Source organism: Apium graveolens, chromosome 1, assembly GCF_009905375.1.
Source record: "Apium graveolens cultivar Ventura chromosome 1, ASM990537v1, whole genome shotgun sequence".
NCBI classification, from domain to species: Eukaryota; Viridiplantae; Streptophyta; class Magnoliopsida; order Apiales; family Apiaceae; genus Apium; species Apium graveolens.
Window position 1 is genome coordinate 110,493,004 of NC_133647.1, and position 72,089 is coordinate 110,565,092.

Here is a 72,089-nt window from a genome sequence, read left to right on the forward strand (position 1 = left end):
TATCGAATCAACATTTGAGCATGGCCACGCATTTCATAGTCTAGCTCACACAAGAGGCCAATAATATCACTCCTAAAATAGGAGGGTTAAATCCCATCTAGATCATTCATATTTCTCATACGATTCATAATATACCCAATGCCCACTTTTATCATTACCCGGTCAAGGATAACTTTTAATGGAATCAATGTATATTAATTCTCGTATAGAAATATAATGACTTCAGGTCTAAGGACCATTACATCATTATCACTGTGAGAATTACTTATGACACAATAGACATGTAGAATCTCACATTGGGTCTGTCCAGCACCATGTACATATATATCTGTCTGTGTTTTTGACTTTAGTATCATCATACCTATGATCAATGAGATGTGATCATCAATCAACAAACACACCAGTCTTAATGCATTATTATTGTCCCTTAATAATAATACTAGACTAGGGACCTTTAGGAATATTGATACTATTGTCATAATCTTATTTCTAAGTCACGTACTTAGAGATATAGAATTGCATATAATATTCCAAGGACATTTATTAATCTAACATTTATATCGCATTAAATTAAGAATTAATAAATTATAAAGGGAATAATTGATAGAACATAAACATTAATTATCCTAATTTCTTAAAACTAAAACATCACAGTGTTGTCTTTAGGGCACAAACACTAACAATATGGTCTTTCCCTTCTCTAACTTAGTAAAAGATACCTTAACCACCATGCATGTCGCTCTCGGTCAATTAATGCCTCTTGCTTGGAGAAAGTTAGCTTGCCTTGATGCCATTAAGGCCAAATATGACTTGAAAATTGACGCCAACATCGTGAAATACTCTTACTCCATTAAGAAATTTAGTGGGTGTTAATTCGGTTTCGTGAATAAGAATAAGGACGATCCTCTTATTCTTAATTGTGATGTCATAAATGATAGAAAATGGAAGTTTGATTACTTTTTTGCTAACAAGGCCACCATGGGAGATGATGCTTCTTATTTACTTGACCGTTGGTCTTCTGATGGTAACTCTTAAGACCATCACCCCTTAAATCTAATTTCTCATGCATTTCTTGTTGGATCTATCTTTTTTCCTTGCTTTGACTATATTTTTATATGCTTTTCTCTTTTTCCTTTTTGTCCTCATGTGCATAAATTTTTGACTCTCAGAATCGAATTTTGAATTTGATGAGAGCGACACTACCTCAAAGAATATTGTTGACAAGATCATGGCACTTTTTATTAGGGACACGTTATGGCCCAACTGTCTGAATCGTCCCATCAGAAACTCTTGGACCGTTGATGTTGAAGATTTTGTCAACAAAATGAATAAATCCAAGGCCACTGGGATTGTTGAGAGACCATTACTCAAGACCGCTGCTAACAGGACCAGAAGCAAACTCGTCATCAACACTCCATTGACGAAGTCCTCTCACTCTATACAAAGTCTGTCATCCGAGATACTCGAAATCCCCAAAGATGAGAAAGGTGTCGAGATGAGTTCTAGCCGGATTTATGCTAAAGGTATTCGACGCCTGTGTACTCTTGTCACATATCTTTTTGTAAGCATGTGTCGTTCACTCATTTTACTAACTAGTATTGAGTCGTTCTATTTAATTGTAGAGTTTAAGACTCTTGACATCAAACCCCTGATCATTTCTGGTAAATAATATTTTGCTAAGAGGGCTCGCGATGAGAAATCAACAGAAACCGAGTCCTCTAAGACCCCTTTTCTTCTTACACCCAACTTTAGCCCTGATGCCAAGGAGTTAAAGAATAATGTCCCAGCCTCTACTAGCAAAACCGAGACCTACACACCCTTTGTGACTCATGGATATACTACCCAGTCCAAACCTGCTGAATTTATATTCTTGATGGGAGATTTGTTGTTGCCTCAAACTGTTGAAGCTCATTCTTCTAGGAATCTGGATGTCATTCTGGAAGCTCATACCTTTCATGTAAGTTATGTCCCTTTTTGTCATTTTTGTAATATAACATTATTTGTACCATTTGAACATGTGATATATTATGTATATTATATTTTTTTTGTTTATCGTAGGCTCTCCAAGCTAGCCTCATGGCTCGTGAGGTTGTCGAGAATGAATATAAGAAGGTTAAAGCCTTGGAAGTTGCCCACAGCGGTTGTACCCAAAAGTTACAAACTGCTCAAGATCTTGTCACTTCCAATTTGAAAGCTAGTATGGATGTCCAGAAGGAGTTTGATGAATTTACTGCTAAGGTGCAGTCTTTGGAAGCTAGGATGCACGAAGAGGCTCAAAAGCCATTACCCGACATGTTTTGCGTGCAAGAGTAGAGATGATGCTGGAGTATCAACATGGAGAATGGACGTCGTGGGACGTGAACAAGACTGTTCGTATCTATAATGAAGCTTATCCTGAAGACGCCTGTAATATACCGGGTTTTTAAATTAATGTGAGTCTATAAGTATTATGATTAACTTTAAGTGAATATTATTATGACGATGTGAATAATTGGCATGTATTTGATAAGTGGAGTAATATGGATTAACTGATATTGCACCCTCTCTTTCTTTCTGTGATTTCGAGGACGGAATACGTTTAAGGAGAGTAGATTATAATGACCCGGACTTTTCAAAATTTGTTATAAAATTATTTTTCTTAAAAAGAGAGGAATAAAATTTAATATTTTCTTTCAGTATAAATAGTTTTCAAAATTTTAAATTTAAATTCCGGGTTATTGTATTGTCGATGTGTAAATTTCTTTCTAAACTAAGGTTCATATATTGTTTAAAAAATCTGGATTTATTGGTTATGCGAGTATAAGTGTTATGCGATTAAGTGGTACGTGTGGTTTCGATTGTATGATTAGTTGGGATAATTTATAAATATTATGTAAGTATATGCGAAAATTCAGTGAAATTATATGTAAATAATTTTTTGATTGTATTTAATTGTAAATTTAGAATTAAATTCAAGAATCTTTCAAAAATCATGAAACTTATATTTTCTTAAGTTTTGAATATTTCGAGAATTTTAAAATTATTTCGGAAATTTTTCGGATTATGTTCACCCGCACGTTTGTTCGTTAAATCGTAAAATACAGGTATGATGCACAATTCAAAAATGTTTTAAAATAGTTTTTAAATATTCCAAGAATTTTAGAAGTATTTCGGTAATTTTTGAGTTAGTTTCACTCGCAAGTTTGTTCGTTAAATCACGAGATGCCGGTTTAATGTTAAATAAAAAAAATATTTTAAAAATTACAAAATTTATATTTTACTAGTTTTTGAATATTTGGGAATTTTTTGTATTATTTTCTCCCGCAAATCAGATTGTTAGGAATTAAAATACGGGACAGAAATGAGCTTGCAGCAAGGTAGAAGGACACGTGGCAGGTTGGTAGCACAGGAAGTGATACATGTCATAGGTTTGAGCATGAAAACCGAAACGAACCGAAACTGAATCGAAACCGATAAAAACCGATAAAAAATTAATCGATTAAAACCGAACCGAATTAAAACCGAGAAACTGATAAACCGAACCGATATTAATGGTTCCGTTTCAGTTTTGGTGTTAAACCGAACCGAAAAAACCGAAACCGAACCGATTTACTATAATATAATAAAATGTAATATATATTAATGTACAATTATATATATTAGCTGTTACTTACGTGATGCCACATTAGAATCAGCAGTCTATATTGTGCTGCATAATTATTGTAGCTATACAAATTTCGCCATCTACAGAGGCTAATATGTGTATAAATCAGTTACAACTTATTTAACCATACAAAGTTTATGTAGTAGTTTATCTAGTTAATGTATCTTATATTATAATATAAGATCTTGTTGAAGAGAAGATCATGTACAATATGCATATTTGATTTGCAGTGCAAGACTGGGATGAAAGAGTTGGTTCTTTTTAATTAAGCTTGCTTTGTTTCTTTTAGTTGCAATTTTGTTCTTTTTTTTCTGATTTTGCAATCGAAAACGCACCGATTGCAACCGAAACCGAGGTTTTAAAACCGAAACCGATGATCCGATTGCGGTTGCGGTTTTCAATTTTTAAAATCGAGGACATTCGGTTTCGGTTTCGGTTTTATTCAAAAACCGAACCGAATCGTGCTCTCCCCTAACATGTCATATTTTGGTGTACACATTTTTTTTGTTAAAAAGAAAAGGAAGAAAGAAAACCCCCGCTCACTTGTTCACTCGCCCCCCCTTTTTACGCACTCCCCCTCCCCTCTTCTGTCTCTCTCTCTTTTCTTTATCTCTCTCCTCTAACAGTATATATTTTAATTATTCAAAAATTCATATCTTATAAACTGTTTATCCAAATTTCAATTGTTATATATAGAATTGATCAATGCTTCGATACCTACACATAGGTATATATGTTGCGAGGTTTTGAGAAGAAAATTTACGGAGCATATTTTCCGTTTTAATTTATTTTCGGGGCGTAGAAAAGGATCCTGACGGTGTTGATTACTCCACATGGCGTTTCAGCGTGTTTATGTCTATCGCTATGAATTTTGGATTTTTATGAAGATATTTTCCGGACATCAGATAATCTATTGGGGTAATCAGAATTTATTTTGGGTAAGGATTTCAAGATTCCGATTTTGTACTCGGATATATTATAGCATGTTATTGTTTATATATTTATTTCATAATTTTTAGAAGTTGTTTGAGAAGTCACTTTTAGTCCGAATTTTGGTTCAGGTGACCGTATTTTTCGTTTCTAGCGTGTTTATACGTGCAAATATAAATTATTATATATTTTAAATTTATAAATTTTATTAGAGTATAGTTGTATTGTGTTGTTTGGGAGTGATTTTGAGGGGCTCTGACCTAGGGAAAAATTCGTTTTACAAAGACGTTATTTCAAATTTTTTTATAAAATATCTATTTCAATTTCAAATTATTATCTTTTATTATTTTCAAAAATCATATTTTGATTTAATTATTTATAATTTGTTTTGATTAATTATATATTCATTTAATTAATTGATTAATTTATTTAATCAATTAATTTTATTTATAAATAGTTGAATGAAGTGTAATTATTTATAATTGAGCCAAATAATATTCTAAAATTATTTTGAACTTTTAAATTATATAAAGGTATTTAAAATTCAATTATTATTATTATTAATTGAATTATTCTTATTTTATTCATGATAAATAGACCGTTTGTCCATTTAATACGAAACGAACGCATCTAGACTCAGAAAATTATTATGCTTCTATTAAAAATACTTTTGAGACATAAATTTTTTTATTTTCGAAAGGTCGATTGATTTTGTAAACGTTTATCGAGTCGCATAAATATCAAAAAGTTGTATTTCGACTCGATTTTAGTTTTAAACAGACCGAGTCAAATGTTGTAATAAACTGAGTTATATGTTATATGAATTATGTGATGTGTGGAATAGATGTTTACATATTATATGAATTATGTGTTGATAAGAGTGTTAGAAAACTAGTTTAATCGTACCTTCTGATCCGTGATTCAGATTCAGACGAAACTACAAGTGATTAAAAGCTTATATTGTCTATTTTGATATTTTGTAATAAAATGATTGAGTCAGAAATGGGAGTACATATTATTAGATATGCATAGTGTGATTATATGCGATGTGACTATGTGTTAATTGACGATTATGTGAAGTATATGTGTATTTATGGTGTTAAAAACGTGACAAGTAAATGAAGTAATATAATGTAGTGTTCAGATTGATATTGGAGTTCAGTTTGATTGATTGGTTGTTGATTGAAATAGATTAACAGGGGGATAGTCCAATAAATAGTCGAGATAATGTTATTGATTTATAATATATTATGTTGAAAATGGTTTGACTGTTAAATAGAGTCAAAGTATGATTATGTGTAACTGATAATTGGTAAGTCAGAAAGGTTATATAGATTGACTTGTGATTATGTGTTGAATATTTGTCGGTATACGTGATATGTATATATGATGGGGGTAAAGATACGGGATTTGATAGTTATGAGTTAAAGTCGATAGACCGTTTAGTGATTATAGTATTGTGTTATTCTCGTAAAGGATCTGGACGAGACGTGCAAGGCCGAAGATGTACAGAAGATCAGATGGTATCACAAAGAGAATAAAGGATAAGTCGAGAAAGCAACAATGTGCTGTAGATAGAGTATAGTCAAAGGCTATATGTGAATTGCGATATGCATAGATTGTTGAATTGGAAAGATAAGATTGAGTTGTGAGTTTGGAATCGAATTTAAGGCAAGTTTTCCTAATTCATTTCTTATAAATATTGCATAAATTATGATGTTTCTTTCAAAATTATTGTATCATGTTTATACTGTGAACTACATCTGGTAAACCTTTACTTCTGAGAATGAAACCCATGATTCCTTTCTACCTTCAAGTTCTGAAAAGCCAAAGATCTTATCATATCCAATGAACACATACCCTACGATACGATACCACTTCAAAATCGTCAGATACCTTTCATTCAACAATTACACACCCCTGAATACTTGATTTAGTTTCATGAATATCAAACCTTTGTTATTACAAGGTTAAAATTCTTATCGCATATGATTTAATTATCAACTATAAATGATGTTTTAGTTAAATGTTTTTACAGCTGTTGATTATGATTCAGTTTATGAATATGAATGTTTTATTTGAATTGAATTATTAGAATTGGATTGTTTTTTATAAAATATGTGGACTAGATTCGTGGTCAATTGTAGGCCAAAGTGTACCTTGGATCCAGTATAAAGAACATGGTTGTGTGCCATGTTCGGGGTTAGTGCGTGACTAGTCAGCAGCCTAACCTTGGTTTTAGTTAAAATGAGATAAGTCCAGTTCTATAATTCTTCCAAATGATTGAATTTCCTAGTTTTCAATTGATTCAAAGATTGATGAATCTTTTGTTTAATATCCTAAGCTTATGAATTCTTGATAAACTATTATTGTTGCTATATTGGTACTTGCTGAGCATTTTTGCTCACCCTTGCTTTTCTTATAACCATTTCAGAAAGGCTAAAGATAAGTTGCTTGAGTTCAATAGCTAAGGCTAGGTGAAGAGTAAGAATGGTTAAGTTATCCAAAAGTCAAAGAAGGTATCCTGGGAATTGGAGATGGAAGATTCAAGTTAAAGTTGGTTATTGAGATTCAGTGTCAATATACGAGTCAAGAAAAGTTAGAAATTCATGTCCAGCCGTCGCATCCACCATTATATCAATATACGACAATGGGTATGGGTCTTTTGGGCATGCCTTGTTCAAGTCTGTGTAATCTATGCAGACTCTCCACTTGCCGTTCTTTTTCTGCACTATAATAACATTAGCCAACCATTCCGGATAGTCCACTTCCCTTATCATGCCTGCCTTCAAGAGCCTGTAGACTTCCTCGTTTATGATTTTGTTTCTTTCTGTCATGAACTTTCGATGCTTCTGCTGGACAGGGGTGCATGTTGGGTCCACATTCAATTTATGCGTGGTAATATCAGGATTATTCCCGTGACGTCTTCATGTTCCCAAGCAAAGGCATCTTGCCGTGATGTCAGGATATCCACTAAATTGGATTCAAGAGTTGGTGCAAGATCTTCCCATATTAGGACCTTTTTTATCTCCTGTCAACAAGTCCACCTCTACTAGCTTTTCTGGTCCTAATACCGTGACTAAACCTGGAAAATCGGATAACCGGATCGGTTTCGGATCAGATCTATTTCGGATCGGTTCCACTTTCGGATTATGATATAACCAGAGGCCATTCAGACCAGATCAGATGTGATTCGGTTCGGGTCTAATTCAGATTAAAAATAGATGAAATTCGGATAAAAATTGGATAAAATTCGGTTCAGATTAAATTTGGTTCATATATTTCGGATCATAACTTATTTATTTTTTCATGTTGTGAGACTTAAAAAAACTAGCTTAAATCTCGTGCGATGCACGGTTTCCCTTTAATATTTAAAATTTTATTTATCATGTTATATAATAATTTTAAAATATTTATATAAATATATAATAATAATAATAATAAATTTATAAAAAAATAATAGTATAGCCTATGGTCGTAATTTAGTAGAATAAGTATACTATTTTAGTAGTTTAACAATTTAGTAGTTTAGCGGATATATAATTATTCGCACTAAAACACACGCGAAAATACACGCAAGCGCACGTGATCACAAGTAGTATAAGGTATAAGTCAAGTTCGTTCTAAAAGAGATTCGGTTTAGGTTACATTCAGATTATGCACTTATGCAACAATGTATGGCTATCGTTCAATGCTAAGTCAAATAACAAATTGTGTTTTGATTTAAACTAATTATAAGAGATTATACTAAATAACATTAACTAAGAGAATTAAGATTGAAATACTTATATGAGAATAAACATGGGATTCTAAATTCATTAAATACTTCATTCAAAGTTATGTTCTTTAACCCTAGAATGTGATGGTGATGACAACTAATCAGATAACACGAAATTAGTATACGCTAACTTTCGTTATACATATACCCTACTATCAAACATCCACAATTAAGATAGAAGTTGAAAAGACACCAATTATGCTTAGTCCCTATATGTCTATTAAGATTGAAAATATAATAGTTTAAGAGCAAGTTATCTATCGTGATTACATAGGGTGAATAAGATGGTTAAAATTACCCATAAATTATGCATGTCAAATCATACATAAACCTATGCTAGCATGGCAAGTTCTAAACCTCTATATTCACTGTCGCTTCAATAGAGATTAACAAACAATCTTAGATGTTAGCTACGCATCAAAGACGAATAACCACAACCAAACTAGGAAATCATAAATCACCACACACAAAGGATTATAAAACAATTAACTATTGAAATCCATAGATAAAATCGTTAAAACTCCATGACAATGATTAGTTCATGATCGAACTCATCATCACCATGGGTTCCAATGAAAACATGATAATAAACAAAATAAGAGTATTAGGGTTTAAAGACAAATCGAAAACAAGCATCCAAAGTACAACTATAATGAAAAATACAAAAATCTTCTTCTCCGTAGACGTCTTGTGCTCTCTAGGTCTTCTTAATGTTCTCCCTTCTCTCTTTGTTATTAAAAATGAATTATTAGAGGTTTATATAGCTTCTGGACGACCTGGGGTTGCTAAATCTTCGAAATCAAGTCAAAACAAGATTCTGGCTCGGACTCTGGCGCGGCCGTCCCATGCTCCGCGCGGGCGCGCACGTTCCCTGACAATTTGGCGCAGCTGCCCCGCCTTCCGCGCTGGCACGCCTTGCTCCTGGATTTTTGTTCATTTTCTTGTTTCTTCTGTAACTTGAGTTCCGTCTGTCAGAATTTGGCGATCCAGTAGTCCACGCGAAGCTATCGAGATACTCTTCAACATGAGAATGGTCTTGACTTCAGATTCTGACATTATTTCAGCATATTTCCTTGAAAAGCTTATTTATTCATCTAACTAATGTCTGTCATGCAATAAACACAAAAACACACAAAAATACTAATAAGTTGAGTCCAAAACACCAACTTAAACTTGTAATGAAGCGTTCCAAATAGATATAAAATACATTTATCAATAACACTATTTTTTTAATAATAGGATAAGTTGTGACTGTAGTTTAGTATGATAAGTAGACTATGTGTGTAATAATTTAATAATTTATTACTTTAGCGGATATATAACATTATTTATTTATTTTTTTAATAACAAAAATAGGGAATAACCGTTGAACCAAATTATACCCCTTTCCGGTTATTATAGTATAGTATAGATATCTTTTTATTAAGTGTAATACTTTTAATATAATATAATGTACTTTTACATTAATTTATGATTAAATAATTAAATTATCACGAATATAAGATACATTTAAGTATGAATTTTGCTTATTTCGGATCATATTCAGTTCATATATTATATGAATCGGTTTTATTCAGTTCCAATATGTAATCGGATCTAGTATTTCAGATCATTTTCGGTTAAATTTTCGTTTCAGGTAATTTTCGGATCGGTTTAATTTGGTTTTCGGATAATTTTCGATCTATATAATTCAGATCTCAGATCCATAGATTTTGGTTCGGTTTTTCGGATCCAGACCCATTTTTCCAGGTCTAACCATGACCACGGGCTTTTTTGGCTCCTCATTTGTGATGCTCGGCTTCAAGCATGTCTTGTAACATTCTCTAGCTGTCACTTGATCTCCATGGATCTGTTGTACTCCCCATAGTGTTGGGAATTTTATCACTTGGTGATATGTTGATGGTATAACTTTTAGATCATGGATCTATTGTCTTCCTAAAATGATGTTATATGTTGAATCGCAATCAATTATCAAAAATTTCTGCAACAGATTCACGCCTTGGGCATACGTTGGCAAAACAATTTCTCCCATAGTTCTTTTCATTTCTCTACTAAACCCAACAAGTGTGGTAGATCTTTATAGCATGTCACTTTCAACTAGTCCCATTTGCTTTAGTGTCGTGAGCATCATGATGTTGGTTGCACTTCCGTTATCAACCAAAACTTGCTTTATCAAACAATATCCTATATGTATGGTTATCACCAAGCTGTCATATTGAGGTTCCCTTTGACGATTCCTGTCTTCTTCATCAAAATATATTCTGGGTATGTTGCTAATTTGGACGTCAGCTTGTGCCACTCGCATGCCTGAGTCCCGTGCAATTCTCTTTGCTTGTGAATACGTTGCTCCACAGACATCTGATCCCCCTGCTATGAAGTTGATTATCTTGTGATAAGGGATGATGGTGGTTGATGCGGTGGTGATCGTTCTCTTCTCACGTGTGTTGACTGTTTCATGAATTTTGACAAGTACCCTTTTGTGACAAGAGTTTGTATCTCCCTTCGTAACGCTACACAATCATGAGCTCTATGACAATAGTCTCCATGAAATTCACGCCATAGTTTCGAGTCCGGATTTGCCTTGGGCTTGTTAGACTTCATGGGCCACTTCACCACATTCCCGAGCTTGTGGAATTCCCTTAAGATCCAAACTCTTTCGAGTCTAAAAATAAAATCCAGATCAAAATCGAAATTAAAAAAATCGGATTTGGATAAATTCAAACGAATCGGAATAGTTCGATTATGGGTTGGGTGAGGTAAAATTGTCATTCTTAATACAGTAGAGCAAGACCTGTAGAAAAGAGTTTCTATGCATGCCAAATGCGGTCTTTCTATGATCTAGTCAGCAGCCTAGGTTTGCTAGACACTTTGACTACTGCCACTATACTAGTTATTCACTCTGCACACTCTGCCTTCTCTCTTTGGGTTCAAGTGTTCAAGTACCTCTCTCCATCTCTCTCTCGTTTTTTTCAGTGATGTATGTGATTCCCAGAAAACATGTACCTACTTCAATCTCATCATCAAATTCTACCTTCCTAGTCAAACAAAAATTATCTACTACTACTATCATCAGGTTAGATTTCTCATCCTCCTTAATACTTTCTCACTCTCTTTTTTTGTAGCTTACTATTTTTTATCACCTGTTTGTATTAAGACCATCCATGTTTTTGTTGGAATGGAATTTAATATTGCAGAACTAAGAATGTGTGGCTTCCAGCTAAATATGCTGGAATCTGTAAATGTGTTGCAACTCCACAAAAGAGTGGTATTTTTCTAATTTTCGTTTCAAAATTTCCGAGTAGTAATTTATGAAGGATTTGGGAGAGGGGGATTGTTATGGTGATATTTTTGTATTTCGTAATCATATTGAACTTAGGGAAGAATTTTGTTATGAAGTGTTTGCTTGTCTGCAAGGACTAGTTTTGATCAATTTTTAGGTATTATTGAATTCCATCCTTTGGCTAGGTATTATAATCCATGGAAATGAGCCAAAATAATTGATTGAAATTTAGTTCATAGGATTGTTCAAGAATACACTGTAGGAAAGAATAGAATAGATTAGTGAATAGTTCAGAGATTATATTCTGATGAAACAAACATGGCTAGCAGGCTAAGCCTGCAACTAGCCGGCATGAAACCGGAATCGCTACTAAACCATGTCCTGATGTCCCCTTATTTTTGGTGATACAGTTGTACTAATAAGATTCAGGTAAAAGGAAAATAATAAAGTAATACTCTCTTTGTCCCTACAAACATTTCATATTTGTATTGGACACGTTTGCCGATACACACTTTTGATTGTTAATATCTTTAATTTCGTAATATTATTAAATATAAAAACTTCATTATATTAAAATATTCATAAATACGAATCAAACGAGACCACTTATGACTATATTTGATCTTATAGATTAGACGTAAATTAATAGTCAATCGCTTAACATGAATACTGTTCAAAGTCAATATAGGAAATATATAAAGGGACGGAGGGAGTATAATGTCAGGCTATAGCCATTTTTCTATGGCCTTGCATTGAATAAGTTAATGTCCTTGGATTTTTGGAGCAACTCCAATAGAGTCTTTGCATATTCCTTTAAATTAATATTTAAATAATGACCCCCAGTAATTTAGGACATTTTTTTTTATTTTAACTCGAACAGTATTCCTTATATTTGCTTCTTAGTATTATTATATCATTATATTTAAATTTTAAATAGGTACTTGAAGTGGGGAATGGAGTGAAATGAATATATTTTTAATAAAGGAAGATACAGAATGACTTTTGGTTCCCTATAAATAAAGTATGGGAGGATGATTCCAGTTTTTTAAAGAACTACTAGAACATTATAGGAGCAAAGTTTCCAAAATGTTAGCAAGGGATAACATGTAACTAATCTGTTGGAGTTACTCTCAGATGTTTATTTGTATTTTCTTAATCGGGTTTTCTAATATGTGCCCAAGGGCACACAATAAACACTAACTCACATAAATTTGGTGCATTTTTATTGGAACTTTAATTATAAATATTGATGGACCCCCTGTATTTACAACAACTCCACCAATAAAAATGCACCAAACTCATAAAATTTAGTGCTTATTGTGTGCCTTTAGACACACGTTAGAAAGACAATTTCTTAATTTATCTTCTATTTGTGGGGACTGATGCTTTGAATTTGTGCAGCTTACACAACCAAGGTTTCTCGCAATTCCAATATTGGTAAACTCCAAGCTGGTTATCTCTTTCCCGAGGTTTGTTATTCGCTTGCTGTAATCCCATATTCGCTGTTAATTAAGTAACTTTGAGGTATATTTCAGGTTTGTGTACTCTCTTTTGATGTATTATTAGTAAGTTTCTTGAAAAGAGAACATGTACTCTGGTTTTTTTTTGTAAAGAACTCTTCTTGTCATTCTAGGCTAAGGCATCTATAATCAGCTTGCTGTTTAATTGTTATGTAGTCTTCTTTTGATTTACACTTGTTTTCTTCCATATAGCATATAATTTATAAATTTTATTTCTTATTTTTTTTAGCCATCTCGTTTTTTGTGATATTTGATAGTTCAAACTCTCCTAGAATATTAGGTTGCTCGAAGGAAGACAGCACATTTATTAAAGCACCCTGATGCCCAAGTAATAAGCCTCGAGATTGGAGACACTACAGAGCCCATTCCAGAGGTTATTACGTCTGCAATGGCTAAGGTGTATTTAGGCCATCTCCGATAGTTAGTGATCCAAAAATTTAATTTTGGATCATCAATTGATTTAAATATTGATCTAAATTTCATCAACTCCAATAGTATAATATTTTATTAAGCAATTTTATCTTAAATTTATCGTTTAATTATTAACAATTTATATAACATTTTATAAATTAATTAAAAAAAAATAAATATAAAAATATTAAAATTGTACACTTAATTAACGAAAAACACATTTATTACAATAATTAACATACAAAATATCAATTGATATTTGATACACACTAATTTTCCGAATTAGTATATTTTTCCCAAAAATGCTCAATTAACGCATGCAATATGTGCCTCTTTATTTTAAGTTTTATTTTAAAAATAAATTTTATTAACTATTAATTATATTCGGTAATTAATTATATAATTAAAAAATCAAAAATCAATTTAAAATCTCATAAATTATAAATAACAAAACCATTATTTTCATGGATCACTACTGTTCACTGATCTAAATTTGGATTATTTAGATCACTGTTGAAATGAAATTTTGGATAATCTATCCCAAATTTGGATTTTTGGATCACAATTGAATTTGCCCTTATGCATTCCAGTGCTTTTATTATTAAATAAATGAATAAGAACCTGGAATGATATCTAATTCGAAGAGTTAATTCTTCTTTTTTACTTGATAATTCAAATCACATCTTATACACTTTTTTTTTATTGCCTTCCCCTTTGCTCGACGAAATCTGGTGGATGGAATTTTGTTTTAATTTCTTGTTCATACTAATTTAAAAGAATAATTTCATAAAGATGTAAAATAAAAGTGATTTTTTTCTTTTTTCACACGTGTTTGTATAAAATCATTTTTTGGTACTAAATTTAAATTGTTTTTTGATAGAAAGCATATGCGCTTTCAACGCTAGAGGGGTACAGTGGGTATGGAGCTGAACAAGGTGAAAAGTATGTTGTACATCAGTTTTGGCTTTAAGTGATTATTTATATATATCCATTCCAGTTCAAAATGAGTCTTCATGACTATAGAGCTTCACATGCTTTTATAATTTTTTAGTCAGGTGCTTTGTTAGTTATTTCTTGTAGGGGTGTAAAGACGAATCGCTCAACCGCTCACAACCGAACCGCATTTTGTGGATAATCACGTAACGCGGGTTGATTGTGGATTTAAATTTTAAAAACCGCTCATTCGCGATTTGAATGCGGTTTTAAATTCTTGAAAATCGCAAAATCGCAACCGCAACTCGCAATATATATATTTATAATAAAATATATTTTCAAAAATATAGTTGATATTATATAAATTAATAAGTATACACATTTATTAACTAATCTTAGGTTAATGTTAAGATTTCGTCATGAGATTCACAATCATTATGCAAAATATAACCAAATAAATGAAAAATATAATCGATATGTAATTTTTTTAATTCTTTTCCTCTTTTTTTTCTTTTGTCTCCATATTTTTGTATGTTTTTAATATCCTTACTGCACACATGCTCGTCGACATGTTTTTAGACAAATGGAAAATATTAAATGAGCTGCACTTTTTAGAAGCATACGTGCTCCTCTCTGCCTTAAAATTATAGCCGGCAATATCGTACACGACACGATAATACGACACGAAAATAACGGGTTTGGTTTCACATTTTTGGTACAAGAACACGAAAGTACACGGATGAATTTAGTGTCGGTTTTGGTTTTACACTTGGGTACATGACACGAAACGAAAGTACACGAAATAAATAAATATTTAAATACATTTATTAAAATTATATGAATACATATATCTTATAATAATATTTTACATATAATATTTACATAAAATAGATACGAAATATATTCAAATTTAAATTTCATAAGACTTGAGCATTTATGACTTATTGACTTAATACTAGACTAGTAAAAATTTAATATTTAAATATATATTTAATTATTTTTTATTTTTATTATTAATTTTAAATTACACGAAACACGACACAAAACGTACACGAAATGATGGTACACGAACACGAAACGAATTCTTAACGGTTCGGGTTTGGGTTAAACAATCGTAACACGAAATACGAAAGTACACGAAACGAACGAATTAACGGTTCTACTTAAAATCACTTTTTTAATGTGGCACAAGATCCATATAAGAAAATTCAGCATCACTGAACTTGACATAATTCTTAGTTTAACTATTTCATCGTTATTAAATGCTTTATTTGAAAAACTGGGTATTTAAAGTAGAGTTCCCCCACACGCCATCTTTAGTCAGGAATATGACTTGATTGAACATTAACACAAATCTTTGGTTGAACCAGCCTTTGAGAGCAGCAATCTGTTCAGAATATTATGCCAACCTTGGGATAGAGGCGGACGATGTATTCGTATCTGATGGTGCAAAGTGTGACATTTCTCGGCTTGAGGTATATTGGGTTTCCGATGTGCATTTGATTTAATTTTCAACTTATCAGATATGTAGTGTCCAATTCTTGTTACTTGAGCAACTTTCGACATCCATTGAAAATCTTTTAAAAGAAATCCAAGTCCTGGTTGTTGTCAAGTTGTCACTGGTGTGCAATTAAGCAGTTTTTTTGTTCTGTCTGTGGCAGGTTGTTTTTGGGTCTACAGTGACAATAGCTGTACAAGCAAGACCCTTGGTACCCGGTATAATGCCTTTCCACGTCTCAAAAATTTCCAATCCCAACAACTTAATATAACATTTTCACTGGCCTTTAAAACTTTAAATAATAAAACTGCTGTTTTTTTATCTAAATAAAAAGAAAAAGATTGAGATGATGTATATAATGTGTTCTGTACAACTGAATTTTTCGTCATTCTTGAACTTGATTGTTGCAGGCTTATGCTGATTCGAGTGTCATTATGGGTCATTATAAGTATATTCCTTCGCTATGTATGCAGTTAGTACCTCATAATATATGTGATATATAAGTTCTGTCCACTTGCTGCTGAAGCCATTTTGCTAATGTAATCTTTCGGTTCTCATTATCTACATTTGACAGATTCGACGGGCATACTTTAGTATGGAAATACTCGAGCATACCAATTATGTTGGTGTAGAGAATTGTATCACTCTGTTATAGTTCATATTGATTCTGTCCAATTAAATATAATAAATAGTATGGCATCGCATAGCTCTCTCACACGAATTTAGGATCTATACCCATGTGAGAGAGACCTTTTGAGTAAGTTCCATTTGGGAAAGACATAAGTTTTCAGCATATGAATTGATTGACTTGATATTATTAACTGTGTCGGTCAAGATCTTTGGTCAAAGGGTTATCAGAAGTCAGTGTTAAGGTGGACAAGTATAAAATAATTTCTTTCTGTTAAAGCATGAATTGGTATTGTATTTTCATAGAGAGTAGCCAGCTTTATATACAATAACTGAGTTTGGACTTTTGTATCTTTCAGGTTGCAATTGAGACTGCGTCGTTCTCCAAATATGCTGGGTTCACTGGAGTGCGTCTAGGTTGGACAGTAATTCCCAAACATCTTTTATTTTGTGATGGATTTCCTGTAGCCAAGGACTTCAATCGCATTGTGTGTACTTGTTTCAATGGAGCCTCCAATATTTCCCAAGCCGGTGGTTTGGCTTGCCTTACCCTGGAGGGCCTTAAGGTAAATTTTCATCCTACAGTTTATTCGTTGCAGATCCATCATACTAGATATATGTTCTAATTGTATTGTAGTCCACTCATAAAACTGAGCTGAGTGGGAGTAGAAAATGATGCACTATACTATCTCTTGTTAATCTTATACAATCCGCTTTCTGTTGCTCTGTTTTAAACTAAATGAAGAAACCTCCTTTGTTCAGTCTGTTCTCCCTGGTGAGGACTGCAACAATAGCAAGTGTCTTGTGAATTCATGGATACATTTAATTCTCTTGGTTTCAAAGTGTATGGAGGAAAGAATGCTCCATATGTATGGGTCCACTTTCCTGGACAAAGTTCATGGGACGTTTTTAGCGAGATTCTCGAGAAGACACATGTTGTTACTACACCTGGTAGTGGTTTTGGACCTGGCGGTGAAGGTTTTGTCAGGGTAAGTGCCTTTGGTCATCAGGAAAATGTTGTTGAAGCATGTAGAAGATTCAAGCAGTTATACAAGTGAACTAGCACGATTTGCTAGCAACTTTGTTATTAATTTAAAGCATTTGTAGAATATTGATCAAGTATTTGTTTAAACAAGGGGTAATACTATGTTATACTTGTAACTTGTAGGCTGTAGGTCTGCGACCTCAGAATCCTGTTTGAGAGATGAAGTTGTGTAGTAGATTATTAGCAAGTAATACATATTGATTTTTTCATGGTTACCATGGAATGCGACTACGCAGATTTATGTATTGTAAATTAAAGTTGTGCTCATTATCCATATTATCTCGAAAAAGTGCACAAATTACCACACTTCCAAAATGGATGACAAAGAATGCCACAATCAGGAAGAAATGACCCAGTTTATCGCATGAAAACGCAATTCGGTGGAAATTCTGGAGATGATGTAAATATCTAACATGTGGTATGAGATATTAAGCATTTGAAAAAAATGTGGGACTGCAAAAGATATTTCTAGAGAGGCACCTCCTGCCTTGTGGCTCGTGATGTGCTTTCAAAACCTAGTGATTGTTTGGAATAGTTTGGGATTGTTGTATATACGCAAAGACCATTTTTCAACGAATTCGTGTTTTAAATTATTTGACAACTATTTCAACCAGTCCATTTCTGGAAATCCTATAGAGGTGAATCATTTCCAAGGCTTCTAATTCTTCATTCTCCCGACTGTTTTCCGAAAATGAGACATTTATAATCACAATGGCAATATCCTATCTTACAACACCTCTATAACTAATACAGCTTGCACAAACACTGATTTCTACATGTTACAGAAACCTGGAGTACTGGTGATTTAGATCTAAATACTAGCACTGCTCTATAATCTTTTATAAAGTTTTCTATAATTTGCAGGTTGTCTTATAATGTCCTGTTTGGTTGCATCGACTACAATGAACTGTGTGCTTCTCACGATTCAGGTCCTCTATGCACATTTTCTTCCTTTCAGGCCTTCCAGGAGCTCGTCGGGACTTTGGCGGCCGCACCACAGGTGTGTCATCTTTTAATGGTTTAGTATCCTTCTGCCATTCAATCTGACTAGGAAGGGGATGTATAATTTCTAGATATGCTTCACGATAATGACTAACTGTGAAAAACTTCTCAGTGAAAGCATAAATATCTTTTTTGGAAGAGAACAGAGCAGCAGCACCATGAGAGCATGGTATTCCATACAGCTGCCAATCACAGCAAGAACAAGAACGGGTGCCTATATTCACAATTTCTGATCTTTCAGTTGATATAACCTCGAATTCTACCTCGTCAGAACGAACAACTTGATATGAAGAACCAAGGTCCACTGCTTCCATCAAACGCTTTTCAGCAGAAGGGGCAAGCACAGAAAACCATAAAACACTCTTCGTCCGTCTTTCTTCATATTCTGACATCAATTTTAAGTGAATTCTCTCTATAATCTGAGCCATGGGCAACTCTCGAGCTTGAAGAATCCATTTATTGAAGTCATCAATATTGGAAGAGAGATAACCATACCTCTTTCCTTCAAAATATAGCAATGCCCATTGCGACGGAGGGAACTGTTGAAGCCATTTTGCAGCATCCGAACATATGTCTTCAATTTCTGCCATCTTTTCCTTGAAACTGATGGTGGTGGTGGAACATGCAGCTTTCCACAAGAGATTAGCAAGTCTTGAATTCTTGAACTCTTTGCCAATGGTCTCACTCATATGGCGGATACAAATTGCATGATAAGAAGATAAGAATTTCCTTCTTACTGCATCTGTAATGCCCTTTTGTCCATTTGATAGAAAGGTCAGCTGTGGAACTCTATCTGTGTTTACCTCCATAGACTTGTACAACTCTGATAAGAACCACATCCAGCTCTCATCATTTTCCACCTCAACAACACCATAAGCGAGAGGAAAAAATCCACCATCAGCATCATAAGAAGTTGCTGACAATAATGTTCCTAGGTATTTGCTCTTAAGATGGATAGCACCAAGGCTGATAATTGGCAAGCAACCATTCAGGAATCCGTAGATAGAAGCGTACAAACAAACAAAGAGCCTTTGAAATCGACTTTCTGCACCAGTAGTAAATAACTCCGCTATACTACCAGGATTGGTTGCTTTGATCTGCTCACAATATGCAGGGAGGAGAAAGTATCCTTTTTCAAAAGAGCCATATATTGCTTGGAGGCCACGCTCTCTGGCACGCCAGGCTTGTTTGTAAGGTATGCTGATGCCGTATTGTTTATGTATATCATGCAGTATATCTTTTGGCTTGTAATTTTTATTATCTCGTAAACGTTCCTCTATAAAACTCGCAATCCAATCGACTGAAGCTTGGTGATGTCCATTTTGGGCATTTTTACCACAAGTATGTGGTCCACCGATGCTTCTTATAGTGAATGTTGGAGCATTTGAAAGCTTAACTGCACGTATTCGCCAGGGACAACGTTCCACAGCACACCTAGCAAAATAGCGTGTCGGGTCACTCTTTATGATGCGAAGCTCAAAGTGCTGTGCAATTGCACCTTCTTTAATTGCATGCCTAAAGGACTTCACATCAGGGAACTCTCGACCAACAACAAAAGGTTGCTCCTCCATAGCTTAACTTGCAAAATTGCTCTCTTAGGGACTATCATTCATTTTAGCAATCACTGACTTCTAGAAGGTGAAAGGATACAAAGAGTGTTTTTCAATAATTGAATGCAATACATCATCAGACATCCCTTGTGAAATCCAATTAATAACGCTAAAATTGAACACTGAAATATTCAAAATTAAAGAGTCAATAGTTTTAATAAAAAGTGGTTACAGATAAACTCATAAAGAATAATAAAACATCTCTATGCACATCTAAAAAAACATGTAAAACATCATAATTGGCTATTTGAATCTGTACTCACTTGGTTTCATAAAAAATGTAGCATAACCAAATCTACTGTAGCAGAAAACACCCAATACTCATGAGGAAATTATAAATTCTAACTGATATGAATTAATGACAAGCAAAACAAGCCAAGTTAAAATTTGTGTCAATGCAAACAGTTACCGGACAGAATAACACGAGAGATAACCTACGCACACTTGCATATTAGTAGTTGGTAATATTTAAGTGTTAATACCAAAATTGTTCAGATTGCCACTTGTGGTCTAGTGAATGGGTTTCACTATCTAGAGAAAAAAATATATAAGAAATCATAGTTGGTTTGAGTTCAATTTTCAAATTTAAAAACCATCACTCATGTTTGTCATGCAGCTTATCACACCTACAATTCAATAAAAATAAATCGTTGCAAACAAAAATATTCCTCCTTTATTTTTTGATCCTATATTGACATATCCTAAAAAACACGCGCCATGAAATCAAACAGGCACTGATGAATGACAGAATTTCCTGTACACATAAAAAGCGGGGGTGTAGCTCTAGGATGACGCACTGTGTACGGATGCGGGGCCGTGCGCTGCCCTGTGTATCTCTGGATTCTATGGTCGGATTTCATGGGAGTGCAAGAGTAGACTTTGGTAATTTTTCAGTCAAACTTATATTGACTAAAAAGAATGAAGACTTGGAATGAATGTGCTCGCCTGCCCGGTATTTTTAATACACATTTCTTACTTTATTATCCAGATATCTTCTTTATTGTTTCTACTAAACTGTATCCAGATATTTTATTGTAGTTAATAAAGGAGATACACATTTGAAGAAAGAGTATCCTTACAAGTCAAAAATATATGCATTCTTCAATGTGATAACTATATATACACAATTCTGATCCGGGATCCAAATTGTTAAAGATGACCAGAATTTCAGAAATCGTTATTTTTGTGCACCTTCACATCAGAAAATTGGTATACTTGTCATTGTTTCTATGAAAATGGTGCATATGTATCTGTAGCCACAGAATGTTGACCTTGTTTTTCAGACTCAAAATGAGTTCTCTACCAATTAAGTTCTCACAAATTTAAATATTTGATATTAATTTATATAATGACATTTAATATCTGATTATAGTTAATATGATTCATGGTAAATTTCGACACATTGTAATATTGACAACAACCCTTAATTATATCCATCTATACTAAACTATAATAACCGAATATGGGTATAATTTGTAGTTTGGTTAACCCTGTTTTTGGTTATCAATTTCAATCACGACCGTCAGATCTCTTAACCAAATGATAATAACCGTTAGAATACTAAAAAAAATACACAAGCCAAACTTACAGGTTCGAATCCCGCCAACAACAAACATTTTTATTATTATTTATAAAATTACAAGTAAATTTCTAGATTCGAATCCTGCCAACAACAAACATTTATATTAATATTTATAAATAAATACACTAACCAAGTTCACATGTTCGAACCCCGCCAACATCAAACATTTAATTATTATTTATAAATAAGGTTAATGGTTCAAATCTTTCAACCATATACTATTTTATACTATACTATTTGTATTAACTTAAAGTTATACACAATCAAATTATAATTATATTGTTATTAATTAACGTATTTATTTATTTATATTAGAATTGCAATAAAATTATATAAAATATAAATATTAACGGAACCCGTGCATCGCACGGGTTTTAAGCTAGTTCCAATTTAAACTTCGTTGACAACCGTAAAACATTCATTTAGAGTCACTTTTTTTATGCCGGTAATTCATTTTTATAAGAGTAATACTACAAAAAATCACGTGACATGACTGACCATATCTTAATAATACTAGCTTACGGCCCGTGCGATGCACGGGTATTGGTTAATATTTATATATTTTCATTTCTTTTTTATATAAATAATTAAATACTAAACAATGATTATATAATTATAATTTCATTGTGTATAATTTTAAGTTAAGTTCAAACATTATAAATACTATATGATTGATGATATCTTGTTCATAAATAATAATGTAAGGCCTCGTTTGTTTCGATGTAACTGGACTACGTAACTTAAAGTTCCTCGGATTTAAAATGAGTTACTGTGTTTGGTTTGTTGTATTTTAAAATGGACAAGGAACTTCAAGTTCCATGGTTTTTATAGTTACCACAAAATAGGAAGTTAGTTATCAAGCTCCACCATGGTCACCACAAGTTACAAAGCTATTTAATATAAAAACATTAATTACTTACCAAACTTAACTACGTAATCTCTAGTTACATATCAAGAAACCAAACACGTTTACTTTAATTACCTTGAAACTTGTAGTTGTAACTTAGTTACAGGGAAGTTCAAGTTCCCGTGTAATTATAAAAGTTGACGAAACAAACGAGGCCTAAATGTTTGTTGTTGGTAAGATTTGAACGTGAGAACTTATATGTATTTTTATAAATAAAAATATAAATATTTGTTGTTAACGAGATTCGAACCTGAGAACTTGTGGCTATATTAATTTAGTATTTATATCTAACGACTCTGATTATTTGATGAAAAAGATCCGACGTTCGTGATGGAAAGGAAAAAAGATCCGACGTTCGTGATGGAAAAGGATAACCAAAATGAGGGTTAACCAAACTACAAATTATACCCCATTCCGGTTATTATAGTATAATATAGTATAGTATATATGTAATATTGACAGTGAATGAAAAATGTCCATTTTTATTTAACAAATAAAAGTCACATATTTTTTTAATTTTTTTGAAAGTCAATTTTATACCCCTAATATTTTTTTTGTAAATACTACAATTTCCGATATATGAGTTTAACCATGTCATTTGCCTTAAAAATATGTCAAAATCTATCAATAAAAATTCCACCAATTCTATAATATGCCAATTTTAATGTAATAGATGGAGTATCATTTTGACATTTCAATAATTTGATTAAAACATTTTAATTATTCATTTATTTCTCAAGATTTTTGTTTTAAGTTGTTTACAAATATTGTAGTGAACTTCCTTTGTAACTTTTAAAGGATTAAGTCTTTAATTCAAGTTGTGTTCGTCTTAATTCAGATCGGAGGATCGTATGTGAATGTGATCAATTCGAACTTATTGTTTCTGTATTCACCTCAGCAACATTATGCTATGCAATTATTTTGAAGAAAAATATATAATATAGTAATTGAATATATGTATTATAATATAGTTAGTAGATACATGTACAGTAGAAGGGTACCCATAAGGCTCTGTTTATTTCAAAAAATAAATTTCTACAAACAAGTTTTAGAAGTATCGGCTTAAATTTCGTATAATGTACGGGTTCCCGTTAATATTTAAATATTTTTATTTTATATCAAGTATTAACGAGTTTTTTAAAATTTTATTTATTTAATCATATAATAACTTTCTTTAATAAAATTAAATAAATATATACTATAGATTCATAATAAAAATAAGTAATAATTAGGAATAGGTTGTTTGTAGTTTAGCGCTTAATCCTAGTTTATGATAATAAGGCTAATCGTAGTACGAGAATAAGGAGACTGTGTAGTTTAGCAATATAGTAGAGTTTAATATCTATATAACGCTATTTATTTTTATTTTTAATAATTAAAATAAGAGGATACCCATTAAACCAAATTATACAACATTCTGATATAATTTGTAGTTTGGTTAACCTTGTTTTTGGTTATCTCTTTCGATCACGACCATCAGATCTCTTAATCAAATGATCATAAACGTTAGATCTGAATACTAAAAAAATACACCAACAAGTTTACAGGTTCGAATCCCGCCAACAACAAACATTTATATTATTATTTATAAAATTACAAATAAATTTCTAGGTTCGAATCCTGCCAACAACAAATATTTATATTAATATTTATAATAAAATATACTAACCAAATTTACAGGTTCGAACCCCGCCAACATCAAACATTTAATTATTATTTATAAATAAGGTTAATGGTTCAAATTTCATCAACCATATATTATTTTATACTATACTATTTGATTTAACTTAAAGTTATACACAATCAAATTATAATTATATTGTTATTAATTTACGTATTTAATAATTTATATTAGAATTTCAATAAAATCATATAAAATATAAATATTAACGGGAACCGTGCATCGCACGGGTTTTAAACTAGTATATTTTAATTTATGAATTATATACTTTCTATAGAAGTTCAATATTTGCCATATCTGAATCCCCGTATTATCTGATTTCCAGAATCCCTGTACTGTGCACATGATGTACTCATGCTTCTTCACCGTCTAAGGAGATATACTAATTTAGCCAGTTAAAAGATATTCACTTCACATTAACTCAATAAATCTAGTTAGCTTACTCCCCGGCTTTAGGGTTTAGCTTGCATTTCTCTAATGTACACCTCAACTACTAGTCCACTAAAAGTCGAGAATTCGAGCCTCAACGGAGACATATAGAGTCCTAAATTAATTGAATTTATGTAATTTAACCATTATCATTTACCAACAACTTAGATTCCTACATCTTTACATACAAAAAAGGTCTACATATAACTAACTGATCAACATCACCACAGACACGTGTATAGAAATGTGATTGAATCAGTCAATCAAAAATTAAAAAAAAAATGAACATTTAAATGAGTTATGAGTACTAACCCGAGGGAGCAAAATGAATTGGGGATTTTGATGAAATGTTAGGGTTACAATTGGGTTTTTCTGATTTTGTTGATTCAGGGGGAAGAGGGCATTTTCGTCATTTTAAATGCTAAATTATTGTTGGACGGTTGAAAAGGGAGAGGCTGTTTTGGTTTTGGCCATCTTGTTGATTTGTTGGGTGTAAATTGTAATAAAAAAGATCCGACCCGGATAATTTATTGGTAGGGAAGTATTAATTTTGCAAAATGATTAAGATATGCAAGTGGGGCTTTAGCCCTGGGGAATATCAGATGATTGATGAGAGAAAATATGTGAGAGAATAGTTTTTAGTAACTTTTTAAAAAAAGAATTGAATTTTTTAATATTACATCTTGCAAGTTTCTGCATATTATGATACATAGTTGATAGCTTTTGCAGCTTCGAAAAACTAAATACATATCAGGTACACAATGCTAGTGAAAATCTTAACAGTCTTCTCCTCCACAGCACTGAATTAAGCAGTGAGGGGAGAGCTGTAATATGCTGGACAAACAGCAGGGGCGAACATTTGTCTTACTCCTTCAGCTTTTATGATTGGGAAAATTATACTTGTTGCGTCCTGCGAGAAATGAGAAACAAGAGTTTTTAGCACAAATCATATGAGCAATTTATAATTTTGATGCATGCAATACCTGCAGGATGAGATAACACATTTTAGTGATTTGTACGAGTCATACCATGATTAATCTAACTCCAAGCCATGCGCGTTCAAGTGATGGAAATGGAAGTAAAAGGCGACCAACTCCATATACAGCCACCGAGAAGAAATGAAATACTAAACTCAGTGGTCTCGGATTTAAACCAGATAGGAGAGCCACCGGTCCACTTGAACAAACTCCTCCCAGACTTAGATAATCAAAGCAGGCTGAGCGCATTTCGGTTCTTGCTTGATCAGGCGATGCACAAAATACTTTATAAAGTGCCCCTGCCAATGTATTTATTGTTGATGCCAGTGGCTGCAAAACAGGAAATGTCATACATGTTACATATTGATTTGTAATTGTATATTGAAATTTTTACTGTATAAAGTTTTACTGACCTTGCGTATAGTGTAAAAGGACTCTAGATATCTGCAAAGTGCAGATGCATCATTTAAGTCTGCAAGTGGTCTAAGAAGGTCTCGAAGTACAACAATATCAGATAAAGCAACTGTCATTCCTCCACCTGTCAAAGGATGACGCATGTTGAATGAATCTCCTATTAAAAGTGCGCCTGGAGTGGGATAAGGAGCTGCTGGCATGCTTCTGTTGGCCATTGCTTTCATGTTTCCTTCATTGACGGCAGTTATGAATGCATCGTAGAGCTCTGGAGGGATCTGAGGTGCACAAAAATAATTGATCATTAGTATGAAGCCCTAAGAATCATTAGGTAAGTTTTGAATTTATTGTACATACCTGAGGTGCCACCAGTGTCTTTAAGTGATTGGCCATATCACCATTTAACATGGAAGGTATTCTCTTACCAGGTACATCAACTAAACATCGAATCTCAGTGCTGCTTATCCTGTAAAGCAGAATTGGTGAAGGATTTGCTAATAGAACATGGCCATGATTAGGGTATGGAAGCTCGCAGTCCTTCAGGATTAAGGCTACAAAGCATGAAGGAACTTCCACCTTCATATTCAAATTTAAGAAACGTTAATTTTACTGAACTGAGTGTGTTGCAGATCATGAAACAGAATGTACTTCTGTCATAAACCTGATACTACAAATTTGTTATGCTTCTTAAGATGAATTGGCTACACAAAGAAAGAAGATAATGCCATGAAAAGGCCCTCACCCGTGGATTGCAAAGAGAACGTCTCAAATTTGAAAAGCAGCCATCACATACAATTGTGAGAGGAGCATATGCTGTTATATCTTGACCGCCTTTAGTCTTGTATTGTACACCTTTCACAGTTCCCTTTCGTTCAACAAGAGATGTTACCGTTCCTTGTTCGAGTCTCACACTGTGATGACACAAAAATTCGAGATTAGCAAATTGACAAGGCTTGAAGCATATTTTTAGAAGATCTTAAAGATATATACTTACTTTGAAATTGTTCTAGCCTTCTCACGCATTCTTTGTATAAAGCGACCATTATGGAAGCTTTTTCCTGTCACATCTGGATGTAAATCTTTCAATGGATAAGATAACTTAGTACTTTTCCCGTCTTTAAATAGAGCATATCCAAACACTTCTTGTGCATCAATACCATTCACACAATCTGTAACCAATGTAAATTTTTATATCATCAATCATTTTGAGGTTATACATGAACTTAATGCACCAATTGAGGTATACTGAAAACTGAATGCAACTCTGGGAGTTATTGCATCTTCGCTGTATGATGTTCTTACCTTCTAGACCCAACTCAAGGAGTTTCATATAGCCCCCTGGCTGAAGTAATTCACCAACTATTCTATCAGGCTCTGCTAGATCTCTTTCAATTACAAGAACTTGACGCCCATCCTGTTTCATGTCAAACCAAGCAAGATACTACAGGTTAAACAAGATCCTGTGTGAAATCATGCCGCAAACAATAGAAAAATACTTTAAAGCTTCTTGAAAATAATAGTATAGGTTCTTTCCTTTTGAAGTCTTAACATATTGCTAATATACCACTATCTGTAATTTAATCCCCTTCCCCACCACCACCACATTGTAATCGGATAATTTGAAATCATTGTCTTATGCATAAAACTTTAATGATTAAACCGATGCTAGAGCAATGACATGTGAGCAGGTAAATCATAGGGAAGTGAAGAATGACCTTTCCAAGTGTACAAGCCAGAGCAGAACCAGCAACACCAGCACCTACGATAATGATATCTGGATTTCGCGCTCTCTCTTCCTGACATTCACCATCTTGGATTGGTTTCGTGCTTTCCGTTATTTGATTCTGCAGTAAGCATTCATTCTTCTTGTTCTTCTTATACTTGAGTACACAAAAAAGAACAAAGCAAAGCAGAGATGCAATGACCCCTCCAACATTAAACTGATTACTCATCTTGATATCGATCAGAAATGCAAAGGAAGATTATACAAAGGGGCCTCCTTGTTGATTTTTTTCTTGTTCTTGTTGTGCTTCTGAAAGCTTGAGAAAAAGATGATGAGAAATGGGGACAATATATAGTCTTCGGACAAGCATACTTGATTAATGGACAAGGGAATTGTCAAAAGAATATAGCAGTGAAGAAAAAAAGCATGTTGGCCATGTAAGACAATTTAGTTGTATAGTCAGCAAGTCAATATTTCAAGTTCTACAAACAAAAAAGAATTAAAATCACATGAATGAAAGACAATAAACATAAACAGCAACAAGAAACAAACAGAAGACTGTTAATACCTTAAAGACCATAGACGCCAAGGACTTACTGAAATCGTTGCTATTAGTCGAACCTTAGGATGATTAATCGAACCTTATCAAAACAGAGGATCTAAACAGCAGTTAAACAAAGGAAAGGCTCATGGTTTCAAACCCACAGGAAGAAGAACCATGAGCCAAAGATCAGTAAAATTACATATTTTAGACAGAAAGACAAATTATGGTATATGGTCATGGATGAAATTTTCCAATGTCTTATATTGGATAAATTTGTACCAGGTGTCATTCATATTTGCCTGTATCTGTAATATCAAGTTGATTTGGTCATCCATGTACTGATATTTGTATGTATTTGTCCAAAGAATAATTCCTTAAACATGATACTAGGCATGCATGTAAATATGTAATGCCAACTTCAATCATTATCAAATGTTTATGCTTAATTATTAAACCTTTTATATGGAGCACACTATTTAATAGCATACAGATTTCTCTTTTGCTGTTTATTTCTCTAATATAAAAGTGAAAAGGGGAATGTACAGAATGAATCGTAAGACATCTTTTGAAGGTAATAATCTACATAACAATGTAACATTAACCCAGTTGACTATCCAAGACTGCTAATAGTTTGGTAAGTTTGTGTATTCAAGAGAAGTATCAAATATGTTAATCTTCATTTTAAATAGATTCAAGAACTATCATAAGTAAAAGATAATGAGGATTACCATCCTTAATAATCAAAGTTAAAATAATATAATACCAGTTTACATCATGGATATAGAGTCTTTTTAAAATTCATGGTAAACCTCTCATCTGCTAGAATGCAGAGTACTCTTTAACAACAAACGAAGTTTCATATTGTGTCCATGGAAGCTGTTCCCCTAGTATGACATACTGAGAAGTTTCATCAAAGGTTTGTTGATTTTTTTTCCCTCGCCCTTTGTTGAACGAACAACTGCCTCTTCTTGCTCTTCGTACACAGGATTGATGCCAACTTCTTTCAGTTCAAAACTGGTATTCAGATCAGAAGTAAATATCTGAGTTTAGAATGATATACGATAAAGGATATAGAACATGTGTGGCGATTACTAGTAAACCTAAATGGAACACTGTTTCCAGGGTAAAAGATGCTGAATGCACATGCACTGCTATACGAAAGAAACACTGAAACGTATTCTCCAATTTAAAGCCCAATCGGCCAACCCCAGATATAATCCTGTGCAAGTTTAATTACCTAAATCAACTCCTGCAGCAAGAAACACTTTCATAGATTTCAATTTCTTCATCTCTGCAGGAGGCAAGCCAAGATTTGAACAACCCGAGTTTATTAGTGTTTCCAGATACTTTAGCATGTATTTGGAAGCCTCTTTAATAGTTTTGCACTCCTTTAAATCCAAAAATTCAAGTCCTTTAGCCATTCCAATAGATTCATCAATCTCGACTGCACTCACGCAATCTTCAAGGATCAATTGCTCCATAACATAGTTCTGCAAAGTTTGGAGCTTTCACAATGTCATGGCAGTGACTCAGATTCAGAAACTTCAGGGAGCCGAGAAGCTGTTGGACAGAAAAAGGAAACATGTGTCAACTTAAACATGCATTACATAGTTGTTTCTTTAAATTATTACATGACCTTTTTATTTAAATTAATTTTTATAAAAAGGCTGAACTTAACATGAATACAATGTTTCTGTGCACCAGTTATTTACTGCTCAGAGGAATGCCATTTGGTAAGAACTCAGGGGAAAATTTTCCCAAGATAACTATTTTAACTTTAAGGAAATTCTTACCCTAGCCCTGGTTCTCTAATTCACTGCTGACATATAAGTTCTTTACCCATGCTCTGAATTGAATGATGCATTCTGTCCTTTTCACCTTCAATTTTCAGCAGACATCTATTAATAAGATTTTCAATTCCAATTATTGTATAATAATTACACTTGTCAAAACCCTGACCACCCTGTCCACTGAAGAAACAAGCAATTGCGAGAAATAAATCTCTATCATGGTCATCTTGCAAAGAATCATAGCTTATTCGCAATATCTTCTGCACACTGGACTTATAGTGAGGAATAATTTCCAATTTCTCAATTGCACTCCACCAAACATCCACCTTCTTGCCATGTCCAGAAGCACGTGTAACTTTAAAGGCTGAAGGAAGACCATGACATTTCTTTAATATCCTCTCTGAGTGCTCTATATAATACCCTGGGGGCTGACTCTCCGGATGCATTCCAACTGGAACAACTCCAAGGAAATCTTAAAATTCAGTGTTTTCACCTCATGTCTCATACAGGGTTCACGAGCTTCCAGCAATTCCACATTCAGAGTTGTAATGCTGATTTTGCTTCCAGGGTGAAACCACTCTCCACATCCCAATTCCATCTAATACTTCAACTTGATCTACATCATCCAAGACTATCAGCATTCTTCTACAACCGAGGATGGACGAGCTCCTCACACAACCCAGGTCAGACTTCTTGACAACTAAAATATGACGTGAAGTCTTATTAACAGTAATACGTTAATGAAAATTACGCATTTGTTTCGTTCTCTGGAGTCATGCCTCCTAAGTTGGCAACCTGAGTAAGAGCAGTCCTCCATCAATATTTTATCCATCAAATCCTAGTACCTTTTTGTATCATCCCTTTCCCTCTTAAACTTATCTTCATGCATAAACAATGCTTCAGAAATACAACCGTATTGTTTGCGAATATCAGATAGGTTATCATGGCAGAAGAAACGTAGTACCAGACGTTGAGTTGTTCCTACACTGAGAATCATATTTACAAAGTAGGCATAATACACAAAAATGAAATAGGGTTCGATCACTTAAAACTGAACCAAACTAGAACTATCGAAAAGGTCACTAAAGTAGACAAATGATATCAAGTAAATCATCGATAATCACAAGGCCCCATTGGGAATAAAATATATTAGCACAAAATAAATCTTATGAATAGTATTAACTTGCTTGTCCTGAATTCATCAATTACTGATACCCAAATCTAGTAATGTAATGCCTAATAAAACCAACACTTGTGTTACACGTTATGCTGAAATATCTGCATGGAAGAACGTTTGTCAAACTCCAACTCCTTCAAGTTTAAAGCAACTGTTACACATTTGAGTTCAAAGAAACTGTAAATTTAAAACACCATATAATTCTAGCTCCAAACCCTATGTGTTTGGGGAAGGTAATGGGATATATGAAACACTTTAACAAAAAAAAACATCAAAAAACGAAGGAAATGGAGAAACAACTGGGCACAGATATATGCCTGTAGTAATGGAACTGGCCCTTCGGCAGCAAGTTTTCTCTATTTCACTTTTTGAGTTTGCAGTTGAAGGTCCCTGATGTCTGTACTTCAGAAAGTCAACAATTAGAAATCATCTGTTATATATTAGGTTTAAATGTAGGAGACTTGCTAGACTTAAATCTGCAAGAGGGAAAATTAGATCCAACCAGCCACAAATCCCCAGAGAGATTTGTGTTATATCATAAGCAATGATAATGCTAACCAATGGCTCAAAAGAAGACAAAATTTAGAACACCACTTGGCCATTTTATAAAATTGCCACTACTAGAAAGCAACTCCGGTCTATTCCCTGGAAGGGCAAACTAGTTGCAGATGTTATCAAAATTTTAATAAAGTAAACCAAGTAAAAGTTTAAGAGGCAAACGTCCTCTAGAAGGTATTATTCAATCCATTGCAGAACACTATATAATAAGCTAAATCTTCGAAATAGCTGGAAGTTCATTGAAATAATTGGTAAAGCCTTTTATGGCTTTTAAGCATTTGGCGGGCTCATATGTTTTTGCTAACACTCTTCAGCTTCTCATTTGCAGCAACAAGTTCAGCTGCAATACCAGGTTCAAAACAATTGTGTCCTGCATCTGCAATGATCTGTTTTCAAGCAAAAAATAAAATTTAGTGATGTGAACATTCAACAGAAAGATAAATCCAAAAACAACAATTCAAATAGGATGAAAGATACTAAAATTATTTAAATCATCTTAAAAGTTAATGTTAACATTACGCTCTGTTCAAATTTAGAACATTATTCTTAAGAAAGTCAAATAAACATTTTATTTGACGTCCTTGTTTACTAAAATTGTAACTATGCACTACTAAATATATTGCGACTACGAAACCACTTAGACGAAGAACATTACCAGATTACTGGCACATTAAGGAATGCGTAAGACTAAATTACTTGCCTTCAACTCAGCCTCTGGCCACGCTTTATGCAGATCCCATGCTGACATAATGGGGGAGCAACAATCATATCTTCCCTGCAAAACAATAACAACAATTATTGTCATCATCTAATAAATTCATCATCTAATAAATATATATTGTTTCACTTGAAACATGAGCAAACTTATATGAGTACAACCTAATGTTGCAATTTTTTTTAATTATATGAACTCATTTATGTATTGTGATACAAAAATGTGAAGTAGGCGCGCAGCAGTTTAAAACAATTTCACTTGAGATCAATAATTTATATCACTGTTAGTCAATAAAGTAGGGAAAGAAACCTAAGGAGGCAAAGGGTAAAAAAAAAACTGAGCAGAAGACTGGATATCCATCTCACATTTTTAAACAAAGACCCTAATGAACTAACCCAAGAGAGTTTAGAGTCAATTAATGAATTGCTGACATGTACTCATAATACAAATCAGAGATGTTTTACAAGTTCCACCAGACAAAATAAAGGAAACTCAATTACAAAGTACTGGACACTTACCTGTACAATTATAGCATTATGATGTCTTATCTTCTCAATGTTGTCTAACAAGTATGAATCTGTAGGAAAGAATCCCTTGTTCACAAAGTAGTGGTTCTCAATTCTCGCAAATGCCTGCATCGCCAAAAAAATACAGTAAACTTGATGGGAGAGGCCCCAAAATCTACCATTTAGTCTTATTTACAGCTAAGCTGTAAAAACCTACAGAATTCAACCTTATGGCAACTAGAAATTGTAAATACTAGATATAAAAATATCTTATATTCCAAAAGTTGCACAGGAAGTTATTCATAAAGATGAAGACTCTCACACCATTGTTTGTTCTCCTTTAGTTGAACATGTAACATCGTACAGTGACATGAAGAATATAATTAGGTTATCTTCTCTACTTATTAATGTTCATGTATGATTTTGTAAAACGCAACTGCTTCTAAAGTCCACTTGGCAGTTCTCAATTTCATCACCTAATGTGCATTGGCACAGCCTTACAGAGGAAAAGACTGCTGCTAGAAAATTTGGTAAACAATGTTTCTTCAATTTAGAAAGACCCTAACTTATTACATACACTTTTACAAATCTACAATTATTTATTTTGTACTCAGACAAACTAAAGTGATACATCGCAAGCCAATCAGCTAAAGATATCAGCAATGTTGATGACATCAAATTCTCCGTCTGGACAATAATGTCAAGTCACTATACAATCAGGACTTTAGCACGTTAAAAAGAAATTCAAAGACAAGTAACTGCACATCCAAATCATATGACATGGAAGATTTAAATAAACAATTTGATTCAGATTACATACACAAACACTTTATAGGAATAAATAATAAACAAATCACAGCAGCATATAGCTGTCAAAATAACTCACCAATGAGAAAACATCATCTTCACCATGCTTGATGGTCTCTTCATTGGGAATAAGGTGAGCAGTCCTCATTTCCCAAGTGGTCCATGTCCGAGCAGCTGCATACTGAGGACAAATATACAAAACCTAAGATTTTTTATCATAAAAACACAATACTACAGGAAACATTTTATTGAAGCCAGAATGGTGTGTACCAATCTGGGTGGATTATAGTTCTTACAACTCTGCAAGTAGGAGATTCATCAAGATTCATGCAGATGAGATTCAAATTCCCAGATAGATAAAATAGTTTTTAATAATTTATTATAGAACTGAAAGATCATATGTTCGATAATATGTGCCCCAACTCTAGACTTACATCTTGTTCAGAACTGAACAAAAGGCCCAACAGTATTGTTTCAGGCATATTTTACAGAAAAGGTCTAATATTATTTAATGTACACCTAGATTTTCTGTTTAAAATTTTTTAATTAAGGAATAAATTACACGTGGATGCAAAATATAAATGCAGTGTGTCTACTTTTATATTATATTCTTAAGTAATGTGTTCAGAGTCGATGAATTTATATATAGAACCATTATACAACACTTACTTGTGTTTCAAGATCATCAGAGTTCAATCTCTTCTGGTAAGCAGTGATAAAGCTATCCCTTTCATTCTCCGGAATGAAATCTCTGAATGGTTCCCAAGCTGTGTAAATGAACCATATAAACGTATAACACGTAAGATAATTACAAATAACATAACGGAAAATGTGACACAAAAGACAACCAATATTAAAGACATGCTCATCATAATAGAAGGGGTCTAAATTCTGAAGTATGCACATATTTCCAACCCAATTTAGAGAAAAATCGATTTTTTAAAAAACCTCGTGTTTAGGGATGACACGAAAGGGAACATGAAGCTTACCATCAGGGTAAATAGCAGCAGCACCGCCCTCAAAAAACCAATCAAGCTCTTTTTTACGTACCAAAAAAATTCCACGAAGAACAAGCCCAGTTACCTTCAACAAAACCATCCAGACACAGTCAGAAATCTATTTTCAACATATTCGGAATTAGATATCCCCTCCCTCTCAATCCTAGTAATATTTACAGGAAAACAATCAATTTGTTCACCTTTTCATGGTGCGATGTGCTATATGCAAGAGCAAGTGTACTTCCCCATGACCCGCCAAATACCTGAAAAAAGATGATTTACACACAAAGCAAGATATATATAAAGAAAGACTACTAGAAAAAAGAAAAGACTTAACCTGCCATTCTGAAATTTTCAAATGCTCCCTTAGTTTTTCAATGTCTTGAACAAGGTCCCATGTGGTATTCTCCACCAAACTGGCATGTGGTGTACTCTTACCAGAACCTCTCTAAAAAAGAGAATGTGTTTGACATAGAATTTCATAGATACAACAGGAATCTGGCACTCTAATGAATGATATAGCTAACCTGATCATATTGAATAACTCGGTAAAATTCAGGGTCAAAGAATCTCCTATAACTTGGTTGACTTCCTCCTCCTGGTCCTCCGTGCAGAACTAGAACTGGCTACAAGTTTTAAAACATATGTCAGTAAATGAAAGAATCAATAGTTATGTGAAGTAATTTATCTTGTTTGCAAGGGTTATGATTTTCAAGAACATGATCAGATATATACAGAAAAAGAGTTGCACATAATTTGGACCTTAAGTGTCAGAGTATGAGTGTGTGACACTATCAGGAACTTGCTTAAAACAATACATTACATGTTATACAGGTTTGGCTTTGAATGATGACGGTTATCAGTAATTAACATATGGTCTCAAAAAAAGGGCAGTGGAAGCACATTAACTGTATGCATAGAAAAAAGATATAAATAAAATGCCAGACTCAATATATGTGGAATCCCAGGATACGATAGGCTATATCACCAAGATGTAGTTTCCATTCAATGGGATGGTAAAATTGTAAGATGTGTGGACAAAGTTATGTTAGCTGTCATACAGCCACCACTTTCTTATTATTTAATTCAGGAAAAGGACCTTTTCGCCTTGCACAATTTGTAAATGGAGAAAAGATCCCATTGTAGTAACATAATATGAATCATGTCAAGTACATTATAAAAGTCCTGTGGAATGATCATTTTCTGTGAACATCCATAAATTAAGTAACTTCATATCATCCTCTCTCCACAGTGACAGAAAAACACGTAATTAAACATTATGATGTTCAGATAAATATAAAATATGGTTGAAAACATTTTATGTTTGACAGAAATCATAATATCAATCACTCACATATCCTTTTGGATTTCCACACTGCTCCCAGTATAACGTATGAAGATCCGAAACCTTCAACATTCCAGTACTATATGGCTCATAATAGGGATAAAGATCCTTCCTGAACTCTTGCTCGGATGCCAAGTTCTTTTTTTCTGCAAAGACGACAAAGGTTTAAACACTCAACCAACCCACAAACCTCTAGTCTAATCAACATAAGGATTCCCCTGAAACCTAAAATTTAGACATATCATTATAGAGAACTTATTGTAGGTGCAAACTAAATAGATAAATCTTTAAACTTGTGTGAGATTATCAAGATTATATAGTAAGCTTAAATACAATAACTTGCCTGATTCCATGAAGTTGGATAGGGAATGGATTATGGTTCACTGATTTCTTCTTGGTGTATCTAGCTCAATTGATGGAAATGAAAGGGGAGAGGCTAAGAATTGTAATTGGGGACAAAAACCCTATAATATTCTTTATATAGTACCACTAACCCTGATTTATCAGGCGCTCTATTGGGTATTACACACTACAAAGCCCATACCGAAAAATATATTTAATTGGGCTTCTTTAGTCTATTCACTTAATTAGCCCAGAATAGAATAAGCACTGATATAATTGTTCAATAGCTTAGTCCACATTGATTTATTATAGCCCAATAATATTTGTACCTAAAAAAAGTTTGGCTTTATGTAATTGGAATCAATAATTTAATAGATTCAACATTAGCCTACTAGCTGATATCTATCTTCCTCTCCCTGTTCCTTCCCCATGACAAAATTATAGACTTCAATCCTCATAAAGGGTAGGTGTTCTCTGTAAAAGAAAACCATTTTCCTTAAAAAAAAAATTCTATACAAAAATATGAAGTAGTCAAGAATGAACGTGTTTGGTCCCAAAATCCCCTTGTTCTAAAATAGCGTATAAAACAACAGCAGCGATAAAAAAAAAAGAAAAGAAAAGAAAGAATGGATGGCCTGCCAAGAAAATTTAAAAAATAAAACATCTAAATTCTAATTAAACTAGAATCTTCAACCAGGATGAGATTTTGATATATCAATCCATCAAATAAAGGTATTCAGAAGAAAAGAAAAAAGTTTTATTTGACATAATTGACATTTTATCTTTAATAATTCAAATGTAAAACTAATAACTATAGAATTTCTGCATATGACAATAAACCATAAATGAATATGTTTGGCCATCAAAATATTCGATTAAGATATGCAGCTAAAAAAGGGTAAAACATGAGCTTATCGTCTATATTAAAAAAGACAAAAGAGAGCAAAACAGTTACCTGTGGGGATGTAATTCTTGTAAGAGGGTTAAATTTCTGAATTTGGTATAATCAGCAATGAATGCCATTTTAATATTTAATTACTTGTGATTACCTTTTTCATTACAAATATATAACATCAAGTTGAACACTACAATTTTTGACGAGGAAAAGCACTTGTTCACTTAAGTAGTTATTTGGCACTGGCATCTAACTATTGGAAGTTGTTAATTACTAAAACATTAATTCAAACATTTTCACAAGCTATGATTATTTTTAAAATCAAATGTTGGAAGCACAATATCTCCTGCAAAGTTTCACTCATGAATAGGAAAGTTATTATCTTCGATCAACTACCTGCATATCTTCCACCATTCAAAAAGACAAACACCATGGGCATCTTTTTCTTCAATGCAAGCTTGAAACGGTAGTTAATTGTCCGTCCCCCTTTTCTCGACCCTTCTTCTGGAGACACAAGAAATCCATCCTGAAAAAGAAAAATTACCAACAGAACTTGAATTGACTCGCCAAAAAATTGAACAAAACAATCGTTTTAAAGATTAAACTGGTGCAGGACCATTCTACATAGTCTCACAAGTCACTACTTGTGTAAAAATTATAAAAAGTTACCAATATCATTCTTCAGTCTAGTCATATCAGCAGGTAACTACGATCAAATTAATCTTAAGTAGACTCTTAATCACTCTTATAACAAGTGTGTCGAAGACTAATAAGTTTTATCCATTTTTTTTCAATTTATTCCATATAATATTTACATTTTGTCCTATATTTTGATATTTATTTTATTTCAAATATTTTATCACGATAAATAAGATGCTTATTTTGGATTCTTGATTAAGATCACTTGATTTACACAAAATGAAAGAAGCAACAATATAATTGCTTGTTTGTCATCCCGTATATTGGGTTCTTGTAGATAATCCCGAAACTTAATATTTATATAGAACTAGTTTGGTTTTATGTAATTGGAATTTGTCATTGAAATTACAAAGATGTGAACTATAAAATAAATTCAGAAGAGCTAAGTTGCACAAGTATATCTTCCACCTTACCATGACCTTTCTGCGTTACAAGTTTATGGATTCGAATCATCATAAGGGGTAAGGCACCCTCCTTCAAAATCCAATGTGCCTTAAAAAAAGTTACACATTTATATACGTTCAACAAAGATGGGATTTTTACTCCATCAAACATCCAAATAAGGTACAAAAGAAATAGAATCTAGCTTTACGTAATTGTTCAACAATTCAAATACATAAAACTACACAATTTCTTTGAAAATAAGAAAATAAATATTTTGGGCCATAAAGATTCTCAAAGTGGTATCAAAATCTATAGCAAAGATTAAAATTTGACTTAAATAACCATCCAAATAGGTAAGCAGAAGAAATTGAATCTAGCTTTAAGTAATTGTTCGACAATTCAAACACATAATATTACACAATTTCTTTGAAAATAACAAAAAATGATATATTGGGCCATCAAGATTCTCAAAGATTAAAATTTTACAGAATCAAATTATTCAATTAACACATACAGCTAAAGATAAAAGGGGGGGGGGGCGTTAAAAGAGATACCTTTGGAGTTAAATTTCATCAGCATCATCTGTAATAAATGAAAGTGTAAAATTAATTAATTCTGATACCCTTTTGACAACTCAGATAAGTAGCTATTTGGCTCTTGAAAGCTCCTCCTTACCATGAATATTTTCCACAAGCTATGAATTCCTATGGTGTACATATATTGTGTATATTAGTTACTGTGTTGGATCATTACGTACGGCCATGGGAATGTTTTTGCTTGTGTGCGAGCTGTAGCCCCTTTCCAGGTTTCACAATCACGACTATTTTGAGAATTAAATAGTATATCATTTGTTTTGAACATTCTAATCAAATTTAAATTTATCTTATTATCCTGGAACATCTCCGACCACTCTCACCTGTTAGGTATATTTGTCGACGGAACATTTATTTTAGCTATTATCTTAATTTTAAACCACTTCAATGATAGTCACATATTAGATAAAATTATAGATATTGAGTTTTGGTCTTTTATATTTGTTGATACTCTTCCCGTGCTCTATATTATTTCACGTCATTTTCTTTTTTTTTTTTTTTTTTCTCAAACCCTAGTCTCTAAGGTCATTTGGCAAATATGAATCATTATATCTGAATGATTAATATTTATGAATAATTTGAATTATTCAAAAATCTGAATGTTGGACAAATAATATTGTTTAAAATATTACCTTTTTCGTAATTTCTGAATGACAAAATTTTGACATCAATTTTAACATTTAGATAATAATAATTTTAAATATTAAAAAATAAAACGTTATAATTTGTTATGTATAATTAACTTATCATGAACAATGTACATCAAGATATTTGATAATATATTTAATTTTCATTTTATGAATATCCTCAAAATCAAATAATTTTTTACTTATTTAGTTTATTTATCATTTGATGTTAAAAATATACTATTTTTATTATATTAGGAACCACGATACAAAATATAAATAATAAAATAGTTTTTAACAGTAAATTATATAAATTAAAATAATGATTAGGTGTAAAAAGGAAGGAGAAGTACCATATGAACGACTCAGTTACACATTTTTACATGAATGATTAAGGGAAATATGAATCGCTCAGATCAAGAATTTTTATGAATCGCTCAGATCAAGAATTTTTTTAAACAAATGTGCTGAATGTTAGAATCGGTCAGGTGGATGCTCATTCATGAGTATTCAGAGGTAAACAAATCGGTCAGTTACTCTTTTTTCATCAACCATGTCTTTATGTATTATTATTTTTATTTTTATGTGATTTGTGAAAATAGGTTTGTAATAAGTAGGTGTGTACATGTATATGTTATATACTATTATAATATAAAAATTATTTATATATGTTTATCATTATTTTATTATATATATAGATGCATTATTTATATTTATATTTAGAACATAATAAATATATGTAATGTTAAGTATAAAAATGTTAATTTATTGTTAACTAAATTTATAAAAATTCTAATATAAAAGATATGTTTCAGTCATAATATATTTTATTTATATGTATTAATGTTTGTTAATCATTTTTTCCATTTATTTTAAGTATATTATTATATTTTCAATCAATCTTAATAATTATCTATTTTTATTTTATAAATTTTACTTTAAAATATTGACATAAATATAAAAATGTTCTACTATTAGCATTAAATATAATTTATTAAATATTATAATTTTATTTTAACTAATATATATTTGAATTTAATAAAAAAAAGTTGAATATAACTAATGATTATAGCTAATACCGCTGAAGTAAAAGTACTTACAGGTTCAATAAAATTTTAGCTAATCTTATTTTAGCTTAGGTTATACCGTGGGTGAAAAACCAAAATAACCATTTTTAAATAATAATCGCCCAAAATACCCACCAGAATTTTAAGCTGTCCAAAATACCCACCATATACTCCATTTTCAGTGGAGTATCCGGTGGATACTCCAGTGACATGGGAGTATCAGGATGATACTCCTTTGTCAGTGGAGTATCCACCCATATACTCCATTGTCAATGGAGTATCCACGCATATACTCCTTTGTCAGTGGAGTATCATCTAAAATTTTAAAATTTTAATTTTATTTTTTAAAAATATTTTATTAAAAAAATTAAAAGTGATACTCCACTGGGAAAGGAGTATCAAGACTGATACTCCACTGGTAAAGGAGTATCCGGACTGATACTCCACTGACAGAGGAGTATCTGCCATGATACTCTACTGATAAAGGAGTATCATCCTGATACTCCATTGAAATTGGCGTATTATCCTGATACTCCAGTATCGGTGGAGTATCTAGTGGGTATTTTGGGCACCTTTTTCCAGAATGGGTATTTTGGGCAAAAGGACATCTAAAAAGAGGTATTTTGGTCATTTTTTCTTATACCGTTGGAGATGCTCTTATGAATTTAAATTTACAAAATAAAGTAAGACAAAATTAAAGTTAAGGATATCTATTTATCTATACTATACTTATATTATTATAAATAAAATAGGGGATAATTTGGTTGATAATTATTAATCCTTTTAACAAAACTTTTCAAGACTCTGCGTCCTACTCAAATCTATTTGTACTATATTATTATATAAGCAAAATAGGGGTAATTTGGTTAGTTGAATGCAAACTATGGGAGTTGTTTTGAACTAAAATTTTAATGTATTATATATAATCCATGATTTTTAATGGATTAAATATGATTTTGATTTTAGGCGGATTCTAAATAAAATATTGTAGAGTTGATGAAGAGTTTTTAGGATTTAAAAATAATACTTCAAAATCACATGAATTATGATGGGATTTCAAAAACCCATAAAATACATTGAACAATTTCACAAAATCTATCATTTTATGAAGTCCTAAAAAATCCGTTGTACGTGAATACCATCAGATTTTGATGGATTTTAAATTATCTCAGTTGAATACTATCAGATTTTTAAGCATAATTTAAAATTCATATAAAATACCACCAGATTTTGTAGCATAATTTAAAATCCTAGTTAAATACCATAAAATTCTGATACATTTTTTTAAAACCCAGTTGAATACACCTAGATTTCATGAATGAAAAAATCCTTTAAATTTTCAGTTCAATACACCCCTAAACTTCTCAAGACTCTCCATCCTACTCAAACTCTCCATCATCCTCACATACGCGTCCGCGCAAACTGATTTCTCCAACTAAACTTCTTTTTTTCTTGCTTTTAACCACCCCATTTTTATTTAATATATTTTTGTATATAATAAGCGTAAACAACTTCTTATCCAAAATTTTGCACAATGGCTTAATACAATCCTAAATAGAATATAATTATACATTGTCAAGTTTCGAGCTAGATTTTGATAAAGAATTTTGATAGTAATGTTTCTAATTTTAGTAAATTGTAATGGTGTTGAAATCGCAAAAGAGGACTTTTTTAAAATTTTAACTATCTAAATTTTGATATATAATACATACAAAATAATACGTAAATATATTAATTTTATTAATCTCAATAATTTATAATTATTGTTTTTTATAATTTAGAATAATAAAATAATAAAATTACAAATACTATAATCAGTTCGTGCATCGCACGGGTTATAGGATAGTACAGATATATTTACAAAACTAGAACCCTAACTAATCTCAGTCTCTGCAAATTTAAATTTTGAGAAAATTAATGAAAATTTACCAAATAACAACTTTTAACCATTTTAATTTCAAAAATACGGCCTATCTTTTTTCCTTTCAACAATAACCTTTCTCCATCTTTTATTTTAAAAATGTGTTCCCTAAATCTCTTCTTCATCCTTTCTTTCTACGTCATCATCATTCATCATCCTTGATTTTTAGTATATATACGCTTTCATTATATACATTTATACTTATATGGCAAATTATCGATAGACAATTTGGCTGAAACACACCAACCATAATATTTCGCCGTTGTGTTGGGTGAATGTTACCACAATCAACATTGCAGTTTGCGGCTCTTATATCCCTTCCCGCGATGGATACGTATATATCCCTACTTAAATTAATGCATATATATATATATATATATATATAGCAAATAAGCCTTTAATCAAAGAAAAATTAGACACCTCAATATTAGCCATTTTAAGAGATGTTAGATTTCTTGAATTCAATGACTCTCTGTTAAGTTCCATAGAATCAGGTCTATGTAATGGATCCATCTCTTTTAGTTGTTATCCAGATTTATCTATTTTCGTTAAAGATATATATGTTATGCATAGCATGACATTATGCAATGAAATTGTATTATCTTCAATTGAACTTATATATCTCGAATAGATATCTATATGTATTCCATGTTTTATAAACTTATTCTTATTTGAAGATTCTTGACGTGTACATTCTGCATAACATGTTTTGGGTTACGACAAAGTTAAATAACTTTAAACAATGCACATTCTTGACTTATAGTGTTAGATTAAATCTTATAAATATTTCACAAATGATTTTTTTTAAGGGAACTAATGAATATACTTTCTATCCGGGTGATTATGCTATCGATATGCACATTTTTAAAACTATCTCACTTTCATCAGCCTCAAATGCAAGTTACGCATGACCAAATATATTGTTTCGTTTCTTACTGTGTTAGACACAATATTCATCAGACAAGTTTTTAAACTAATCTCAGCGATTGTTGATGAAGTATAATGTGTGTGTTATGCCACATTTTGGCATATATTAATATTCCCAAATTTCTAATATTATTAATTATTAATTCCTATTAATAATTAATTACTTATTTCCCAAGAATATCCTCTCCCTAAAACGAGGAAGAATCAATCACAATCAATTAATTACGGAAAATATATCGAAACGATATCTTTCAAATCAAGAAAGATATCACAACGTCAAGATTAAATCAGATAAAATTGGTAATCAAGCAATTTTAACGAAACTTATTCATAAAGTCTCTTAGGGATAAACCCAATTTTCAAAGAACTGCATAGGCTTGATCCAATATAAATTGGTACGCAGGCATCTTGACAAAGGGATCCGATATAACGAGACAAATCGAGACACCTCCCAAGTCCAACCATCCTATTTTTTATAAATCCTTAATCCCAGAAAAATAGCCACATTCATACGAATTACGCTCTACTATTTTAGTAACCTCCAATTTCGTGTTGTTACGAAATTCCTCCAACAACATTTGGCGCTAGAAGGAGGGGCTTTGACATATACGGGAGAAAGATGTCTCGATTTCATAAAACGGAGCTAGGAGCTACCCAAGAGGCGAAGATAAGGACAACTGGGAGACCACTGGCCTGAGAAGAAGGGGCGCGCGACCCTGAACCTCTTAAGCGAGAGGTCCCCTATTACTTGAGCGTTGTCCACCATAATTCAACCTCATCTGAAGTTAGTTGCTCAGTAAGGGGTGGTCGTTTATCTAATTAGGTTGTCTATCTTGGTACAACCATCAATATGATCTTTCATCAGGGACGGCCATCTCTCGCATGTCCCTTCTTAAGATGCCTCTCCATGAGATGCCTCTACGTGAGATGCCCCCTTGTGGGATGCCTCTGCGTTAGTGCCTTAACGAGCCTCTTTGCATGAGATGCCTCTATATGAGATGCTCCCTCATGAGATGCCTTTGCGTGAGCACCTTAGCGGGTCGCTCTACATGGGATGCCTTTACGGAGATGCTTCTATATGAGATGCCCCCTTGTGGGATGCCTCTGCGTTAGCGCCTTAACGGGCCTCTCTGCATGAGATGCCTCTACGTGAGATGCCCCCTCGCGGGATGCTTCTGCGTGAGTGCTTTAGCGGGCCTCTCTGCATGAGATGCCTCTTTATGAGATGCCCCTTGTGGGATGCCTATGCGTGAGCACCTTAGCGGGTTGCTCTGCATGAGATGCCTCTACGGAGATGCCTCTACGTGAGATTCCCCCCTTGTGGGATGCCTCTGCGTGAGTTCCTTAGCGGGTCGCTTTGCATGAGATGTCTCTTTGTGAGATGCCCCCTCGTCGGATGCCTCTTCCTGCGATGCACTTAACATGACGCCTCTTTTTTTTATGGAGTGACGGTCTCTCTCAGCAAAGCCCCCTTACTTGGAAGACCAATAAGGTCTTTATGGTTTATTTGTCTCACTCCAGAAGGCCCCTTATTTATGCTACAAGCCCGATCTTCTTCATGGTTTGGTAGCTTTTTAGTAGGCCCCCTTCTTTGGCGACTATCACGATTTTTATTGGGGAATAACCATTCTTAGCGAGGCCTATCTACATTATGTGGTTTTTTCTCTAAATTTTTAACATTTCATATTTAGGTGGTTTTTACTTGTGTTCTAGCATCTGAACTAATTGCAGAACTAGTCCAGCTTGCTCATGTAAGGCTGAAAAGTATAGAGTACAGTGGTGTGAGGCCCCAATAGGCCTCTCATATGATCATGATTTTGTTCATAAGTCTATTGAATGATAACTCAGGTGATAACAGATGAAAAGAGGCCGTCCTAAATAAAAAGGAGAACTAGCATCCCCTCCACATACAGTAGAAATTATCTGTACTCTGGACTAAGGGAGTTGTTACTTTTTATATACATAATGTTTAATAGCGCTTATGTGTTTTTTTAACTGAGTAGTAGTGAAGAGTTATGCACTTCAGCTCGCTCTTGCAGAATTCAGGCTCTCCTCATCTTTCTCAGTAATTCGAGCTCTCCTCACCAGCAGAAATAAGGCTCACCTCTCTAAAGAAATTCATGATCTTCTCATCCTAAAGGATTTAGGTTCACCTCTCCAAAGGATTCAAGCTCACCTACTTAAGGGATTCGGGCTCACCACTGTAACCGGTGCACCAGCCTTACTTTCCTGGAAGAAGCTCCGACCCTCATTAATGGCAGGATTTAAAAGAAGATTCGGGGAACCCACCACACTTGAACTATTATGAAGACTTGAATTGACTGTTGATGAACTCTTATGCCCGGGGTAGCGTTGATGCGACATGAGTGTGAAGAGGCTTCCCAAAAATCAAGGCACACTTAGCCCCCCCCCTCTCAAGTAATTGTGGAGTTAGGGTACTTTGATGTGGCATATTAGCCTGAAAGAACTTTGAAGGGTTAAGCATTGACCAACTTCATGCTTGAGTTCCTGCCTCATTCTAACGATGATTCTAGGGCACTCATAGCGACCCTAAAAGGAGAGGAATCCCCCAAGAACATGCCAAATATGCCCTGGAGGGTCCTATATGTTGATGAGGCTCTTATTAACATCCTATTATTCCCAGTGGACTAACAATGAGATTTACAGAAGGGGGGTTGAATGTAAATCTCAAAACTTTTTCAAGTTTTGAGCAGTTTCTAAGGCTAAGTGTTTTAGTGAGCAAATGTGTGTGAATTGCTTGAAGCTAATACAGACAGATATATATTCAAACACAAATGTAAAGAACACAAAGAACTTAAAAACTTTTCTGGTGGATTTGTTGTTCCACCAGAGATGTGTTATTTCAGAAAATCTGTGATTCAAAGAATTAAATCACAGCTGCTTCCTAGTACAAACTAGATGATTTTCTCTCTGGATTTTTCTAAACAGCTCTGGAAAATTCACATCTAATTACTAGCTGCTACTTGGTTTATATACCACCAAGTTTACAAGTGAAGACATAACTGTAAAATACAATTAAAAAGGCTGTTCACATGTTTCTTCTTCATTTCTCTATCCAATGCAATTTAGGTTTAGCTGTTAATCTTTGAATACTCCCTTGTTTGCACCAAAATGGAAATGCTGCATTTTCTTGATTCCTCCTAGAGGCTGCCACATTTCAGTTTGTCTCTGTCAACCCATGTGCCTCTGTCAGCTTATGAATTGTCACTATAAACTGCTATTGAACTAAGCATCCATTGAAGCTTTCATCCATTGATGCCTTATCCGTTGAGGCTTTATCCGTTGAAGCTTTATCCGTTGATGCATTAGCAGTTGAAGTCTTATCCGTTGAAGCACTTATCCATTGATTATTATCCGTTAAAGCTTTAGAGACATCCGTTGAAGCTCTGTTTCTTATCCGTTGAAGGTCTTCAATATCAGTTGATACTTCTTCACTTATACAAAATTACAAGGCATGAAATATTTACAATTAGCCCTCCTATTTGCATATCCACTAGTAGTCAACATGACTGATAATTTTCCACAACATCTAAGAATTACAACTTGAATTCAGAGAATGAAATGTGCTACAATACTAAACTTATTTCTAAGTAAAGCTACTCCTTCAACGGATAGCCAAGATGGTCTTATCCGTTGAGGCTACAAATACTAAATTTCTACTTAAGTGTTTTGTTTAACTTATCATCAAACTAATAAACATATTCCTAATAATCTCCCCCTATTTATGTCTACTAGAACTGTAGGCATAAATTTGGGTTTAGCTTGATGATAACAAAACACTTGACAAACATATTAACTGTAATAAAGCAAAAATTCAAAAGTGCTGCAAAAATATGTATGCTGAGATGGAATTAAAGAATTACATTGTTTCCAAGGGTGCTCCTTTAGCCTGAGCAGATTAATTTCTTTTCCTTTGATCCCTTGTTTTCTTTCCTAGCCTCCTGTCATTCTCCTCTATTTGAAGTTGAAGTTGTCTGTAGAACTTAGCTTCATCTTCTTCATTGATGTCCAACTTAGATTGCATATCCTTGAGAGTTTCATTACTGGCAATCTTGAGCTGATCTTCAAGTCTGAAAAATCTTCTGACTCCTTTGTTGTCTCTGAACTCCATCAACCAATGAGGTAATTTGTGAACTATAATTCCTCTTTCTTGAATGAGTAATGTTCTAGGCAAGGCATTGGGCTCCCACCAAGTCTTCCTTATATTAGCAATCTTGTTGAGAATCTCAGTCTTGGCAGTCCTGGTAAAGCCAGAATCCCTTTTTATGGCTGAGTAGACTCTAACTAAGGTAGAGTAGCCTTTATTCAGAATCCTATAGAGAGGCCAAGTTCTTTCCCCACTTCCTTTGTATTTGAACACTAGTCTTTCTGGTAGTTGTCTGTAGGCATCTATTCCCCTTACTTCCTCCAGCTCATCCAGATAGAGTTCAATGTCTGAAAATTCCTTTATGTCACAAATATGAACATAATCATCCTTAGAGGCTTGTGGCTTAGGCTTAGGCTTCTGAGTGAATTTGATTGAGGTTAGAGGAGGTGTTGATTTGATTTTCCTTTTCTGTTTCTTTGAAGGTGGAGAAGTGGTTAAGAAGGTGGGAAATTTGATGGTGTCTCAATCAATTGGTTCTTCCTTAGGAGTGATTGTTTCACCATGGATGTATATGAAGGGGTCAGGCATAATGGGTTCAGGAATAGAAGGTAGTGGTTTGGATTTTGATTGGGTTTCTTCAGTCTCATATACCATCTTTCTTTTTGCATTGGCCTTCTTTCTGTTCCCTTTCTGCCATTCCTCTATTTCCTTACTTCTTTCCCCCACATCATCACTAAACACATCCCCCATACCTACATCTTCACTCTTGTCTTCAATTTCTTTCTTTTCTTCAGCTTGACTTGACTTTAGCTGTTTTTCAAGCTTTGCTTGTGCTCTTTTGTCAGCCTTTAGCTTTTTGGCTTCTTCCTTCAACCTTCTGGCTTCTTCCCTCTTGGCTATTGAGAATTTGGGATGTCCTTGCATCACACAGATGCTCTTTCCCTCTCTAAAGATAATAGCCATGTTCATCCTTTTAACCACATCCTTGGTCTCTTTGTGCTTTATGATACTTCCACCCAAAACCTTGTGTTCATCAGGCTTTGGAAGAGGAACATCCACTTCTTTCATCTGAGCAAAGCTTAGAGGATTCTTTGTAGAGTCCTTATTGGATCTGTTGTTGGGCTTGAGAACCATAGGTTTCATATTCTTGGAAGAAGTTTCTCCAACCTTATTCCTCCTTACTGGCTTGAACTCCATATTGATTGATTTCACTTTTGTGCTATGCTTCACAGATTGTGATTTAGAAGCTGTAGAACCAAAAATTTGTTACACCTTTTCATCAATTTTCCTCCTTTGCTCTTTGACTTGCAATTCAGCTGCTGCTATCTGGATTAGATCAATTCCATCAAGCTTTCCTTTGATTTGAATAGTTGGAGAAGTGGTGATGGCAGGAATTAACACTTTAGATATTTGAACTGTTGTTGATGGCTCTCCTTCCCCTTCCCTTTCCCTTTTATTCTCCCCCTTTTTGTTATCATCAAGGGTAGGAGTCAAGCCTTGTGCTTTTGTCAGCTGCATTAGTAGATTTGTTTGAGTTTGTTGATTCTGAAGAATGGTGACCATAGAGTCTTCAATGATCTGAACTCTGTTTTCCAACCTGGCCAGCCTCTTGTCAGCATCAGATTCTCTCCTCAATCTCACTAACAAATCTTGTATAGTACCATAAGGCAGGACTGAATCCAACTTCTCAGCATTGTAGGATTTCAGATCAGCAATATCTTGCTTGAGTTCATCCACACTTAGATTCTGTCTGATATGCTGCAACTGCAAGAGATGCAGAGAGTCTAGATGAGCTTGAAGAATTGCCTTTGGACCAACATCTGTAGTCTCCTGAAGGGCCTTCTGTATAGACATTACTTGCTTGACCAAAGCTACACCAAACTGTCCTGGTGTAGATTCCTTTGCCCATGCTCATTCAGGTAGATTTGGAACAGAACTTAGGCCTGCTGCTCCCCCTAAGTTCATGCTCTCATCCAAAGAATTAGAGTCATCATCATTAGAATTTGCTCCAAATTCTTCAGATGGCTCACCAGCTTGAGAAGGCAGCCTATTAACAGCAGCTTTGTCTCTGAGAAGAGATTCTGAAGTGTGTACAAGGTTCAAAGTCTGTTCTGCCTCCACATTGCCTTGAGCAGCCAACAATTGATAGGCCGGAACATGGTGAGTAAAAGTGTCAGCATCTAAGGAAATGTTATCAATTACAGCTTTGTAATGTTGCTGAAATTGTCTTTCCTTTTCTGCATCATCCACAATCATTGACTCACTAGCAATGGCTGGATCCACCCTTATAGCTTCTGTACCTGCCTTTCTCTCATTTTCTCTATTTTCTTGCATCAGGGGCTCCCCCTGGCTCACACACACCCTCACCCTCACCTTCTAAGGTGGCACTCCCCTCACTTACTTTTGCCATGCTGGAAGAAATAGCATGCATATGTTGACTCTCAACCTCTCCTTTTGCCTGGGAGCAACCCAGCTTCTCACTCAAATTATCACTCCCTTCCCTCAAACCTAAAAGTGATTGAACAGTAACCATGTCTTCTACAGTTAGAATTGTTTCTGTTATATGTGTAGAGACCATCAACGGATAAGGAGTATCCGTTGAAGTGGAAACTGATGGTATCAACGGATAACTGCTGTTAAGCTTATCCGTCGAAGAACAACCACTTGTCAACGGATGAGAGATATCCATTGAAGAAGGAAAAGATGGAGATATTGAAAGTGACATAATTGTTGAATCTGTGTGAATTGATTTTAAGTGAGGTGACACAGATTCTTCAACTATATCTGAAAGAATTGGCTGATGATCCAACAAATCATCTAAAAGATGATGATCATCAGGATTTGAGTGGGGCTCCTCCCTGAGTTTTAAGGAGGGAGAATCAGGAATTGATGTGAATATCATATCCACATCCAGAGAGGGTGATGGAGAGTTTGATGCTTGATGTCTTTCTATTATGAGAGAATGGGGCTGTGACTCCACATTTGCTGAAGTCACATCAAGCTGAATTTGAGAATGCAAAGATACGGGTGGATGTATCTGTGCTGTGTGTGCCCCCTGTGTGGAAACTAGGGTTTTAGCCTTCTTTTTCCTTGAAAAGGCTTTGATTGGTGAATGTGTGGCTTCAGTGTCCCTCCCTCTTTTGTTCTGTGTCCCTGGTTGGGGACTGTTTTCAATAGCTGCATCCTTTTGGGAGGATGCAACTAGGGATGTGTTTGACTCCTTTTGAACCACCACAGTCTTTTGAGAGACTGTGGCTTGGCTGGCTGGGGTACCACTTACCTCTCCCACCTTATCCTGGGGGTTTCGTGATGCTCACCCCTCCCCTCACCACTCACACCCTGTTCACTCCCTTCAGGGTTTATGGTAGTTGTTACAACTGTTGTCTTTTGAGAAACAACAGAGGTGGTTTTCTTTGACTTGTGTTTTGAAATTTTAGTTTTGGTGACTTTGGTAGGAACCTGTTGGGACAAAGACACAGATTCCATTGCCACACTAGAAAGCAAAGAAATAATGGGGTTGGAAACAGTAGGAGTTATAGAAGTGTTTACCTCACTTACCTGTGGTGCATTCATTATTGGCAAATATACCAATGGCACCTGGCTGTTGAGGTTGATTCTCACAAGGTCTGCAAGGACCCTTTTCTCTTGAGCCCAGCATTTGAGTTTATTGCTCTCATTAGATATAACCAACCCTTCAGCAACATGGTTAGCCAATAACATAAAGAATCTAGCATAGTAGATGTTATGGGGTCTATTAGCTTTGTTACCTAACCTGGAACCTAATTCTAGCATGACATAGTTGCTAAAATTAAAGTACCTATCAAAAACCAGCATATAGAGCATATTAACAAGAGATGAAGTTATGGCATCAAAATTGCTAATCTTCCCAGAGAAAACCTTGATAAAGGCATCTCCAAGAAAACTCCATTCTTTCCTAAGGCCCTTCCTTCTAATACTACCTAAACTAGAAAAGCATAGCCTATGGAATCTAACATAGCAGATACATCTTTACAAGTATGTGGTGTCATGGCATTATTCTCAGGCAACTTAAAGCAAGACTGTATATCATCACAGTTAATGCAATAATCCTTAACTTTGAGAGAGAAGGCAATAGTCATATCTGTGGAGTTGAACTCTGCAGTTGTCCAAATCTCCTCAATTACCTCACAGTAAATGGTTAGGGCTTCCAGCATTGCATAGCTTAGTTTGCAGTTTTTGATGAAGTCCATCATCTTGTGATAATCAAAATGGGCTTCATTCTTTTCAACCAAGGCTACGAAATTGTTCTTTTCATAAACAAATCCAGACTGAGACATAATTTTGACTACTGGTGCCATTGTTGTGAGTAGAGGTTGCAGAGAAAACTTGAGAGTTTTGGGAGAGAAAGAGAATAAAAATTGCAAGAAAGCGTAAAGTGAAAATAAGAATTCAACGGGCTTTTATACTTTCTTGAATTAAAACATAAATAGAATGATTAAATGATACTTTTAAAGAATTACAGCCGTTTGAGAATAAAGAAAACTGTAGAAATTCTGAAAACTGCCTTTAATACAAATACATACAACAGTGTATATCTGTATCAATCGGTTAAGTAAAAGAATCAACGGCTGTAACTCACTTAAAGTAACTGATGTGACACTTCAACGGATAAGGTAAATAGTTATCCGTCGATGATCAACACTATTTTATCCGTTGAGGGATAAAATTACCAGAAATGTATTTGTCTTTCAACGGATAATGAACATCCGTTGATAGAACAATTTTGGCTTTCAATAGATAGGGAATATCCATTAATAGAATAATTTTTACTTAAAGCCAACTTTGTTCTTGCAGCAAATTCATTTCAGGCTTCAAGGCAGATTATAAAGAGGACATAAATTTATGAATAATTAAGCATACCTAGCTCACTTACTAATCTTGTGAATGTTGATTCATCAAGTGGCTTGGTAAATATGTCTGCAATCTGCTTTTCACTTGGAACAAAATGAAGTTCCACTGTACCTTTCATCATATGTTCCCTAATGAAGTGGTACTTGATGTCAATGTGCTTGGTTCTTGAGTGCTGCACTGGATTTTCAGTAATGCCAATGGCACTTGTGTTGTCACAGAATATTGGAATTTTGTCAACAGTTAGCCCATAGTCAAATAGTTGATTCCTCATCCATAGTATCTGTGCACAACAACTACCAGCAGCAATGTACTCAGCTTCAGCTGTTGATGTAGAAACAGAGTTTTGCTTCTTGCTGAACCATGACACAAGTTTGTTCCCTAGAAATTGACAGGTGCCAGTTGTGTTTTTCCTGTCTATTTTGCAGCCTGCATAATCTGCATCTGAGTAGCCAATTAGATCAAAACCAGACTCTCTAGGGTACCAAATTCCTAGATTTGGAGTCCCTTTTAGATATCTGAAGATTCTTTTAATAGCCACTAAGTGAGATTCTTTAGGGTCAGCTTGAAATCTAGCACAGAGACATGTAGAAAACATTATATCAGGTCTACTAGCAGTTAAATATAAATGTGAGCCAACCATGCCTCTATAACTTGAAATGTCCACAGACTTTTCAGCCTTGTTTAATTCAAGCTTGGTGGCAGTGGCCATGGGAGTTTTTGCAGATGAACAGTCCATTAAGTCAAACTTCTTTAAAAGATCATAAATATATTTAGTTTGACTAATGAAAATTCCACCACTAACTTGTTTAACTTGTAAACCAAGAAAATAAGTTAGCTCTCCCATCATGCTCATTTCATATTTACTTTGCATTAACTTAGCAAACTTTTTACAAAGCTTATCATCTGTAGATCCAAATATAATATCATCTACATAAATTTGAACAAGTATTGTAGAGTCATTAACATTTCTAAAGAAAAGAGTTTTGTCAACAGTACCTCTTGTGAAGTGATTATCTAGAAGAAATTTTGACAAAGTCTCATACCAGGCTCTAGGTGCTTGCTTTAGTCCATAGACTGCTTTCAACAGATAATACACATAGTCTGGAAAGTTTGGATCTTCAAATCCTGGAGGTTGGCTTACATAAACTTCTTCCTCCAATTCCCCATTTAGAAATGCACTCTTGACATCTATTTGATAGACTTTGAAATTGGCATGGGCTGCATAGGCTAGAAAGATTCTGATGGCTTCAAGTCTGGCAACTGGAGCAAATGTCTCATCAAAATCTATTCCCTCTTGTTGAGAATAGCCTTTAGCAACCAATCTGGCTTTATTCCTTATGACAATGCCATTTTCATCCATCTTGTTTCTGAATACCCATTTTGTGTCAATAGAACTCTTGTTCTTTGGCTTGGGTACCAGCTTCCATACTTTGTTCCTCTCTAATTGGTTTAGCTCCTCTTGCATTGCTAAAATCCAATCTGGATCCAATAGGGCTTCTTCCACTCTCTTAGGTTCCTCCTGTGATAGAAAGCTACTATACAGACATTCATCTTGAGTAGCCCTTCTAGTTTGCCCTTTAGATATAGCATCACCAATGATCAGTTCAAAAGGGTGATTCTTGGTCCATTTCCTTTGAGGTGGTAGATTAGCTCTAGATGAGGTTGCCTCAGTATTGTCATGATGTGTGATAGAACGTTGATTGGTTGAAACTCCCCCTGAGTTGCTGATCCTTTTAAAGGAATTGGGAGCTCTATCAACTGATGAAGTGAATTGATTATCCGTTGACAGACTGTGATCAACGGATGCTTCATTGTGAACTTCAACGGATGATGCACTTTGTCTTTCAACGGATGTTGCATTGCTTCTTTCAACAGAAGCTGAATTATGACTTTCAACGGATGCAGCATTCTGTGCATTATGCAAAGGCAGATTTTGAATTCTTCTTGAGATGCCTTCTTCATCATTCTCATCTTCACTATCATCACAATATATCTCAATATTGTCAAATTTGAGTCCTTCATGATGTCCCTCATCTGTTAGTCCATCAATCTTTTTATCATCAAACACAACATGCACATATTCCATGACAATGTTGGTTCTTAGATTGTAGACCCTATATGATTTTCCAGCAGAATAACCAACAAATATTCCTTCATCAGCCTTTGCATCAAACTTCCCTTTGTGATCAGGTTGATTCCTTAAGATGTAGCATTTGCAACCAAAGACATGCAGAAAGTTTAAAGTTGGTTTTCTTCTCTTGAATAATTGATAGGGAGTCATGCCTTTTGCCTGATTGAATAGAGAAATATTCTGAGTGTAACATGCACAGTTAACAGCCTCAGCCCAAAAATAAGTTGGGAGTTTTGACTCTTCAGGCATTGTCCTTGCAGCTTCAATTAGTGATCTGTTCTTCCTTTCCACCACACCATTTTATTGTGGAGTTCTTGGAGCTGAGAACTCATGCATTATCCCATTTTCTTCACAGAACAACTTCATGGTTGAATTTTTGAACTTAGTTCCATTGTCACTCCTAATATTCCTTACTTTGAAATCAGGATGATTGTTGACTTGCTTGATATGATTGATAATGATTTCACTAGCTTCATCCTTTGATCCAAGAAAATAAACCCATGAAAACTTTGAGAAATCATCTACAATCACTAGGCAATATCTTTTCCTTGAAATTGACAATACATTGACTGGTCCAAAAAGATCCATGTGTAGCAGTTGTAATGGTTCATCAATTGCAGATTCAAGCTTCTTACTGAATGATACATTCTTTTGCTTTCATTTCTGACAAGCATCACACAGTCCATCCCTTGTGAATTCTACTAGAGGCATTCCTCTAACTAAGTCCTTTTTGACTAGATCATTCATTGTCTTGAAATTCAAGTGGGACAGCTTCTTGTGCCATAGCCAACTTTCAACTGGACTTGCTTTGCTGAAAAGACAAGTAATAGATTCTGCATCTGTAGAGTTGAAGTCAGCTAAATACACATTCCCTTTTCTAACTCCAGTTAGAACCACTTTATTGTCCTTCTTACTTGTGACAATACAGGCTTCAGAATTGAAGGAAACAGTATTCCCTCTGTGACATAGTTGACTGATGCTCAATAAGTTGTGTTTGAGACCATCAACCAATGTAACTTCATCAATGATGACATTTTCTTTTGAAATCAAGCCATATCCCATAGTGAATCCTTTGCTGTCATCTCCAAAGGTTATGCTAGGGCCAGCTCTCTCCTTAAACTCTGTGAGCAGGGTGAAATCTCCTGTCATGTGTCTTGAACAACCACTGTCCAAGTACCATAGATTCCTTCTTTTTCCCTGCACACAACAAAATCAATCAAGTTGATTTTGGTACCCAAGTTTCCTTGGGTCCAGTCTTGTTAGTCTTTTTCCTAGACTTCATTCCTCTTGCATCTTTTGACTTAGGTAACTTTGGGTCAACCTTGGTCTCAGATGTAGTTGGTTGAAGTGTAGGGTTAGTCACAGAATCATTTAGCACATTTGATTGAATTTGATAAGGCATAGATTGTGCAAACATATTATTCCACATAGGCATATTGTATGGCATTTGAGGCATACTAAATGCGGTAAAATAAGGATTATTAATATATGGCATGTTTGCAAAATGTGCATGGGGATTCTGATGAGACATAACAGGCATAACATGCAGAGGTGACATAGACATGTTAGGCATGGAGGGATTTGAAGGCATGGGAGCATTCTTAACAGATTTGCAGTTATCAGATAGATGATTAACACTTTTACAATGCACACAGCTTTTTCTAGGAGCATACTTATCAGGTGTGTAATTTTTATGTTTATTAATCCCTACCTTCCCATTTCTTTTAGATTTTCTTTTAGTTTCCTTTTTATCCTCAACCAACTTGAGCCTATTTTTCAGCTGATCTAAAGTCATGTGTCCTATATTCACCTTACTGACATCTTTGGATGTGCTAGCTCCTTCTTTGACAAAGTTCTTGAGAGTTGAACCATCCTTCTTATTGAGATTTTTATTTTTAAAATTACTTGCCTGTTTTAATTGATGAGCCTTCAACGGATGCTCTTTTTCTTCCTTCAACGGATAACTTTCATCATCCGTTGATTCCACAACCGTTGACAATCCATCAATTAATTCTAACTCCTTTTTGTTTTTCTTCCAGGCATCCTCACAGAATGATTCAATTCCCTGAACCTTGGCAATCTGAACACTAACATCCCTAGATGTTTTCCAGGCCTTGATTACCTCTTGCTCACTCTCTAACTGTTTAGAAAGAATTTCTACTTTCTTAACAGCTTCTTCTAGTTCACTCTCAACAGTCAAGCATTTAAGTTTAATCTTTTCAAGCTCAATTACCTGATCCTCTAACACAGCATTCCTATCACTTGAAAACACATTATTCTCTTTGATCCTAGTGTTTTCTTTAGCTAGTGATTTAAGGGAAACACGCAAATGATATAATTCATTGGACATATCATTTATGGCTTCATTGCATTCATTTTTAGAAAGCTGAGAGAGATCATTAGTAATTACCTGGTTGCTTAATGAACTAGTTTCATTTTCATCAGAATTAGCCATCAGGGCTAGATTGACATATTCCATATCATCATCTTCATTGACTCCATCTGCTGCCCAATCATCTTGAGTGAGAAAAGCTCTTTCCTTTTGTTTGAGCAAATCAAAATACTTCTTTTTGTAATCAACTTGCTCAAATTTCTTCTTATCAGAGGTTGGCTTCCTACACTCACTTGCAAAGTGTCCACTAATGCCACAGTTATAATATTTGAACTTGGATTTGTCCACCATGTTTTTGTTTGGCTTAGTGAATTTTGTATTTTTCCTAAACTTCATCTTTGCAAACCTCCTGGACAGAAAAGCCAGATGTTCATCAACATCATCAGAGTCATCCTGACTGGAATTGTCTTTATCCTCAACTACTTGCTCTTTACCCTTGCTTGATTCTGATTTGCTTGTGCCAATTTTAAGACTTGACATTGTCTTCTCCTCATTCCTGGCTTCAATCTTCTTACTGTCAGCTACAAGTGCAACTATTTCTCCTTTTCTCTTTCCCTTTTCCAGCAGCCCATCCTGCTCCATTTCAAGTGTAATATCCGGGAAAATTATGTGAATATTATAAGTTAAATAAATAAATATTAAGTATTTTATAAATTTAAAGTGATTAATACCATGATATGAGATGTTATAACTGTTATGTGTGTTTCTGTGCGGGCCAGAAAATTTTTCGGTTGATTAAAATATGTTTAAATTGCAATTATATGAACTTATCTGCAATCGGACGCGTATTTATTAGCGTCTTTATTAAGATACCTGTTTTATTTGATTTTATGCACGTTTGAATGTATTTTACGTGTTTTCGGGATTTTCTGGTAATTTAGGGGTCGTTTCCGTTTTTTTCAAAAATCAACGGACCGGGACCCCACTGGGACGACAAACCCTACAAAATCGATGTTTTTATTTTTATAAAATTATTCGTATTTTAAATACCTTTTATTTTTGTATTTTTAAATTATTCGCAATTTTCGGGGAATTTTGATATTAATTTTGTATTTTATCGTTTTTAAAATTATTCCCCGTAATTATTATTTTGGGGCTTAATTATTGTAATTTAGGGATAAACACACCCTAAAATTTATTTTGGGTATTTATTTTCCAGAAAATATAAATAGCTGCAGAGTTTCCATTTTATTTATTTTTTTCATAAAAAATGCAGAAATAGAATAAATTCAAGAACAAGTTCATGGGGGTGAAATCTTCTCTCTCAACTTCAAACACGGTTTTTGATCGATTCTGGAAACCAAATCAGACATATTAGTAACCAAAATCTTCCTCTCGAAGAGAGCTTTCCATTGATACCCATATTTTGATCTGAGGTACAGTAAATCGAAAAGTCGATTTTTATCTTTTTAATCTTGAAAATCGTTTTTGTTTTTGGATGATTCTGGGTTAATTTTGATGTTATAGACAGCTTTAGAATGATGTTTATGATCGATTTATGTATTTAGTTGCATCGTTTTAGTCCCGGACTATTGAAACCGCGTCCTTGAGTTTTGATATTTTAATTTTGGATTTCTGGAATTATTTGGACTGTTGTGAATGTTTAGAGTTATGTAGATGGATTGTATGTTGTCTGAGCTTCGTATTGGTATGTAGAACAGTCGATTTGGTTTAGAATCGAGCGAATTCGATTTTTCCGATTTATCCATCGGAGAACTCGAGTTTTTGACCGGAGATCACAACTCCGGTGTTGTTTGTTGATTCTGGGTTCACATGGTGAATTGTATCGTGATTTGGATTAAGTTTGATGTAAAAACCGATTGAAACGGTCGCGTTGAGGCCGTTCTGGGTTTAGCCGGACTTCCATCGCGGCCGCCGGAGAACTCACCGGTTTCTGGGTTTTCCAGAAATCCGGCGGGTTGTTCTTGGCGACCCGACCGGTTTCTTGACGACCCGTTTAGTTTTTGTACCCGACCCGTTTTTGATCCATTATTTCCCAAATCCCATTGCTGTAATCTGTTTCTGCATTTACTTTTTATAAATTATTTTTAAAAATCATTTTCTAAATTACAAAAATCATTTAATTTATATTTAAAAATCATTTACTTATTATTTTTAATTCTAAAAATTATTTTCTGAATTATTTTAAATTCCTAAAATTATTTTCTTTAATTATTTTCAAAAATACAATTTGATTTAATTATTTATAATTAATTTTAGTTAATTATTTATGAATTTAATTAATTGATTAAAAATCAATTAATCAATTAATTTTATTTATAAATAGTTAAATAAATGTAAATTATTTATAATTAATTCAAATAATTCCTAAAAATTATTTTTAGGTTTTAAAAATTATATTTGGTATTTAAAAATCAATTAATATTATTATTAATTGATTTAAATCTATTTATTCCTTATTTTATTCATAATAATTAAACCGTTCGTCCGTTTAATACGAAACGAACGCGTACAGACTCAGAAAAATATTGCGCTTCCAATAAAAATACTCTTGAGACCTAATTTCTTTTGTATTGCAATGTCATTTGATTTGTGTATCAGTTTGAGTCGGTATTTGGTCGGTAAATGCTAATATTGACCTAATTTTCATTCTGAACGCACTGAGACGTACCTTTTAATGATCTGACTTATGTGTTACATGAAATATGTGAGTACGTGTTATACGAATACCATGATTATGTGTTACGTGATATACATGCTATCTGTTTCAGTTTTAAAATGCCATGCTAGTTATAAACGATCGGGTAGATGTCAAGACGTATAGTTACGTCGATTGAGTTTAGTTCTGTCAATTAAGATAGTCCTTTTGTTTATAGAATCGAGTAGCAAGGAGTGCAGTCAAGTGCTAGACGAAGATAGTAGCCATCAGTTAGAAGCAGAGTTAAAGTAAGAGGTTATCGAGCATACCAGGCAAGTACCCCTAACTTCACTTATTGTTCAAGTGACGTTTATTTTGAATTATATTATGCAAGTACCTCTATCTTCATTTATCATTCAATTGATATTGACTCTGAACTTTATTCTTTCGATTTCCATACTATTCTAAGTTCAGAATAGTTAAACGTTTTATATATTTCGCTATAAATCACTCTATACAGTGGAACATTGAATTGAGATTAGCGAATAACTAATTATTCTAGTTATTTCGCCATCGATTGTTGAGATAACTCTGGACCATGAGAAATGGGGAGTTATATGGTTAAGGATGTCCTTTGATTCGGCTCCTTTGATCAAAATGTTTTATGGATTGGATGAATGCGTAAGTGACCGGGACGGACGGTCCAGCGGAGGGCTATTTCTATGTGTTGTATGAAATACTATGACACCATTTTTGCCACAGGCAGGTATATTGCCTTTTTAATTGAGTACTCGTGTTTTGGGGACATGTTTCTATGAATCATGACCTTGTGCTATCACACGGGCTGATCAGCATGTGATAGTACGTCCGTCGGAGTTAGATTCCAATCTAAAAATTATTGTTTATTGTTGATAGCTTATGAAGCTTTTATTAATGATCAAATATTACTGATTTTTTTCATGTTGTTCAGTTATTATCATGACGTGGTTTATCATTTCAAGCACATTTTATATTGCTTGCTGAGCATTTCTTTCGCTCATACTTGTTTATCAATCTAATCTTTCAGCTAAGCCAGAGCAAGCTTGAGATCCAGGTTTGGTCAGAAGTCGAGTGCTTGTAAATAGTGGTGTGTATTCCAGGTAGACTGTTTTGGGACGCTTGGATAGTCTAGAGGTTTGTAATAAAATTTGAATAATCTGTAAAACTAATTAGACTTATGGTTTGTAATAACAGTTGGTTTGTAGTAGTGCCTGTTCCATACTATAACCTGTGATCGATCCAGTGCAGGTAAAGGGGTCGTATTTATTATATTATTCCGCTGTGATTATTTTATTATAATTTAGTGGCAAGTGACCCCCAAATCTAGACCCCGGGTTTGGAGGGCGTCACAGGTTGGTATCAGAGCTACAGGTTATGGTCACTGAAACAGGCGTAGGATTGTCATAGATGAGTCATAGGAAGATCACATAAGATAGGCGCGTGTAATTTAGCTTTTATAGGATTAAATTTAGGATATTGGGCTGGGTTATAGTTAAGTTGTTTAGGTTTCCTGTTTTGCGTTTAGCTTTAGGCCTTGTGTCATTGCCCTGTTATTTTGTTGGTTTAGTTGAGATTTTAAGTAAGGATTTAAAAGGGTTGGATAATTCGGAGTAAATTTTCTTTGTGTTATTATTCTCGAGATAATAAGCAGGATTATGTGATAATCATGTCGCTTGTGTTAATATGGTAGCAAGTTTATGATATTTTGAGAAGAGATAGTGTTTGCGAACTTTAATATGCTAAGGAATTGCTACATATTTGACACAATGCTTGACAGATTATTATATATATTGCTTGTTTTCTTACCAGAATAATGGCACCAAAGAGAAGAAATAATTTAGGAGAGGATCGTACCGAGAGCCGTACAGATCCAGCGATTATCCAGATGTTGGGACTGATGCAGCAGCAGATGTTACATCTTACGCAGCAGCAACAACAACAGCAACAGCAACAGCAGCAGCAAGCAGTAGCACCACCTGCAGTGACTTTTAAGCAGTTTCAAGCAGTGAAGCCACCTGAGTTCAAAGGAAGTGCTGATCCTGTGGAAGCTAATGCATGGCTCAAGGAAATGAAAAAGGCTTTTGAATTAGTCGGAGCAGGAACGGAACAGAAGACCAAGTTTGCAAGCTACTTTTTGAAGGGCGAGGCGAACTATTGGTGGGAATCCACGCGAGCATTGGAAGGAGGTGAGTTTATAACTTGGGAGAGATTTACAGAGTTGTTCCTGGAGAAGTATTTCCCGAGGTATATGAAGAATCAAATGGAGATTAAGTTCTTGAACCTGACCCAGGGTGATCTTACCGTGGCGGAATATGAGGCTAAGTTTACTGAGTTAGCAAGGTTCGTGCCAGACCAGGTTGATACAGATGAAAAGAAAGCAAGAAGATTTGAACAGGGATTGAAATTTTGGATTCAGAACAGAGTGGCCATGTTTGAGTTGACTTCATATGTTGCAGTGGTTCAGAAGGCAATGGTGATTGAGAGTAGGAGTGATATGTCACAGAAAGGAAAGGATGGGAAGAAAAGGAAAATGGAAACCTCAGAGGGAGGTCAGCAGTCAAGTAATTTTCAGGGCCGTTTCAACAAAAGGACAGATTTTCAGGGTAATAGGAATATGGGATTCAGAAGACCACAATCAGGAAATGGAGGACAAGGTAACCATTTTCAGAATTCAAACCAGCAGAGACCCAATCGTCCACCAATACTAGATTGTCAGTTTTGTGGTAGGAAGCACTTTGGGAATTGTAATGCTAATGTGACGTGTTTCAAGTGCGGTAGGAAGGGACACTTTGCTAATGTGTGTCAGAATCAGACTCAAGGTCAGAATGTGGGAACTGGATGTTATAAGTGTGGAAAGCCAGGGCATATTTCCAGGAATTGCCCAACACAAGGTACGACGAGCAACACCCCAAGGCTTACAGGTGCTCCATCTCAGAATGTGCCAAGAATTGAAGGACCACCAGCAAAGGACCAACCAAAGGCCAGGACATTTAACTTGACTATGAAGGATGCTGTTCAGAGTTCAGACGTGGTTGCAGGTACGCTTCCAGTCAATTCCGTAGATGCTAAAGTTCTATTTGACTCTGGAGCTACAAGGTCATTTATTTCTAAAAGTTTTGTCGATAAACTGCATTGTGAAGTTAAATTGTTAGAACAAGCATTAATGATAGAGCTAGCTAATAAGAATCAAGTTTTAGTCGACCGAGTGTGCTCAAGGTGCGATGTTGAGATAGGAGGACATTATTTCTATGCCAACTTGATACCTTTTAAGTTGGGAGAATTTGATGTTATTTTAGGAATGGATTGGTTGTCAGAAAATAACGCCCAGATTGATTGTAAGAATAGGAAAGTGAGACTTCAGACCTTGGATAATAAGAAGAAGGTGATATTCCGAGGAAATAAGCAAGAGAAGAAGTTCTTAACGATCGCTCAAGTGAAGAAGTTATTGCGTCAGAATTGCGAAGCATATTTGGCCCATGTGATAGACACCAGCAAGGAAGTTCCAACATTAGAAGCAATTCCAATTGTCAACGAATTTTCAGATGTCTTTCCAGATGATCTACCAGGATTACCTCCAGACAGAGAAATTGAGTTTGCAATTGATCTAGCACCCGGAACAGAACCAGTTTCTAAAGCCCCGTACCGGATGGCACCAGTGGAAATGAAAGAATTGGCATCTCAGCTGCAAGATCTTTTGGAGAAAGGAGTTATAAGACCCAGTGTATCCCCATGGGGCGTACCAGTATTGTTTGTCAAAAAGAAGGATGGGAGTATGCGACTGTGTATCGACTATCGAGAACTGAATAAGCTAACCATTAAGAACAAGTATCCGTTACCAAGGATCGATGATTTGTTTGACCAATTGAGAGGCGCTGTATGGTTTTCTAAGATTGATTTAAGATCCGGATATCATCAACTAAGGATCAAGCCTGAAGACATTCCGAAGACCGCATTTAGAACCAGATATGGGCATTATGAGTTTCTAGTGATGGCATTTGGATTAACCAACGCACCAGCAGCTTTTATGGATCTAATGAATCAAGTATTTAAGAAGTATTTGGATAAATTCATGATCGTGTTTATAGACGACATCTTGATCTATTCCAAAACAGAAGAGGAGCATGTAGAGCATTTGAGGATAGTTCTGGAGATACTGCGACATGAGAAGTTATACGTAAAGTTTTCCAAGTGTGAATTTTGGTTAAAAGAAGTACGATTTCTTGGGCACGTGATTAGCAATAAAGGAGTGGAAGTGGATCCAGCAAAGATTGAAGCCATAATCAACTGGGAGAGGCCAAAAACACCAACGGAAGTAAGAAGTTTCATGGGATTGGCAGGTTACTACAGAAGATTTGTGCAAGATTTTGCAAAGATAGCTACGCCATTGACAAAGCTCACCAGGAAGAATCAGAAATTTGAATGGGATGAGAAATGCGAAGAAAGTTTCCAGGAATTAAAGAATAGATTAGTATCTTCTCCAGTGCTAGTCTTGCCAGATGATCAAGGAAATTTTGTAATTTATAGTGACGCATCGTACAAAGGACTGGGATGTGTTTTGATGCAGCATGACAAGGTGATAGCCTACGCTTCAAGACAGTTGAAACCACACGAGGAGAAGTATCCAATGCATGATCTGGAATTGGCAGCTATAGTATTTGCATTGAAGATTTAGAGGCATTATCTTTATGGGGAAAAGTGCGAGATCTACACGGACCACAAGAGTTTGAAGTATATCTTTACCCAGAAGGAATTGAACATGAGGCAGAGGAGATGGCTAGAACTAATCAAGGACTACGACTGTACTATCAACTATCATCCAGGCAAAGCAAATGTAGTGGTCGACGCTCTGAGCAGAAAAGAGAGGTTAAATATGATAATTTCATCAGAGGAATTGATCAAGGAATTTGAGAAGCTAGAAATAGAGGTCAGTATTCCAAGTATGTCTATAGAGGTGTTATGTGCAATGTTTTTTCAACCAGAACTATTAGAGAAAATAAGAAGATGTCAGGAGGAAGTTATGAGCCATGAACGAGACAGTTTGACAGGAGAAGAAATAGGGAGTCAAAAGGATGATAAAGGGATATTAAGATTTTCTTCCAGAATATGGATACCCAATGTAGCCGAGCTGAAAGAGGAAATTCTTCGAGACGCTCACAACTCTAGATATTCAATTCATCCCGGGAGTACGAAGATGTACAGAGACTTAAGAGAAAACTTTTGGTGGCCAAGCATGAAGAAGGAAATTGCAGAATGGGTAAGTAAGTGTTACACTTGCCAGTGAGTCAAAGCGGAACATCAAAGGCCCAGTGGACTGATACAACCATTGGACATTCCAGAATGGAAATGGGAGCATATAGCGATGGATTTCGTAGTTGGATTACCGAGGACCAGGGCGAATCATGATGCTATTTGGGTTATTATCGACAGACTGACGAAGTCAGCGCATTTTCTTCCTATCAACGAGAGATTCTCAATGGATAAATTGGTAAGGTTATATCTTAAAGAAATTGTGACAAGACACGGAGTTCCAGTATCCATAGTTTCAGACAGAGATCCTCGATTTAACTCAAGATTTTGGAGAAGTTTTCAAGATTGTCTCGGAACGAAGCTGAACATGAGTACCGCGTATCATCCGCAGACAGACGGTCAAAGTGAAAGAACGATTCAGACTATTGAAGATATGCTAAGGGTATGTACACTAGATTTTGAAGGGAGTTGGGACGAACATTTGCCATTAGTTGAATTCTCCTACAATAACAGTTATCATGCCAGTATTGGAATGCCGCCTTACGAAGCTTTGTACGGTAGAAGATGCAGATCTCCAATATGTTGGGAAGAAGTTGGTGAAAGAAAGATTTTGGGTCCAGAATTGATCCAACAGACGAAGGAGAAAATAGAACTCATTTGGAAAAGATTAACAGCAGCTCAAGATCGTCAACGCAAATATGCTGATCCTACCAGAAAAGATATGGAATTTGAAGTTGGAGAGGCAGTGTTATTAAAAGTTTCTCCTTGGAAAGGTTTATCAAGATTTGGAAAGAAAGGAAAGCTGAGTCCGCGTTATGTTGGCCCTTTTGAGATTTTGAAGCGTGTGGGAAAGGTTGCTTACGAATTAGCGTTACCACCTCACATGCAGCATATTCACAACGTGTTCCACGTGTCAATGTTGAAGCGTTATTTGCCTGATTCGAATCATGTGATAGAATACGAGCCAATAGAGATCCAGCCAGATTTGTCTTTTGTAGAGCAACCAGTGCAGATTTTAGATAAGAAAGAAAGAGTGCTTAGGATTAAATCTGTATCTTTAGTGCGAGTCTTGTGGAGGAATTCCAAGGTTGAAGAGTCGACTTGGGAATTGGAAAGCGAAATGTAATCCAAGTATCCTCATTTATTTTCCTAGGCTGATTCTGAGGACAGAATCCTGTTAAGGGGGGAAGGATGTAATATCCGGGAAAATTATGTGAATATTATAAGTTAAATAAATAAATATTAAGTATTTTATAAATTTAAAGTGATTAATACCATGATATGAGATGTTATAACTGTTATGTGTGTTTCTGTGCGGGCCAGAAAATTTTTCGGTTGATTAAAATATGTTTAAATTGCAATTATATGAACTTATCTCCAATCGGACGCGTATTTATTAGCGTCTTTATTAAGATACCTATTTTATTTGATTTTATGCACGTTTGAATGTATTTTACGTGTTTTCGGGATTTTCTGGTAATTTAGGGATCGTTTCCGTTTTTTTCAAAAATCAACGGACCGGGACCCCACTGGGACGACAAACCCTACAAAATCGATGTTTTTATTTTTATAAAATTATTCGTATTTTAAATACCTTTTATTTTTGTATTTTTAAATTATTCGCAATTTTCGGGGAATTTTGATATTAATTTTGTATTTTATCGTTTTTAAAATTATTCCCCGTAATTATTATTTTGGGGCTTAATTATTGTAATTTAGGGATAAACACACCCTAAAATTTATTTTGGGTATTTATTTTCCAGAAAATATAAATAGCTGCAGAGTTTCCATTTTATTTATTTTTTTCATAAAAAATGCAGAAATAGAATAAATTCAAGAACAAGTTCATGGGGGTGAAATCTTCTCTCTCAACTTCAAACACGGTTTTTGATCGATTCTGGAAACCAAATCAGACATATTAGTAACCAAAATCTTCCTCTCGAAGAGAGCTTTCCATTGATACCCATATTTTGATCTGAGGTACAGTAAATCGAAAAGTCGATTTTTATCTTTTTAATCTTGAAAATCGTTTTTGTTTTTGGATGATTCTGGGTTGATTTTGATGTTATAGACAGCTTTAGAATGATGTTTATGATCGATTTATGTATTTAGTTGCATCGTTTTAGTCCCGGACTATTGAAACCGCGTCCTTGAGTTTTGATATTTTAATTTTGGATTTCTGGAATTATTTGGACTGTTGTGAATGTTTAGAGTTATGTAGATGGATTGTATGTTGTCTGAGCTTCGTATTGGTATGTAGAACAGTCGATTTGGTTTAGAATCGAGCGAATTCGATTTTTCCGATTTATCCATCGGAGAACTCGAGTTTTTGACCGGAGATCACAACTCCGGTGTTGTTTGTTGATTCTGGGTTCACATGGTGAATTGTATCGTGATTTGGATTAAGTTTGATGTAAAAACCGATTGAAACGGTCGCGTTGAGGCCGTTCTGGGTTTAGCCGGACTTCCATCGCGGCCGCCGGAGAACTCACCGGTTTCTGGGTTTTCCAGAAATCCGGCGGGTTGTTCTTGGCGACCCGACCGGTTTCTTGACGACCCGTTTAGTTTTTGTACCCGACCCGTTTTTGATCCATTATTTCCCAAATCCCATTGCTGTAATCTGTTTCTGCATTTACTTTTTATAAATTATTTTTAAAAATCATTTTCTAAATTACAAAAATCATTTAATTTATATTTAAAAATCATTTACTTATTATTTTTAATTCTAAAAATTATTTTCTGAATTATTTTAAATTCCTAAAATTATTTTCTTTAATTATTTTCAAAAATACAATTTGATTTAATTATTTATAATTAATTTTAGTTAATTATTTATGAATTTAATTAATTGATTAAAAATCAATTAATCAATTAATTTTATTTATAAATAGTTAAATAAATGTAAATTATTTATAATTAATTCAAATAATTCCTAAAAATTATTTTTAGGTTTTAAAAATTATATTTGGTATTTAAAAATCAATTAATATTATTATTAATTGATTTAAATCTATTTATTCCTTATTTTATTCATAATAATTAAACCGTTCGTCCGTTTAATACGAAACGAACGCGTACAGACTCAGAAAAATATTGCGCTTCCAATAAAAATACTCTTGAGACCTAATTTCTTTTGTATTGCAATGTCATTTGATTTGTGTATCAGTTTGAGTCGGTATTTGGTCGGTAAATGCTAATATTGACCTAATTTTCATTCTGAACGCACTGAGACGTACCTTTTAATGATCTGACTTATGTGTTACATGAAATATGTGAGTACGTGTTATACGAATACCATGATTATGTGTTACGTGATATACATGCTATCTGTTTCAGTTTTAAAATGCCATGCTAGTTATAAACGATCGGGTAGATGTCAAGACGTATTCTTTCGATTTCCATACTATTCTAAGTTCAGAATAGTTAAACGTTTTATATATTTCGCTATAAATCACTCTATACAGTGGAACATTGAATTGAGATTAGCGAATAACTAATTATTCTAGTTATTTCACCATCGATTGTTGAGATAACTCTGGACCATGAGAAATGGGGAGTTATATGGTTAAGGATGTCCTTTGATTCGGCTCCTTTGATCAAAATGTTTTATGGATTGGATGAATGCGTAAGTGACCGGGACGGACGGTCCAGCGGAGGGCTATTTCTATGTGTTGTATGAAATACTATGACACCATTTTTGCCACAGGCAGGTATATTGCCTTTTTAATTGAGTACTCGTGTTTTGGGGACATGTTTCTATGAATCATGACCTTGTGCTATCACACGGGCTGATCAGCATGTGATAGTACGTCCGTCGGAGTTAGATTCCAATCTAAAAATTATTGTTTATTGTTGATAGCTTGTGAAGCTTTTATTAATGATCAAATATTACTGATTTTTTTCATGTTGTTCAGTTATTATCATGATGTGGTTTATCATTTCAAGCACATTTTATATTGCTTGCTGAGCATTTCTTTCGCTCATACTTGTTTATCAATCTAATCTTTCAGCTAAGCCAGAGCAAGCTTGAGATCCAGGTTTGGTCAGAAGTCGAGTGCTTGTAAATAGTGGTGTGTATTCCAGGTAGACTGTTTTGGGACGCTTGGATAGTCTAGAGGTTTGTAATAAAATTTGAATAATCTGTAAAACTAATTAGACTTATGGTTTGTAATAACAGTTGGTTTGTAGTAGTGCCTGTTCCATACTATAACCTGTGATCGATCCAGTGCAGGTAAAGGGGTCGTATTTATTATATTATTCCGCTGTGATTATTTTATTATAATTTAGTGGCAAGTGACCCCCAAATCTAGACCCCGGGTTTGGAGGGTGTCACATCAAGTTCATAAGTCTTCAAAATTCCATATAATCTTTCAAGTGTGAAGTTCTTATAATCTTGAGAATTTCTTAGAGAGACAGTCATAGGCTTCCATTCCTTTGGTAGAGACCTCAGAAATTTTAAGTTGGAATCCTTGACTTGGTACACTCTACCATACAACTTCAATCCATTTAACAGTTTCTGAAATCTGTTGAAGGTATCATTTAATGATTCTCCTTCTTCAAAGTGAAAATATTCATACTGTTGAATAAGAAGCTGCATCTTGTTCTCTCTAACCTGCTCAGTACCTTCACAGATGATTTGTACAGTATCCCAAACTTCCTTTGCAGTTTGGCTATTGATGACATTGTCAAATATATCTTGATCTAAGCCATTAAACAAAATGTTTATGGCTTTCTTGTCCTTGCGAATTTCTTCCATGTCTTCAATAGTCCATTCTGCTTTTGACTTGGGAATGGACTGTCCAACAACAACTGTTGCAGTAGCAGTTGTGGCCACTTTGTGAGGGATGTGAGGACCATTTTCAATACAGTTGATGTAGCTTTCATCTTGAGAAAGAAGATGTAAATGCATCTTCACTTTCCAGTGATGATAGTTATCTTTTTCCAGGACTGGAATCTTTATACCAATATCCTTCCTACTCATGTTGATAGCAGGAGGATTTTTCTGTGCACTCATGATGTTAGCAGAATAGATCTTTAAACTCTTTGTATGTTAAGATCTTGCTCTGATACCAATTGTTATTCCCAGTGGACTAACAATGAGATTTACAGAAGGGGGGTTGAATGTAAATCTCAAAACTTTTTCAAGTTTTGAGCAGTTTCTAAGGCTAAGTGTTTTAGTGAGCAAAGTTGTGTGAATTGCTTGAAGCTAATACAGACATATATATATTCAAACACAAATGTAAAGAACACAAAGAACTTAAAAAATTTTCTGGTGGATTTGTTGTTCCACCAGAGATGTGTTATTTCAGAAAATCTGTGATTCAAAGAATTAAATCACAGCTGCTTCCTAGTACAAACTAGATGATTTTCTCTCTGGATTTTTCTAAACAGCTCGGGAAAATTCACATCTAATTACTAGCTTCTACTTGGTTTATATACCACCAAGTTTACAAGTGAAGACATAACTGTAAAATACAATTAAAAAGGCTCTTCACATGTTTCTTCTTCATTTCACTATCCAATACAATTTAGGTTTAGCTGTTAATCTTTGAATACTCCCTTGTTTGCACCAAAATGGAAATGCTGTATTTTCTTGATTCCTCCTAGAGGCTGCCACATTCCAGTTTGTCTCTGTCAACCCATGTGCCTCTGTCAGCTTATGAATTGTCACTATCAACTGCTATTGAACTAAGCATCCGTTGAAGCTTTCATCCGTTGATGCCTTATCCGTTGAGGTTTTATCCGTTGAAGCTTTATTCGTTGATGCATTAGCAGTTGAAGTCTTATCCGTTGAAGCACTTATCCGTTGATTATTATCCGTTGAAGCTTTAGAGACATCCGTTGAAGCTCTGTTTCTTATCCGTTGAAGGTCTTCAATATCAGTTGATACTTCTTCACTTATACAAAATTACAAGGCATGAAATATTTACAATTAGCCCTCCTATTTGCATATCCACTAGTAGTCAACATGACTGATAATTTCCCACAATATCTAAGAATTATAACTTGAATCCAGAGAATGAAATGTGCTACAATACTAAACTTATTTCTAAGTAAAGCTACTCCTTCAATGGATAGCCAAGATGGTCTTATCCGTTGAGGCTACAAACACTAAATTTCTACTTAAGTGTTTTGTTTAACTTATCATCAAACTAATACACATATTCCTAACACATCCTCAAGCTAGCTCTGGAGAGGAAGGAGGTTGATCTCAATGTCTACAATGACTTCATGTTAGTGACTTCTCATATCTATTGTGAAAGGCTCATCAAGTTCTTCAATGAAGGTAGGCTGAGCCCATCCGAAGGGATCAGAATCAAAAGGCAGATACATTGACAAAGTTGAGCTCTCAAAGAGAGGCTATACTACTTGGAAATATTTTCCATGAAATTTCAAGTCAAGGCTAGCGTGTCTAATGAATTCACCATGGAGATAGCGACCCCGGGTCCTACATTGATGACCCTCTCCGGGACTATGTCAAAATGGGGAATTTAACTCAAAATAGGATGGAAACATGAACTATCAGATAACAAACAACCTTCTATCTTCTTTATGACATGGTTCTACAAGGGAGGCTTCAACACACCACTACTGAGGAATATGGATAAAGAAGAGGGAACTTACTTAAAAATAAATTACATGAAGACATTAGTGGCAATCACCCTGGGTAGCGTTAATGAGGCCTCATGCCCCCGGGACAACATTGAAGAGATCAATTGAGCCGTGATAATGGTGTTAACTCAAATAGCACAAAAAGAGCACTATAATATTTTGATTCCTCATCACATCTCTAATGATAACA

At 34.3% G+C, this 72,089-nt stretch overlaps 4 protein-coding genes across 10 annotated transcripts; 1 reads left to right on the forward strand and 3 right to left on the reverse strand.

Annotated features, from left to right (window-relative positions):
* The first annotated feature begins 10,177 nt into the window (after window positions 1–10,177).
* LOC141665795 (LL-diaminopimelate aminotransferase, chloroplastic-like) lies at window positions 10,178–17,926 on the forward strand. 4 transcript variants are annotated; one of them, XM_074471779.1, is made up of 8 exons: window positions 10,189–10,820; window positions 11,325–11,424; window positions 11,546–11,616; window positions 13,033–13,100; window positions 13,432–13,524; window positions 15,866–15,970; window positions 16,980–17,186; window positions 17,383–17,926. In XM_074471779.1, coding segments are annotated over exons 1-8 (876 nt in total). In that variant the 5' UTR covers window positions 10,189–10,819; the 3' UTR covers window positions 17,614–17,926. The 4 variants fall into 4 exon arrangements, 3 of the variants coding, with proteins under 3 accessions (XP_074327889.1, XP_074327880.1, XP_074327884.1); XM_074471788.1 differs by lacking the exons at window positions 13,432–13,524; window positions 17,383–17,926 and adding an exon at window positions 16,157–16,211 and having other exon boundaries at window positions 10,178–10,820; window positions 16,980–17,023; XM_074471783.1 differs by lacking the exon at window positions 13,432–13,524 and having other exon boundaries at window positions 10,193–10,820.
* A 378-nt stretch (window positions 17,927–18,304) lies between these two features.
* Window positions 18,305–25,405, reverse strand: LOC141665811 (uncharacterized). Its single transcript, XM_074471796.1, has 2 exons — window positions 25,189–25,405; window positions 18,305–20,399 (listed from the first exon to the last, which is right to left on the reverse strand). The coding sequence occupies exon 2, from the start codon at window positions 20,236–20,238 to the stop codon at window positions 18,517–18,519; it is 1,722 nt and encodes a 573-aa protein (XP_074327897.1). The 5' UTR covers window positions 20,239–20,399; window positions 25,189–25,405; the 3' UTR covers window positions 18,305–18,516.
* Window positions 25,406–25,544: 139 nt separating this feature from the next.
* LOC141665818 (squalene monooxygenase SE1-like) lies at window positions 25,545–28,735 on the reverse strand. 2 transcript variants are annotated; one of them, XM_074471801.1, is made up of 9 exons: window positions 28,556–28,735; window positions 27,980–28,296; window positions 27,567–27,678; window positions 27,259–27,433; window positions 27,007–27,175; window positions 26,622–26,840; window positions 26,267–26,542; window positions 25,905–26,183; window positions 25,545–25,786 (listed from the first exon to the last, which is right to left on the reverse strand). In XM_074471801.1, exons 2-9 carry the CDS (start codon window positions 28,214–28,216, stop codon window positions 25,682–25,684), a joined length of 1,572 nt encoding a protein of 523 aa, XP_074327902.1. In that variant the 5' UTR covers window positions 28,217–28,296; window positions 28,556–28,735; the 3' UTR covers window positions 25,545–25,681. The 2 variants fall into 2 exon arrangements, with proteins under 2 accessions (XP_074327902.1, XP_074327907.1); XM_074471806.1 differs by having other exon boundaries at window positions 27,980–28,303.
* A 3,344-nt stretch (window positions 28,736–32,079) lies between these two features.
* LOC141665827 (proline iminopeptidase-like) lies at window positions 32,080–39,581 on the reverse strand. Of its 3 annotated transcripts, XM_074471812.1 has the most exons (14): window positions 39,423–39,581; window positions 39,302–39,329; window positions 38,777–38,855; window positions 38,061–38,190; window positions 36,437–36,573; window positions 35,610–35,708; window positions 35,420–35,530; window positions 35,283–35,345; window positions 35,074–35,167; window positions 34,754–34,851; window positions 34,164–34,265; window positions 33,290–33,403; window positions 32,757–32,831; window positions 32,080–32,442 (listed from the first exon to the last, which is right to left on the reverse strand). In XM_074471812.1, the coding sequence occupies exons 3-14, from the start codon at window positions 38,777–38,779 to the stop codon at window positions 32,344–32,346; spliced, it is 1,125 nt and encodes a 374-aa protein (XP_074327913.1). In that variant the 5' UTR covers window positions 38,780–38,855; window positions 39,302–39,329; window positions 39,423–39,581; the 3' UTR covers window positions 32,080–32,343. The 3 variants fall into 3 exon arrangements, with proteins under 3 accessions (XP_074327913.1, XP_074327917.1, XP_074327922.1); XM_074471816.1 differs by lacking the exon at window positions 38,777–38,855; XM_074471821.1 differs by lacking the exons at window positions 38,061–38,190; window positions 38,777–38,855; window positions 39,302–39,329; window positions 39,423–39,581 and adding an exon at window positions 36,771–36,914.
* Between the last annotated feature and the right edge of the window lie 32,508 nt (window positions 39,582–72,089).

Coding starts and splice junctions, on each gene's coding strand:
- LOC141665795 (XM_074471779.1), top strand. Junction 11,425..11,545: donor TCTACTACTACTATCATCAG/GTTAGATTTCTC, acceptor TTAATATTGCAG/AACTAAGAATGTGTGGCTTC. Junction 13,101..13,431: donor CTGGTTATCTCTTTCCCGAG/GTTTGTTATTCG, acceptor CTAGAATATTAG/GTTGCTCGAAGGAAGACAGC.
- LOC141665811 (XM_074471796.1), bottom strand. CDS start 20,238: ATGGAGGAGCAACCTTTTGTTGTTGGTCGAGAGTTCCCTGATGTGAAG.
- LOC141665818 (XM_074471801.1), bottom strand. CDS start 28,216: ATGAGTAATCAGTTTAATGTTGGAGGGGTCATTGCATCTCTGCTTTGC. Junction 27,176..27,258: donor AAGGCTAGAACAATTTCAAA/GTAAGTATATAT, acceptor GTGTCATCACAG/TGTGAGACTCGAACAAGGAA. Junction 26,841..27,006: donor GTTCTCTTTGCAATCCACGG/GTGAGGGCCTTT, acceptor TTGAATATGAAG/GTGGAAGTTCCTTCATGCTT.
- LOC141665827 (XM_074471812.1), bottom strand. Junction 33,404..34,163: donor AAGATGATGTTTTCTCATTG/GTGAGTTATTTT, acceptor TTGGCGATGCAG/GCATTTGCGAGAATTGAGAA. Junction 32,443..32,756: donor GGCCAGAGGCTGAGTTGAAG/GCAAGTAATTTA, acceptor GCTTGAAAACAG/ATCATTGCAGATGCAGGACA.